A 72,089-nucleotide genomic window follows, 5' to 3' on the forward strand; every position below is an offset into this window, starting at 1 on the left:
AGTTCACTAAACTGAGGAGGGAGAACATTTCCACAGGCTTTGGAACTCCCTCTGACTTCTGTGTTGCCAGGATTTAATCCTCTCTCATTTTCATTGAATATTTCCTGCACATTTGTATCCAAGATTTTGGATGCCACCTTGGATTTCAAATTAATTCCTATATCAAGTCATTACACAGAGATTTTCAATATTAGCAGGACAACTAACAAACTCAAAAACTTTAATTTATTCATTGGCAAGTGCCTTTTTACCTTGACATAACAATTCCTGGAGTGTATTTTCTAGAAGAGAAAGCTTGCTCTATGGGAAAGATACAGTTCTTTGAAATCTCTGCAATATTTCTTCTCCAACTTGAAGTTTGCCTTGACAGATTGAGAACTTTTTCAGCATATTTATGAAGAGGTAGATGATATCCAAGATGCTAGCTGGAATTTAGGAAACAGGATTCGGTATTAATCTACTGATAAGAGTAATTCTTGACTTGGAAGAATCATATAGTGAACTTAGTTTTATTGCTTCCAGAGTATTCAAATATGTTAGCCAGCTGTAAGTTCATATATTTCCAGAAACATCAGTATATCTACTGATGGGAATAGTGATTAGTGCAATAAAAGCTTTCCTCTTTCAACATGAAGCAGATTTGCAGTTAGCTTCTGAATTATGTTCAGTAAGACACTTCTGAGTCTGCATCTGGAGAACATCGTCGTGTTTTCATTACTGCAACACTTGAGTGAGTCTGGTAGGGGAATACTAAGATATCTAGTGGAATAAGCAAGAGGAAATACATAGGGAAAGTAAGTATTGTGCTTTTTTTTCCTCGGCTTATGGAATAGAAAAGACTAAGCGAAAGATCTAATTACTGTTTTCCCTTATCTACTCCGAATCTCTGAGAAGGGATAGGTTACTACAAAGTGTTTGAATCTCCATCTTCATAAACAGTCAGAAATAGATTGAGCAAGGCCCTGTACAACCTTATCTACCTTTAAAATTACGGTTTATCTGAGCAGAAATTGAATTCAGTGGTATTCAAAGGTCCTTTCCAACCCTGTTTATACTTTGATTCTGAGTAGAATGCCATGGACTAAAGTTTAGGATGTACTTATATTCAATCAAATATTTCATATTCCTTTCAGTAAAACATACCTATCAATGGATATGTGAAAAAAAAATATTTTCAAGTACATTTTGGGCTTACATTTCACTGCAAACTTAACATTTTAGGATTTGTAAGCAACTTCCTATGCAGATATAAAAAAATCTTTTCAAAAATATTACTATGGGGACTGTAAAGATTGAAGCATGAATAAAGACATTTTCCTAGTAAGAAGATCAGCCTTCAACAACACATAATCTATGCTGTTTTACACTTCTTTCACACTTTGAAAACAAATGTCTGTGTTGGAGAGCTTGGAAACTAAATTTCAATAATCATCTTATTCTGTTCTGGCATTTGAGAACGCTTCAGTCTCAAAATTTGCTCAGAGGTGTTATAGATGGGGAAAATGGTGCAACTCTATGAATAACGATTTACTGGTTCTTCATTTTGCTCTGCTGGAACCTTAATAAGTAGGTATTTTGGATTCTCGCTTTGTGAGTGTTAAAATAACTATGTCAACTTGACATTCCAATTGAGACTTGTGAGACTGTCAGTGAAGTGCTCTCAGCTAATATATGCACACATTTTCATGCTTCATATTCACATGGTACAATATGTGTTAAATAGATTGAATCTAAGTACTGTGCTCAGTTTTACCTTTTGCAGGCTGTCTGCTTTGTCAGAAAATAAAAGGCAAAAAATATCATCAATAATCATATCCAAAAGAATTATCTTTTCTACGAGGAAGCAAAAGGAGAAGAATCAGGATGTGTGGGGTTCCTTTTTAATTAAGAACAGTATTACAATGAGGAATTTCATGAGCAACTACAAACTGCTGTTACAACATCTAAGAGTGGTGATTACTGTCACAGATGAATCTTTAATGTTGAGAAGATGGCAAACATGAAAGGAGGAACAGGTAATGGGGGAGTGCAGATTCCTGACAGTTCCAAAGACATTAACCTTATCTGTGTATTTACTAAGTAACTACCATAACCAAAAGCAGTACAGCCCAGCACTTTTGAAGCAATTCATCCCAATATAGATAGTTTAGCTCTCGTCCACAAACTAAACCTAGCTAGTTCTGTTTTGAAACAAAGACAGTACTAAATCATGAATTCATGCAGAAGTTGCTTTAAAATTGAGATTAAAAACTACTCTGAGAATTTTTTTTAGATTTTCACAGGATGACACAATCACTGAGGTTGGAAAAGACCTTCAAGATCCTCCAGCCCCACCATCCACCTATCACCAATAGTGCTCATTAAACTATGTCCCTCAACACAGAATCCAACCATTCATTGAACACCTCCAGGGTCAGTGACTCCACCACCTCCCTGGGCAGCCCATTCCACTGCCTGACCACTCTTCCAGAAAAGCGATATTTCCTAACATCCAGCCTAAATCTCTCCTGGTGCAGCTTGAAGCCATTTCCTCTAGTCCTATCACTGTTACATGAGGGAAGAGACTGACCTAGCTCACTACAACCTCCCTTCAGGTAGTTACAGTGAGCAGTAAGGTCTCCCCTGAGCCTCCTCTTCTCCAGACTGGAAAATCCCAGCTCCTTCAGCTGCTCTTCATCAGGCCTGTGCTCCAGACCCATCACCAGCTTTGTTGCCCTTCTTTGAATCCTCTCCAGGGCCTCAATGTTTTTCTTGCAGCGAGGGGCCCAAAGCTGGGCACAGTACTCAATGTGTGGCCTCACCAGAGCTGAGTAAAGGGGGATAATCACTACCCTGTTCCTGCTGGCAACACCGTTCGTGATGCAAGCCAAGATACCATTGGCCTCCTTGGACAATTTTCATAACTATCTGATCAGTTTTGAGTCTGATTAGGAAGATAATGTTGCACCAATAATATTTTTTAACAGTTTTTTAACAGCATGTTGAGTAAGTGGTTTTGCAAAGAGGATAAGTCACTCTTATTCTAAAATTACAGTAATGTAGATGGTTCAGGAAAAAAAAAAAGACTTCAGATAAATTTACAGTCCGAATAGTATTATCTACAGGTGTTTCACTATCAAAATCATCTGCAGTCTGAGAGCTATTGAAGATGTCTGCTATAGGTAAAAATTGCCAGTGTAATAAGTTAGTATCAAAACTGTTATTATGAGGAACAAGAAATAGGAATTATTGCAGCCCAGATAAAGATAGAAAAATCGTGTTCTGCAGAAAACCAGTTCATCCTTAAAGAAGCAATAAAGATTTTAGTATTACTGTTTTGTTCTCTATTTTGTTGAGGAATTTTATCTCTGTATGTAGCAATATAAACTATATACACATACAGCTGAGAACAGATAAATAGTTACACAATCATCTACATTTCTCCACTAACGCACATTATGTGCTCATCTCTTACTGAACTCTTCTATGATATCTTCTTCTCTCTTCCACATTTTTATATTTCTTGTTTGTTGTTTTTTTTTCTCTCCTTTGAGTTATTCCTGCTAAAGGCATATCTGTTCAAGAAAAATTCAAAAGGAATCATTATCTGTATATAGTGTGAGATAATCACATTTTGATAGTGCCTGACTGTGTAGAATTGTTGTTACAGAAACAGATGGATCAAGTAATTTCATACCCTAATAAAAACTTTTTTTTTGTTATCTTGTGTCAGCCCCATTCCCAGTCCTCCAAAATAAGTCACAAATGGTCAACACAAGTGTAACGTATACTCACGATAAATGTGAGTTTCATTATGAGGAAGGTGATAGTGATGATTGTAGTTGCTGTGTTAGCTTTTTTTTCTCTATTTTTCAATATGATGCTGAAAACTTACTGTAGATCAGCAGTGTACATAGAACCTCCAAGAAGAGTAACCTTTGCTGTAGCATTCTTGGAGAGCACTATTCCCATAGTGGTGTTCTCATATAAATTTAAAAATGATTTGTAGTTTTAGAAATGGTAATAAGTTCCTTAAAGGGAAGGCTAAACTCAAATTCTTGAGGATTTTCCCAATGAACAACTGAAAATATAAATCAGCTGGCTCTTCTTTCACACAGTGGTGATACACATCAAATTGTGCATGGAGCTATAAAACTAGCATACTGCATCAAACAGTAGTTACCGATGTCACATGGATAAGAACCTCATCAATCTGAGTTTGAAAGGTAAAGAAATTGCATGAGTGATACATCACTTACAGTTTCAGCACTGTGAAGAACATGAAAACATGACTGGCGGAAGAACTGAAGGTTAGATAAGCACTCACATGAGCAACTAGAAATGGAGTGAACTATTCAAGGACTAAAGAATTGTGGTGCTGAGGAAAATTAACCAACCTAAGTCAGATGGGACATTAGAGGTTCATAGCTCTCTTTTTGGCTCAGCCACTGCATGTGGTGGGACAAAGGATAAGTAACTTCTCTACTACCCTCTCTTCACCTGTAGCACAGAGCTAAGGAAAAAGCTTTCCTACTGAGCTGTTTAGAGAAATGTTAGCAGAACAGTATTCAGTAAAGTCAAATCACAATGGATGTTGAATTTTCTAGAAATTCATTTTAAGGCAAGCAAAGGAAAAGCACCGTTAGAAAGGTAAAAAAAAAAAAAAAAAAAAAAAAAAACCCTGAAAATATGTTGATTTTTTTTTGTATTTGGATGAAATGTTTGCATTTTTAAAATATTTTTATTTTTATGTGTTAAGTGGTAACAAAATACAAAAAATAGTTGCACTACACTTTTCCATTTTCTATCCCCTTACAATCACAAGATAAGATGGATTGATCCCATTCATTAAACTTTCATGACCACTCAGATAATTGTCATTAAAGATTTTTTTAACCTGGAAACTACACTTCTTAGTAACACCATATGAAAAGACATCGTGCTTATTTACTATTAGAACAATGGAATATAAATCTATAATTTAGTGAAATTGAAGTATTTCTCTATGTCTCCAAACTTCTTATGTGGAGATCTAGAAGAAGAAAGGCTTTGGTCACTTTTCTCCAATGTACTAAGTAGCCCTGTATCCAGCTGTAGTATAAGACCCTTAGTACCAATAATAATCTCAATACCAAATACCTGGAAACCTGAGCAGAGGAGTAAGAGATAGAAACTTTCTATTTCTCCAGCAAGATTAAAAACTCAAACCTTTACTTTTAAATTGAATAAATATGGTAGTTGATATTTTTATTCCTTTTTCCATTTTTTTTTCCAGTGGTACCCTTTTTAAATTTTGAGCTGAACTCTATGTTACTTATAGAATTTTCATATAGCTTGAGGTGTGCACACATGTTCAGTGTACTGATATCTCATGTGTAAGTAATGATTGGAAATTATATTATTAGTATATCTATATTACTGTTTATAAGTGAATTTCTTCTGCAGAGTCTGAAGTAAAATGTTCTTCTGAAAGAGAATTTCACACACGAGTTTATTTACAGGTAAGTTATAAAGGTCACAATTTGTTTACAGATACAGGAGATACAGTTAAGGATAAGCATCAGTGAAAAGTAGTTAACTAATGGAGTGCTTTTCAGACCACCAAATGAGCTTTAGAAATTGTTGGAAAACTGAGGGATTCTGTATGGATTATGAGTAGTAATAGCACGTCAACTGCACTGCCCTTAAAATCCAAGGGCCTACATTTGTTGAAACATACATTTAGAAAATTAGGGGACAAAAAATTGAAAAATATTGAAAACCCGTGATTCAAATATAAATAAATAATATGAAGGCATTAGTAAAAATAATTTAGGTCTGTTCTGTGGTGATATAAGATCACAGATGCACAAGTTATACTGTGCATTTCCAGTGTGTCACTTAATTTGAAAATGTATATTAATGAACATTTCTTTCCAGGTCTAGCATCCTGCCTCTGCGTGATGACTCAGTGCTTCTTTGTATTTCCTTCTCAGAACACTGGGACCTGAAATGAGTTCATCATTAACTGTGCCTATTTGCTTTTTAAAAAATGGAGAGTTTCAATTACAATTTTTGAGTGTGGATGTTTTTGTGGTTTTGTTTTGTTTTGTTTTAACTTAGATGAAATTATTAAACATGGAGTATATTACAGTAGAACTGTCTTTAAGGTCTGGCACAAATACAACTTGGGCCACACATCAGAACTGAATTATCTGACAAACTGCATTCCCCAATAATTTATAACCCAGAAGAGCTGTGCAATATCACTTTTTTTAAGTAAAAAAATGTTATGCTTTAATTTCATACTAATATTTACTATATTTCAAGTCAGAACGATGAGTGCTGCTGGAAAGAGATATCTGATTGTCTCGCAAATTCATTCAGAAACAGTTAATGTGTTTTTTTATTGGTCCTGGGAATACTACTACATTTAGTTTAGTAGAATTATTATCTTTCCAGTGGTAAGAGAAACAACTTTTAAAGTCTACTCAACGACAAACTTTTAAATGATTACTGAACACTTCACTATGTTTTCTTCCCTGTTGCAGCCTCACAGTTCCTACTGACACTGAATGCTTCAAATGGACTGACAGAGAACAGTTGTTCATCTAATAATAATTATGAAGTTGCGTTAGGACAAAGGTACATCTAAAGTTAAGATGGGCTAAGAACTTCAAACTTAATTAAATCTCCACCAACCAAAAGACAGTCAGGTATCTGAAGAACTGAGGATAAGTAGGACCTAAAGCTCAGGATATTTCCATCTAAATCCTGTGCAAGACCAACTCTGAGTTCTCAAGGTGCAAATATGTGGAATGTCATCATATGCTACTGATATGATATGTTCTGTTTGAGCAGAAGAAAGAATGGGATGGTAAAAAAGTGAAAGCAATGACCTTCAAAAGATAGCTAGTCCATTACTGTTCTAAGCTTGACCTTTGCACTGTACACTCTCTAGACTTATCTTCTCCTTAAAGATGAAATGATTTTATATTCAGTCAGACCAGCTGAGAAATTCAGGATAACCCATGTTAAATTACCATCAAAATCATATTTGTATACCTTTGTGTTCTCTGTCATTTTCCATCACTACATTCTGATTTAGAATCATAGAATGAGAATATCCCAAGTTGGAAGGGACAAAATAAGTATTATTGTGTCCAACGCCTGGCTCCACACAAGATCAATACTTATATAGGTGAACTCTCACTTTGGCAGCTCATTTTCTATATCTAAAACATAGATATTTTATACAAGCCAGACACTTTCAGAAAGGTAGGTCTCTCCAATGGATATCCGAAACCATGTTTCCCAAACTACCTTATGTTCTGGAGTTGTCTCCCATTTACTTTTGACTTTGATCATCATCTTCATCATCTGTCTTAAAGTTTTGTTTTAGGAATCTCAAGTTAGCTGACATAATCCCTTTGTTAGTTGATGATTTATTTCCATTTTTGTTTTGCACTATGTATGTAAAATGATCATCTCTACATTCCCAGATTCTGTCAGTTTTGTCTCTTTTAAAAATATATAACAACTTTGTAAGAAATTTTAAGGAATTAACTAATAAAAGGTTCTCCTTGTATCTCCTGAAGGAGGGGAAATCTAAAAATCTTATGCTTAACAGCTCAAGGCTTTTGTGATAGAAATCATTTTGTCTTATTTTAGAAGCTTACAGTGCAGAGATCTATTGCAGTTAGCTGTCTGCATTCCTGTTGGAGTTAACACATCTGAGAAAATCCAGTTAATTCAAGTTGTGTGAGTTGAATCCTCTTAATGTAGCTAAATTTACATTTCTAATACACTTGTGGAGTTGTCTTATGGAAAACAAGAGCATTATTGATTCTCATATGTGCTTAGGTGAAGAGCCAAAGGTTTGGCCATGTCCATGATGAAAGCCCTTCTTCACCTTGCTTTCCCTCAGAATATCGTGGGCCACGTTGAAAGGCCATGTGGAATATTTTTCACCCTTCAGAAGTCTTCAGAAAGAAAATCTCATTTTCTCTTCCAGCAACTTAAGATCTGCTATACTAAAAGTTCTTTCTAATCCAATATACTGACAGCACACTGCAGGAGATGCTTGAAATACAAGCAGTAAGGATATACAGATTGGTGGATTCAAATTGACATGTCGTTGCCTTCTTAAAAAATAAAAAAAGCACTTTTTTTTTTCAGTTTGGTATGGAATAACTTTGAAATGTCAGAAATACACATAAGAGAAAGTTCAGTGGTGTATTCCTGTCTTGAATTCTCCTAATGCCCCCTGAAAAGAATTCATTTAATTTACTCATTTTTGACAAAGCTTATCATTTTAAATTACCGTACTGTTCTCAAGCTGCTCATTAAACAGGAGATATGATGATAAGGTATGTGCATCTAATTAGCAATGAATATATTATTTATGGCTTCTTAGAAATGTGAGTGACCTGTAAGTTAACATGGTTGAGAAATTAATTTTTAATTGGATTGGATACTTTTTGCATTTCACCTGAAAATTTTAAATAGGCACTTCTTAGTTCAAAGATCTGAAACTTCATGTGTCAACGTGTAAAAAAAGAGCAAAATAAAGGTATACTCCAATAAACTGTCTTTGCTGTCATCCCTGGAATCTGTTAGAGTTCTGCAATAAATCATTTGCAGAATTATTTCCAGAAGCACCAAATCAGCAAATAATTTAATCACATGTTCAGCCTTAAGTTCAGAACAGATTTGCAAACTCAGTAAAGTGCTGAAGTACATAAATTCTCTTTTCTTTCAATAGCATCAATGAATTGATGCCAATTCAATTCAATTTTTTCAATTGATCAATGAATGAGACAGACTAGAAGTTGTTTCTAACCCAATATATTGGCAGTTGACAATAGAAGATACATGGATTGTACGAAATAGGGATTTGCTGGTTGTTCTCTGGGGAGATTCTCCTAGCTATCTACAGCCTAAGAACTTTCTGAGATACGGGTTTATCCATATGATTGTGTTTAACAAAAAAAAATGAAAGACCAATCTTATATGAATTTGCACAATCCCCTTTTGAATCACTTTAAACGTTTATGGGAGCTTTCTGTCAATTTGCTATTTGTTTTTTTATGCTCATTTTCGTCCAAAAATCAACAGACTGCTAGCAAAGTAAAACATACAGCTCATACTCTATTAAAGAAATATAGAGATATCCCTTGAGTAGTAACTAACAATGTCTAATGACTTTTGGATTTTATTCCCTGCTGTGACTTTATCATCTTTTTATTTCTTTTGCATCTTCAACTGCTGTATTGAAATTTATAATATGTTAGAAACAATACTTAACATTCACAACATCTACTTCAACATTTTGTAAAACAAGCACACAACTTTTATGTACAGATCCATTCACAAAAGCACGCATATATAGGCATATATATTAGTACTGCTTAAAAGCTTCATATTTTCATTACTTCTTTAGCTGTTTATTCCAGTTATGTCACAAAATAACACCAAATATTAGGAAATCAATTTCAGTGACTTATCTTTGAGCGTGCTAAGTCATTCATACCTTCTATGGGATGTGATAACACTGCCATAGTTTTAAATACACTTTTAAATCAGGATATACAAGTTCTGTATAGGAAATATAACATGAGAACCATGCAATTCATCAATAACTTCAATGTTTTGATTGATTCAGGTCTGCATCACACATGAAAAAATGAGCATACTATAAACATGTTTACTTTTCATTTGAATTAAGCTACTATCCCTATTAATATGTAAGACATCTCATAAATATTTTAGGAAGTAAGATTTTCTTTGTTTACAGAATATGGCAGCTGATGCATAATTTAAGAGAAAAGAAAGTATATGTAAATATACAGGTATTTATCAAAAGTACATAGTCTTCATCGTAGAAAATGTTAATTTCCATGATTATTTTCTGTGAAGATTATTCTATCTGAAGTTTATCTTTTCTCCCTTACTCCCTTACCTTAATAATTTAAGCTGATGGAAAAAATCTTTTGCAAATCTGAGCCCTGAAATATTTATTAGAAGGGAGAGAAAACATCAAGAGAACACAAATGAAACTGAGAGACCATCTTATTCACTGGAGTAATGTTTGTGGAATTCTTTACTATAGAAGGAATCTTTGCTCTTTAAATGTATGTTTTTTCCTAGAATCAATTATCTTTCTAATGGGATTTCTCAAATTACATGGGGTTTTTCGCTTTTTTTTGTTTGTTTGTTTGTTTGTTTTTTCCCTGATGTTACCTTCCCTCTAATTCCAAATAATTGCGAAAGGCCAATTCTTTGTGAAATAAATTATTTTTTTTTACTCCAATAAGAAAATAAAATCTTCTCCTGATATTTTATTTTATTTATTATTCACTCTTCAGCTTTCCACTGTAAAGAGTGCCAAACTACACCTTTCAATTAAGTTAAACAGATATTCAAATGCTTTTTAAATATTGTTCACATTTATTTGTTGTAGACAGAAAATTATTGTTCTTACTTCCAAATCTCACTTAGAACATAAAAATCTGAAACATTTGAAGGTAGATAAATGTTCCTGTTCAGTTGCTAACACTGCGCTGTTACAAATGGTATGTATGTGTAATGTTGTGTGCTGTCATAAATATTATGCCACATATATAAAAAACAAAAATATTTTCAAGGCAATACATAATGTACATAGAGAAATCAATTCTTTCCTCCGGCATAATTCCATATATTTTAGAATGACTCAACACAAGGAACTCACCCAAACTACTTTCTGCAGCAGACTTTTAGAGGGATTTTCTTTCTATAGTTTCTTCCTGAAAAAAAAATTTATATGCATAAAAATGTGTATAAAAATACATAACGGCTCTTTATTTCCCTGTTTCATTGTATTACCAAAAAGTTTCTAAAAAGTATTTTTTACTGAAAAGTATTCACCTCTGGCCACTTAATCTTGTCATTTTTTGAAATGATTCTTCACTGTCATTTCTCTTCAGGATCATTTACAGAAAAACAAAATGAGGCTAAACTTAATGTAGCTGTGGGGCAGTCTTAAAGCATGATTTTTACAACACTAAATGTCTACCAGTAAAGCGCCTAGAAAAAATATATATTTTCCTTTAAGAATTTTTCATTTCACTTATCTGTTAGCTATTCAAATCCTATTAATTTATTTTAACATCTTATTTCATTCTCTTGCAATGAGAAGTTTGATCAGCTGCTTGGATTAAACACATCTTGCACGTGGTGGTTTTTTTTCAAAAGTGCTTCTATTCAAAGTTATTCTTCTGTGTTTCCATTAAGTGGCCAGATTCCCATGTCTGCTTCCTTCTGTCGTACTCTTCAGACAGAGAGACCTCAAAAAAATTAAAACTTATTTATTTCTTAGAAGACTTTTCTTTACCATCAACGTTCAGGATGAACTTCTCCTGGAAGGACTCCTTTTGAAGAAAGAGAAGGTGCTGTCTTTGCTTGAGGATGGCTGCTGAATTTTCGATAAGAAATTTCACTGTAGCGTGGCAGATTCTGTCATTCAATGGACTGCATTTGTCTGTAGTGAAAGAAAATTCTCTGTGAAGGAAAAGGAACAGAAGACACTGATGTGATCAATTTTAAAATGTGTGGCAAGAAGTAAAATCAACAATTGTCTGTTTTGTTGACTGCACACAGAGCATTCAACATAATCCAACATAACTATCTTTGGAGGATACTATTAATAGTGTTTCACTGAATTTGTCACAAGTATCTGTAGATTTACATGGAAAAAAAAAAAAAAGAAAAAAGAAAGAGATTATGGGAAGTTATTCACACACGACAGGAGTTTGACACATTTGGGCAGTGTCTCTAAACAGAAAGATCCAGGATTCCGTTTGTGAGGATCTCTCAAATTGTGAAAGATATTTTACTGTACTCTAGTGGGAACAAAGAAATAAACAAACAAACACAATGGCAGAAGCAAACTGCTAGTAGATGGATATTGAAGGACTTTTTTCACTTCAGTCTCAAAAAAGAAAGTATGAGAAAGAGGGTGTATAGAAATGTCACCACAACTGATGAACAATAAAAGCTGGTAGATTAAAAAGTAGATGAGCAATGTCATCTGCATGCCAAATGCTAAAGTGTAGTATGTTTACTTAGAAAACTAATTGAAAACAAAGGTGATTTTTGATGCTGCCTCATGAAACTGTCTACAAGCTATGTCTGATCTGAATACTTTCCTTAACTTGTAGTTTCTCTAAATTAGGTACTGAGATGGAAACACACATAGGATAGAATGTTTGTATCAGTTTTTTATTACTTCTTTTGTTTAGGATGGAATCATGCATATTTAAATTTTCACTGAAGTATTTCTAATTTGGTCCAACAATGTTTGCTCTAGGACTTTGATCTTTTTTACTTTGGCCCTTCCTTAGCCTTCCTCCTTTTGGGTTACAAATATATTTACCTTAGTAGTAGCTCACCTTCACCTACACAACACCAAACAAAACCAAAACAAAAACTGTTATGAAGAATAGCCATTCCACTGGAATTAATAATTAAGTATTCTGATCTATATCAGAACTTCTTTCTGGAAGAGGTAAGAAGGAAGTACCAAGGCAAGTAGATCTCACTTCATTTCCACCAAGTGAATTTTTTATGAATTATTATTTCCTACTACATACTTATTTCCTATTATCTACTTTTAATAGCTGGATAATTTTGATATTTTCAAAATGAAGAATGTTTTATTCCTCTTCTTTTTCTTTTTTTTTTTCCCCTTTTTTTTTTTTTTTTTTCTGAAATGATGTGGTTCTTTTTCATTCTGAGTATGAACCAATTAGTGTAATTGAATGTAAGCATTTCAATCATTTATTTTGAATTTTAGTTTTAATGTGAAGGGAGGGGGCAAATCAACCCAAAATGTTTATCTTTTGATGAAGAGAGAAATGTATGTGTTGTTGCATGACATAAAATCTTGTTACCTCTAGAAATAAAATCACAATATATATCTAGATGCTCCAAAGTCTGAAATGAAATTCTTGAAATTATTGGAATGGCACTAAGTCTACTGTGATTAGCATGCACTCTATATGTACCTTACCAAAGGTAAAGTTATTACAGTGTGTGATCATGACATAATGTCCTACTTGGCTGTAGCTCTTACATGTTTTTGCAAGCCAAAAATTGAAGTCAAGAGAACATAATATCTTATTCAACAACAGTAAAGAAAATGGACAGTGAAGTGAATGGCTCATTGATGGTTTCCACCTTGCACAGCACTATAGGAGGAGCTTGAAACCAATGCAGAATGCTTATTAATTTGTTGCTTTTATGCATGGTACAAGAGGCTCCCTACTGACTTCTTTAAACTTGCAGATTAAAGTTGAGATGATTATAATCCTTCTGATTAAGTTGGGGAGTCTGCCCAGACCACTTCTTTCTCACAAAAAAATGGTACTTGGGTATGTTTGTAATTACCTTTTGCTGCATGCTCCACATGCAAGAACCATCTTTTCAGAACTAACAGCAGCTAAGTCAGCCGTGCTGTCATTATATTGAAAAGTTTTTTATACTACACGCCACTTACAATCTACTCTTCTAGAGAGAATAAGAAAGCTATATTTCTCATCACCTTTTTCCTCTCATGCTGCATGGACTGAATTCTATTATGGGATGTAGGTAAGTGGTAAATGATCCTCACTTCTTAAGTAGGAAAAGTAGGTCATGACTTCAAGTTGCTCTCTCAGAATTACACAAACACATCCACATACTTACTTTTTTCTCTTATTGTCCCTCAGTTAATTTTTTCTTTAGCATAAAATTATCGTCAAAGATATACTTGTCTCGTAGAGCAATCATTTCAAAGCATTACCTGGAGAACTTAGTGTATTTTCTGGCTTGTATCAGATTAACTTTTGAGAGGATGAGTCAGAAATATGACAAGAAAAAGATTACAACAAAATGAGGTTTGTTCAATTGACATATATTCAGAAGCATGGTTAGATGCAACTGCACAGACTGTTAATATGTTGGCCAGCCTTTTTTATCCCTGCAGAAACATATAACTCCAGGTTATAAATCTCAGTTTGAGACTGAGAGCTTTAGCCTCATCCTTTGTGGATATTTGTCTCGTCACCCACACACACAAAAAAAAGAAATTTGGTTCCATTTAATGGAAAGGCAGTTTTTGACTCAGTTCTTGTGGAGTAACAGATATTATAAGCCTCAGCTAAAGAGCATTGGCAGCAGTAGATGGGAATCATCTAAGACATCTGCACTGTTCTTTAGCAAGCCTTTATTGTCAACCTTTCAGTCTCTTGAAATCAAAGCCCTCATCAAATCAACAACTGAAATAATTTTTCAACTTAAGAAAAAAAAAGCAACTCTGCATACAAGAATATATCCTAAAAGTGAAAAGAACAACTGAAGGGAAAAAAAAAAAAAAAAAAAAAAGAAAAAAAAAGATATTCTTGAAATTATGTACTTATACACATAAAGAAGGCTGAGGTAAGCAGGCAAAGGGGCAAGTAATACTAAAGAAATGATAGATAAGCTCTCAAGAAAAGCATCTAGACCATACTGCGTTGTGGGAATTTTAATTAGTTCTGAAATTAGAAACTGGGCATTGGGGTTGGGGAGAGGGGAGTGTCTCAAACCAGCTGCAGCTCATTTTAATTAAGGTCTAATTAGCAAGTAAACCTTGCTGGAAGCAGGAGAAGTCCATGTCTATATAACACAAACCAGCTCACTGTAGCAGTTTTTGAGAATGAAGGGGTAGCAGGATGCTACTGATAAAGAAGAGAAGAAAGATGGATAAATTTAAAAGTTCTTGGGATCTTCTGTGGGTGGGTTTTTTTTCTGGAATATGTGTCTGAATAGAATTTTCTTGTGTTTCTTTGTTTTATAGTAAGAATAGTTTTGAAATTAAGGCCTATAGACACTAGGTATGGATGTTTAATCTTCTACATTTTTTATGGGCTTGTGGGATTTCCCTTTTCCTTCTCCTTGTTATTTTCTTTGTTTCTATGTTGTTGTTTTTTAGGTAGTTGGCTGTGGAGTACATTGTAAGACCCTTTTTTGCTCAATAACTATAAATGATATCAGTTTTATCCTGGTGTTGAGGTATTTTGCTGGCTGTGATCGCTATCTCTTCATAGATAATATGATAGTTGTTGCATTTAGAAGATCTGTAGCAATCTTGGTTTATTTAAATCTGGTCCTTTTTTACAGACAATCAGTTACCTATCTGAAAAATACTAGTCTTTTCCTTTGTGGAAAAGACAGTATGTCTTGGGTTCTATATGTATGTGCTGTGAGGAAGTATACTCATTTGGATCTAGATATTCTTTACTGTTACCACAACTCTATTAATCTAAGGATGGCATATAACAGGTAAGGCTCTGTTATGAAATAATATGAGAAGGTGAATTAGAAATGTTGATCTTGATTATAATGTTATTTGTAGACCACATGTGGAGGGGTGTTACTTGAAAGGGAAGATAATAATGCATGAAGTTTCAATTCCTCGTAGCTCTATGGTTTTTTTTTAGTGTTCAATAATATTGGGAAGTCATGGTTTTGGATGATGAGCTGGTAAGCTTTTCTAATGACGAAAATATGGCAGACTTTGCCCACAACTTGTTGGGAATGGGAAGTCAAGAAAATGGAATATAAGGTGAGTAGAAAAACAGCTGATTTGCAAGACTAAATTTTGAATTTTAACCGGATATTGATTGAGTGCTCTTTTCTGAGGGTCAATACTAGAATTGGTGCTTAGCATCTTTGTGTGTGACATGAATAATAATCTTGTAGCAGTACTTACTCTTGGTGTGATTCTCGCACAGGAGATCTGTGGGTGAGACTCCTAGTACAAAAGGTGAGGTTACTTAAGATTGTGTGGGGTGAGTCTGCACTGCTTTTCTGACTCTCAAGTGCCATTTCTGTGTTCCTTAGGCATCCTTCTCTATACCAGCTACTGTATTAACTGACCAGTCCCTCTTTACTTGTCTTGGACTATTTTGACCCTGGAGTAAGGAATCTGTTTTCCCAAGGAAGTTGGGCTTGATGATATTTAGAGGTCCCTTCTAACCTCCTTGATTCTGTGAAGTCTTGTTTGGTGTAACATGGTTCTTAACATTATACCTTCAAGGAAAATGAATCTGAGATCCTAGTCTAATTCTGCTGAAGTTATCTGGTAGTCCTGTTTTGAAAGTTATATGTAGGTCATGGCAGGACATCAGAACTTAGAAAATAACTTTTACTGTTTGCTTGCCTAGAAGGAAAAACAGTTGTTATTTAAAGTTGTGAAACTGTTTCGGAAGATGTGCCTTCTCATTAACATAAAATTTCTGCTGTGCTGTAGTGAAGTGTTGGCTTCTGGCTATGTTAAACTTAATTATTTTCCTCCTAACACCTTTTGTATTTCATGATTCTTGCCTTATCAAGTCTGATAGCAGTTGCAAAAATAAAAAGGAAAGTGCAAATAATGTTTATTTCATTGTAACTTGTCCACATTTCATGATCTGAGTAAAATAGCCTGCATGATATATTTGATTCATCTTTTTCTTGTGCTGGTTTAATGTATTTCTTATAAAATGCAAAATAATTACAAAACCAATTTAGATGCAGCTTAATCCTATCAGTATTTTTTAAATTGAATTGTTAGCTGAAGCAACAAAACGAAAAGAAACCTAGTATTGCAAGCAACAGTCAAATATGTGGTATGTCGTAGTTTTCCTCTATAAGAGATATTTGGAGATGCCTCTTATTCTCTGCTGGAAAGAGAAACTGAAAAAAAATCATCATCTTGGGACATTAATATGTTAAAGCTGGCATTAAGCTAGTTATTAATCAACCTTATGTGACTTTTTTTTATTGTAGCCTAACATTAAAGGAGATAATGGCATTGCCCTTAAAGTTTCATACAAGTATATATTATGATCAGCGTTCATAAATTTTGAATTATGAGCTGATGGGTAGCATGGTAAGGATTTAAAGAAGCCCCTAGATCTTTCAGAACTCAGTCTGGAGTACTGAAGTAGAATTCAGAAACAAAGAAAGGCATATCAATACTGAGGAGAAAAAAAAAAAAAAGGAAAACACAAATCACTTTCCAGTTCACTGCAACTTTTTTTTCATTTTAGAATATTTTTGGACTTAAGCAAAACTACAGAAATGAGAGCCCCAGTTCCCTGCTTTGTTGTCAGTATGGCTAATCTCTTTTTGCAGCATCTTGAAACTTAGTGTATCTAGCTTGCTTAGATTAGCCCAATCCTTAACTAACCAAGTTTGTGAAAGGGGGAGGTGTGGTCGAGATCTCATGACTGCTCAGACCTTCCTCCAAGCTGGAAGACACAGTGAACCCAAATGCATGTATGGGATGTGCCTTTGTTCTGCTGATGCATGCAATTATGTGGCAGATTCCTCTCATGCATGCAGCATGCCTGCTTTTACATTGGTCTTGAGAACTATTACTTAGGATGGGCTTTGTCAGGTAACATGTTATATAGTGCATTAAAATGCTGTATGAAACGTTCTGCTGTTTCTTCAGTCCTGCTTGCATGCCTTGATAGGATTTCATTTCTTCATAGTTCAGGAAATAATTTCCAAATTTTTCTCAAAGAAATTATACTAACATAATGCATTAAAAAAATGTCACTACCAGACTTTAATATTTGAAAAGCAGTACAGAACTCCCAGGTGCTTGTTGACCAATGATAGTTGGAAGTTATGTATAATTTTTGCAGTGTTCATCCCGTGTTTAACAATCTTTATAGCATCTGTCAGAGATGGGTGTTGACTTTCTTCCTCTAGGCAGAGGAACAAAGATTTTCAAAAGCACTCAACCCAACCCTACATTTAATTCATTGTTATGCTAGTCAGTAGCTTCATAGTACAGAGCTTTCCAGTGGGAAAAATGCTTTGTTGTGCTATTGAGATAGTTTGCTACCTTGTTTCCTTTAGGATGCTGCTTCCAGCTCTTCAGATCAGTGTAACTGTTAAAATAGCTGCAACTGCATGTATATTGTCTACAGGGACAATAAAGAGAAAGACCTCTGCCCCATGGGAGTTATTGTTGGCTTTCTAAAAATTGAAGGAAATGCTGGCCTGTATCATGGTACAATGAGACAATGATCACCTGGCCTGTTTAATTTGTGAACATTTAAGATCAGAAACTTTTACTTTATGCACTCAGTCTATCAAAATGAGGAGACTTTGAATGCCTTACTCTTGAAGATAGCAATGCACAGACTAAGTGATGTTTTCATTTCAAGGTTTCTAAGACTTACTAAGCTGGAGTCTTAAATACAATGACATCTTTCTACTTGGAATGTCTGTAGTATAACAGTCTAAGCTATGACTCCTGCTCTCAAATGATCCAGGTTACTTTCTAAAGTGACTTCAAAATCTAATTACATCTGAAGACAAATTTCTGGCTGATTTGCAAGGACTATCAAAGCACTTCAAACAGCTTGAAAACCTTGCTTTTGAACAATTGTATTTTTATTTCACAGCATATGATACTCAAGGCAAAAGTGAGGCTTGCAGTGACACAAGAATCCAGCTAACACTGGAGTTTCTATTTCTTACTCTCTTTCTTGAGGCCTTAACAGTTTACCTTTAACATCTATGCACAGTTTGGACTGCTAGGGTTTGAAGTTGCCTTGACTCTATATGCCTATGTCTTACCACATACTTATTCTGAGTTATTTGCATGTCCTTTATCTATTAAGAATCATTATCTGTGAGCTCTTCTCTACTTCAGAAGTCCACTGAAGTTTGAGTAATATGGAATGAATATTTAGAGCGATTGGAAAGGGAGAGATATTTCAGTTTTTCAAGATACTCTGGGGAGTGTGCACTGTTCTACTCATGAAGTGTAGATATATTGGTCTATCTGTAGTAGATGCATACTATAACATTTTTGACAAAAAAAAAAACTGTACTAGAATTTACTATACAGCCACAAGCATGTTCTCAGCCACAGTTTTAGTGCATTTGAAATCAGATAACTGCAAATACAGTTTGATATTTATGAAAACTGGGTTTCAAAACTGAAATTCCAAGTAGTATAACGTAAATCTGAGCTTAATGAGATTTGTTATAATTTAGAATTTCGTACCATCAAGTGAAACAGAACTTGATCACAACTATGTTGAAAACTTAAGGGTAGAGTAGTAAAGTGTTATGTTCCAAATATATATGAAATAGGCTTGTCTCAAAGCAGAATCAGTTTGAAAATCTTTCAATGAAAGACCAAGCAGAATGTTTTAGTCAGGTAAGAATAATGAATGCTGTTGAGGATTTGTATATTAGTTTATTCTTCTTTCCTGCTGCTTGCAGTGATGTCAGTTGCTCATATTTTCAACTAGTAAAACACAAGCTAAAGTTATAGGTTGCTAAATATAGCTAGCTTAATGTGTTAGTTTGATGGTTTATTTGTAATGAAGACCCCAGGGCAAAATCCAAAATGCTGAGATAGAAGTAAACCTTGCTATAATTTTTAGTTGCAGCTTGAACTAATTGGAAGTAAACATGATAATAAAGCCCAACAATAAACAAAATATGGAAGGGGGATAACTAAGAGTAAGGTTTCTCTCATTGCATTCCCTTGAAGAGAAAAAGAGTCATTGCTTTACAGTCCATCATCATCTTTGAAACTGTCATATACCAGCTCAGGTATTCACCAGCTGGAGGTGTCTGTAGCGTTCTCTTGGAGATGATTTTTGGTACTATATTCTATGTCTGAAATGAAACCAGACATGAGTAGGAAAAGAGGAGAGATGCTGAAGAGAGGGGGGTTATGTCCCTGCCAGATTACTGAGGAATATCAACATACAAAAAGGGGAAGTTTGTTTAAATATCTATAATATTGAGGATAGTAGGCTGCTTCTTCACAAGGCATACATGTCTTATGCTTAATATTTCTAACATTTCAAGGAACAAGTAGGAGTGCTTACCAGCTTATAAGTATAAAAGACACTTGTGACAATAGAATGCTTTGAAATTGTTTATTCGCATTTCATAAAACTTGTGATGATTAGAATGACAAGCTTGTCTCCTTCCTTGCCTTCTATTCACTGTGTCAATTCTCAAAATCTGAATCGTAACTGTGACAGGTTTTCCAAGCTTTGCCTTTGTCAACTTTTCCTTGCAGACTAACTTTTTAGAGAAAGGTGAATAGAACCTCCTATACAGAAAAGCCTTTTTATAGGTATAGATAAATGATTTTACTTTCATCAACTGAAGAGGTGCTTTGAATGGTGTAACCTGGCTCCAAGCACAGTTTTGGAACTCTGTCCACCCAGGAACTGTCTTCTAGTTTCATCCGTCTGAGATCTTGTCCTTAAACACCTTTTCTGTGACAAGAGTTGGTGGCCTTTAGAGGAAAGGCTGTCGTCTGCAGCCCAGTGCCTGTTTTATGCATAGTCTTCTTTATTAAGAAGTAATGACACATCTGTGATTTTCTATTGAGATCTAATAGGGACTGTAAGGCTCTATCATTTGGTAGCACATTCCTCTTATAACATATATATCAGTGTAGAACAAGGCTAAAATGGGATGAAATTTACTGTGACTTACAAATAGGCTTTAAGATTCCAAAATGAAGGAAAATCTTGGGGAAGGAAGCTGTTATTATAAAATACAATTTTTGGATTGTCTTGATGCAATGCATACTGAAAATTTTGAGTGAAGATTTAAGCAGGAGTATATGACAAAGAGTACTTTTACGCAGTTCCTCAAAATTGCAATTCTGTGGTTGTTTGGTTTTCTTTTGCATTCAAAACATCTTTATTATACTTCATAAATATTTCCATGCCTATCTTATGCTATGCATATTGAATTATCTCTGGGAACTTTAGCTGAACTTTAGGAATGTGGAACCAGTTATCCTGCTGGAGATTATCAGAATCTTACATCACTAAATTAAGGTGCTGTAGTGATTTGTTTATTTATTTTGGTTTACACTAAAGTGTAACTCAGATACAGAAAGCAACTAAAAACATGTAGTTAAGCTTTTTTCAGATTTTTCCAGTGTTTGTTTTTGGGAAGTGATCCACCACAGGACTGGCTTAAAGAAGTACAAGGTAGATTCAGCTGATAGCTGCAAGAGTACCCCTCAAACCAGAAATTAAAAACAGTGATAGATTTACATAGTAACTAAACAACATATGATGATTATATACTTCCTAAACACCTTCAAAACCTTTGTCTTCAGTTACTTGCATATGACAGAGCATGCTTGATCAAAGTGTAGGTGTTTGTCCATGTTTGCATTCCATCATTGTTCTCACTGCCTTCATCTCCCACTTAAAAGAACAGAAATTATTCATTATTGTAGCAAGCTGTCCAAGTCAACGTTGCCATGGAAACTTTAACTTTCAGAATTGTTTTTCCTCTCAGATTGTTCATTTTTGTTTTTTATCACTGATACTAGCTCTGTATTTAGTAATTGGCTTCTGTTTGTAAATGAATAAACAAGGGTTTATAGGTTCCATGTGGAATGTGATTATTTGCTTCTGGCTCCCTGAACTTCTGACAGCACTGTATTGAACATGGCAGCCAGCATGTTTATACTATGTATTAGTCTACAGTTTGATACATCCTCAGTAGATAAAGAGGAGGGGAAGGAGGGGATGAGCCAACAGTATATACTGAAACACTGTTAAGCTCAAATTTTCTACAGATCTTTGCTTTAACCTGTCAGGGAATGTGGTAAATGGCAGGTATTTTCTGAAGCTTTAGTCCTTAGGAGATTTGTAGCAAAAATCCCACCTCTTCTTATATCTAGCTGCCTACACACAGTGTTCTTCACAACGAATCTGAAAGAAGAACAACCTCAGAACAAAGATAGAACAAAGAACCTCAGAATGATGCATCAAATAGTCACTCAGTACACTTCAAACTTGCACAAATTATTTTATAACAAAACTGAATTGTTTTTCTGCTGATAAATGTGAATCTACTTGGCCAAAGATTTTTATATATAGCCAGCTGAAAGATCACGAGTTCATTTCCTCAGGACAAGATCTGAACTGGTAGCTATGAAGTGAATTTCTAATAATCATTCCTATTGATCACTGCTGAAATTATGTAGAGATGCAAACTTAAGTGAAAAGCCAATAGAAAGCTATGAATTATATTTTCAAAATAACTCATTCTCTCTTAAATCAGATTTCAGTTTAGTTGTGATAGCTACTTTTGAGAGGGGAAAGAAAACAAATACAAAACATTTTAAGGGTAGATATTCTCAAACCAAATTTTTCAAGTGAGAACTTAGCCTGCTATTATAACACTTCTAAGGTCTTGGTTATTTACCAAGAAAGTCAAGAATAATATCAAATAAATCAGACCATCAAAAGTAGTTCAGCTATTTGCAATCTCTTCATCATCAAAGATGGTATAATAGCTGTCAGTCCTGTTATTATGGTAACTAGAGACACTTATTTGAACAAAAATTCTTCCTGTTACTTCACAGGTAAATCACGCCAGTCATATTGAACACAATGGTAAGCCACACCAAGACAAGTTGGTCTATTTCTGTTATAACCCTTGAGAAAACGGTCAGAGGAAGAGTAGAGTGGCAACATTAAATCAGAGAAACACTTTGAGAAGTGTAATGTCCTAGATGCTCCTGTTGGATTATGGATCTTAAACCAGCATTTCAGCATCTAAAAAAAAAAAAAAGCTTCTGTTAACTTCTGATTTGAGGTAGGTGGGGTGAGTTTTCCATTTAAAAGCATAGAATTCCAAAATATAACAGAGCTCACTACTGAAGTACTTGCAGTTTTCCTTGATGCCTTACTATAGAAAAAATTCAGGATTGCTGCACAAGCTTCATAAATATTTTTTATTTGAATGTTTGTCCAACTTGTAAATGAATACATCAGAACTTCTCTATTACTTTGAGGATGGAAATTTTGAGATGTTAGGTGCTCAGATGAAATATCAGTAAGTCCTCTTCTGACATCTCACAACATTCAAGGAAGCTGTGAATTTTTTCACTTGTTGATTAGTGGAGGGAGTTGCTTTTTGTGATAACTGACTAAGGATAACTGAAAAGCTATAGCTAACTGAAAAATAGCTATGGAAAAATATCATATGGAGAATTGAAATTATGGACTTGGTTTATAAAATATAAAGGAATTCTTGGCAGTGTAATGAAATGGTTATTTTAAATTAGAGCTAACAGAAAAATCAGTAGGAAAATGTAACTTTTGGCAGATCCAGCAATACGCATCTTTTCCATGAAGCATCTTCTCTATCTTCTCTACTTTGTTTGCTTAAATGATAATATGAAATTTTGGATGCAATTCTTATATTCCTGGATAGGAATAACAGGACTGTCTATCAAGACTGGTTACTTATCTCTCTGTGATGTTTTTCATATCTGTTTGAGGTATTTAAACATTGTAGTACCTCACACCATCAAGTAGTTATGCAGAAGTGTTAGTCATCAGCTGTGGGAATATAATGCTGCTGATAAAGTGCTGTTGGTAGCTGAGAAATCAACAGCTGTGGCTCCCATACACAGGAAATCTGCCTCTCTGGGCTAGCACATGTCTGAAATGACCACTTAAATGGATTTGCTGACAGAGCATAGATTAGACAAATTTGTATTAAAACATACAAATGTGTTTGTGTAATGAATTGCCCAGGCTCCAGGTATGACTAGGAAAACAGAAGGAGTAGGGAAGAAGTAAACTGAGACAAATTTTGTTCATGTGGATGCTCTTAGAAAAAACAATGTTCTGTTCAAAATAGAGAACATCTTCTTATGGAGTTTTTAGTCCTATCGTTGGTTTGCTCCCATCTTGAAAGGAAGCTGTTCATTAGAGATAGTTTGATTTCAGCAGATTATCTGCAGAAATCCACCAAGTCATGAAATCTGTTAGAGATGGTGCACTAAAGGTCTTCCCTTGTGTTGCTGTTAGCTGCAGCATAAGAGAGGTCAATGTCACCAGAAATGGGAGCAATTTCTCCAAATAGTAAGTTTTATGTGTGCCATAAAGATATTTTCTCTTCTAAGAACAGAAGTGATCTGGAACTGATAAAATGTGTGTCCTGGTAGCAAGTTTTTCTATAAAGAGTTAGAAGTCTTCAATATCTTATGAGATTATAATGTAATACTTTTATTAGTAATTAATCAACATTATTAGGATTTTAAACTGTGATTTCTCACCTCCTTCCTTTTTTTATGTCTATCTGAAGTTTACAATGAGAAATCATTAAAGTTTTTTTCCCTTAAGTTAAAATGGAATTCACAATATCATAGGTTGACTTTGACAGCCCATTTTTAAGGCCTGTTATCAAGTGGAAATTGTTATTTCTAAGTGTTACATACTGGAAATCAGAATGCAAGGTGTAGAATGAGATAACTTACTCAATGATTATGCTGACTACTGAAAGTGTCTGTAGTTCTTTTGATTAATGCTATAAAATGATTATTCCTCTAATTCTTATGTAGTTAGGGTAAATGAATAGCTCAGTCTAAAAAGAGTGTGGATGTGCTGTGGAAATGAAGTGTGAATAGTCCTCTTTCTTTCCCAAACATTACAGTTTAAAACTAGATCTACTGAACTCTGAAACTAAAGGTGCTACAATGGAGGGCAGAAATTTCCCAAGGTTAGGAATCCTCATTCTCTACACAACATTATGAATGCCTCCTAAAATAAACAAAAAACACAAGTGTTATGCAAAATAAAGGAACAAATTACAGTGCTGTGTTGCTCTCTTAAGAGTGTACTTGAACCTCATGAAAGAAAGGTTTGAACAACTCTAATCTAGAAAGGATAACGTGCCAAAAACTGATGAATGAGTTTCATTCATAAAAGCACCATTCTGTTTCAATCTTTTACATAACAAGGATGTGTCCTAAATAGACAGGAAGGTACTGAATACGTATTCGGTAACAAATACAGCTTGAGTGAAAAAATAATTTGGAAAGTCCTGTGTGTGTTCCTGATCAGAGCTATCTGCTAGACTAAAAAAAAAAAAGAGCTTAATGTTTTCCTATGCCATGTTTGTGTCTTTTTCTTCAACACGTGTATTCAGATGGGGGACATAAGTGATTCCTATATTATAACTTGAATTTTTCAGTTGGTCTGGACCTACAAGAGTTCTTTTCCATGTTGCTTTACTAGATAAATCCTTTTAAGCACTAAAATTTATGCTTTTGGACTGTCTCTCTGTCAGTGGATGAAAAACTCCCACCAGCTTCAAGTTTCAGCCATGACATGAACAACTTCTTGTGGTGCATTAGTTTTTTTGTTAACTTTCTGCAATACAGTGTCTAAGAATGGCTTACAGTGAGAAAAACAATTCCCGTGAGGAGATTTTAGAGTTGTTTACTGTCTGGTGTAGATACACATTGGTTTCTTCTGTTGAGGCATTTCATGGAGTATATAGGTCTGCTGTGAATATGCCTTTCCCACTCCCATGTCTCTCAGCCTAGAGGGAGCACATGGATATTCTTTAGGGCTCCTTTGAGGTGACGGCCTGATCCTTTAGTTTCTTCTTCGATCTGTGTTTATAGTTGTTGTCCTAAAATAATAATTAAAGACACCTGATTTACAGGATGCCTATGCATGAGATTTTTCCATTCGGAGAGTGCACTTTATCACTTATACCTGATAAAAAGCCAACAATCATGAAGAACAGATACATTTTATTCACTATCTTGGTCCTTCTTCAGTAGGATGCTGGTCAGAGTGGTTAACGAAATGCGCACCACAGATGAAGATAACAGAAAACCCAGTATAAGATATCTCTTAGGTATCTATGTAAAAACATATTAGCTTTCCCTAGTGTACTTAGTAGTCCTGAAGATAAAGGGGGCATAAATATCGTTATTTGCTGTTAGGTCTGTCTGCTTCAAATTACTGCAGGAGTCTCAAAGACCAGATAACAAATTCTATTTCATGTTTTAATCACCATAAACTATAATGTAACTCATATCTGCAAACATTTATTGCTTTGTATAGCAAGAATATTTTTAGCAACTCTGAGGGATGTTACTGTGAGAAAATAATTTCTACAAGAGGAAAATGATAGTTGCTTTTAAATTACATGTTAATCTGGGAGCAGTATTTAAGCTAAACAGTATAATAAAGGTAAATTTTCTGGGCATTTAAAGTAAAAGCCTGGGATGTGCAATTAAAGCGAAGTGTCAGGTACTCAGGGTTTTATTTCAGCTTTTGTCATTTGCTCACAGATATGTGAATTTTGAAAGAGAACCATTGTGAGAGCTGATTACCTGAGAAGTCCAGCTGGATAATTCATCATGAAGGCAATAGCCTCCTGGGTAAAGAAGCGTATAATATGGAGAAGCAGTAATAAATGCTATGCTGAACATGAAATTGTCCCATACAAGTAGAAAAATGGATTAGCAGGATGAAAATTTAAAAAAAGAATGTGTGAATTTACTTCAGAGTCCAATCTTTTCAGCAGATGTAATAACAGCTCTTTCATTGATAAGTTGAACAGGTTTATAAAAGGGACTTTTTCCATTGTGCACTGTCTCATCTACTACACTACACTAGCCATAGTATTCCTTGGGGGGAAAAGGCAATACATTTCTTTGAAAAAGGATATTTAGACTCTAATTTGGAAAATCCTCTGAGTGACAATAACAGACAGCAAAGAAGCTGTGCTGACCCTCAGCTAGGTTGTAATGATGGTTATCTGTCTACTTTGTTTGTGAGAACAAAGAGCTTCTACTCTGTGTTGGTCTGATTTCTAACTCCAAATTGTGTACTTCTGATGAATCTCTCTGTACATGGGGTTGGTTTTACTTTTTCTCCTTGTGTTGAGCTAGATGCCACAATAACCACCGCAGTTTATTGATAACCTGAAGCATTTGGAATCACTGACAAATATTCACTCATCTACTAGTTCATCATCTATTTCTCCATTTGCATTCAAAAATTAAAAAGATTTAATCCTTCTGTTTCCTCTTGCAAGGTTCTCCATCCCTATTCTGATTGTTACTATTATAGAATCATAGAAAGCAATTCATGTATATATTATATCCTTTTAGGTGTGTGGATCTATCTGCAGGTTCATGGCTTTGATTTAGTTGTCTGAACAACAAAATTAAAAAGGATGATATCTGGGTGAAAATATGATGCTATCAATGTTGGGTAATTCACAAATGACACAATTTGCTCAGTTGTCTCCTGACCATTTTTTGAAAGGTATAGGAAGCATTCAATGGGTGATTGAGAGACCTCCCTATAGACAAACTAAACAAAAGGTAACAATTTATCCCAATGTTTTGGTTCACTGCTGATGAATTTTCTTAGCATCTGCTTAAGTGTTTGATTAAACTATTCTACAAGCCCATCTGTTTCTGGCTGATAGGAAACTGTGTGTGAAGGGGGAATTTTAAAAGCTTGCATACCTCATTTAACAGAGAAGACATAAAATTAGTGCCCTGATCTGTTGAATTTTCTAAGGGTAAACCTATTCTGATAACAGCATTAATCAAATCATTAGTTTCATGTTTTGTCAGCTAAGATTTTATGGCACTACTGTGAGGTTTGTAACATGCCAGCATCCTTTCCACCTTTTGCTATGTTCCTCAGTCAAGAAATGTGACTAATGAGAATTAAGTTTCAAATTAAATATTCCTAGCATAGCTGTGTAACATGTTGCTATATATAAAACAGTGAGGACATCTTCAGATGTTAAATGGTCATTTTTTTTTCTGATCTCATATATGAGGGCCATACTGTTACAGTCATACTGTAGGATTCATAGCTGACTCGATTTTCATGCTTGACCTGTCTCACTCATCTTTATGACATCTATAGTCATACAGTGAGTTGAGTTTATCTTCTCGCTGCTTTATATTTCTGAAATTGTTTTATGATCTGTCTGTGTTTCAGTCCTCGGTGATATTTGGCACAAAGGAGGAATCTTAGTAGCAAGATTGTGCATGTATTTACTGCTATTGAACATAGCAGAATTAGAACAGTACTTTTGCAGAAATACAAACAGCTTTGAAAGGACTGGTCATCTACAGCCAAAAAGCAGTGTGAAGCTTTAACTAAATGCAAAAACTGAAATATATGTCTGATCCCAACAACAGGTGACCAAGTTAAGTCTTGTTTAGAAAATCTTAGCAGATAGTAATTCTGTCATATACTGTGTTCCTTGTCCAAATGTAAGGTTTTAATTACAGTATCTTATAAGAATTTCTTTTACTGTGTCTGATACCTATTGACTCTTGACCTTTGAGTGTGTATCTCTGCCTCCATCTTGTGTACACCCTTCCAGCTGGATGGCTGAAACAGTAGCTCATGCCAATATCTTGGTTTTTTGTTTGTTTTTTTTTTTTTTACTATAATCTTCTTCAACTGCAGCTTTAACCACAAAAATGTGTTCTCTGTTCCTGGTCATTGCACATAAATATTGGCTTTCCAGATAATTCCTCCCTGGCATGGTATTGACCTAGGCTATCTAGCATGCTTCCAGAGGCTGGCTGAACACATCTGTAAAACAGCATCCAAGGACTGTTCTCCATAGCCATATTGAAGTAGGACCTTTTCCCTGAGAGAAAAGTGTTCAGCCACCATTATTTTTCGCTGTGCTTTTTACCCACAGGGCCAGAGAATGCGTTCTGTCCTATTTTATATTCTGTTGTAAATTCACCCCTGAAACTCTGTTCCTTTACTTTGCACTTATTCTGCAGCTTCAAGTGAATTAATAAATCTTCCAGTTTCCTATCTGTAATGTCTGTACTGTGGTACTACCACCTTTGTAAGATTTCAGATATGAGATATTCAGAAAAGCGTTTTTTCCTTGGCCAGAGTGAATTTTCAGGAGGTTTAAAGGGTGTCTGCTATCACTGAGATTATCAGGACCCCAAAATAGTAAGTATTTCATGCCATACAGAAGATGTGTTCCTATGCTGGTCTCTATATCAGGAGGAGAGCTTTGTTCATCTTTACTATTTGAATAGGCTCTACACAGGAGGCCCATATATCACCTGGAGCCTCAGGTAAGGTTTTAATGTGAAAATGGGGAATAATCATTTTTGACAGAAAGTTCCTGTTTCTTGCTCCCAGTCAGAGTATGCTAGAAGAAGGAAACTGAGGAGGACTCTCTCATTCCTTTCTTCAAAAAAAAAAAAAAAAATTACTATAATGGATTGCTTGTGTCAGCAGTTCCTTCTCTTTGGTGCATAGGCATGGGGCAGCTCCACATCCATGGAATAAATTTTTCTGCCTGTTAACATAGGATATGAATAGTGTAGGAAAAAAAAAAATAAAAAAAAATCAGGTTATTGTGTTTTATCTTAGGGATCTGGGTGGCAGAACATTCCTGACACAGGAAAATTAAAGGTGAATTACGGATGAGTTCACGGTACTACTTCCTGATGATGGATTGAAACATGAGGATCAGGGGAGCTGAGAAGTGGATTTTTTTTTTTTTTTTTTTTTCCAGAGGCCTTTTTGAGTGCAAATGGAGGCATCCAGATCCACTTGCTTATTACCAGTGTTTCCATACTTGGATTTTATTCTCCATTTCTTAATGAGTGGAAAGGACAATGAGAACTGAGAAGTAGACAACATTGTTTTCCTCTCCTTGTTGTTTCCAGCTACAAGGTTGGTACATACAACTTTTGAGCTCCCTCTTTCACTGTTTGATGTGCAACCAAAAGTTGAGTTTCTACTAATGAAAATGTTCTGTTCTTTTTTTTCCCTTTTTGTAATTTTAAAAGAATAAGAACAGGAAAAGTGAAATAGTTCCTACATTAAAATGATATGTCTTTTAAAAATATTAAAACTACTATTGAATCTTTATTTTCTGAAGTTCAGAGGTTTATGTAATGCATAAGAGAACATGTGGTTAATGTTAGCTTGAATAAAACTAATAAGAGATTTTTTTCTTATTCTTCATTTTATGTGAATCTTTCATATTTCCTGTAACTATGAAAAATAAATAAAAAGTATCTAAAACCCAGATCAAGACTTGAGCTCTTGGAAATCATTGTGTATTCTATTGTGTAACTGAAGTAAGCATTAATTTATCATCTTGAATCAGCTTAAGCTCTGAAGCCTTGAACTGCTAAAGGATATTTCCAAGCTGCTACATTTTTCAGATCATTGTAATCCTCCTCGATACATATCTTTTATCAATTTTCTTTAACTTTCTCAGGAACTTAAGACATCTTTCTTTTCCCCTGTCAAGAAACCTTGAAAGCAAAATTTGGAGATATTTTCTTATCTGAACAGTTTTTTTTCTCTTTTTTCCTTCTGTCTTTACCTTACATAACACTGTCCATCCTTGGTTATCTTACCTCCTAAATATATAGCAGAAACAGAAGGGATAAATCCTTAGAATTTTATTTTACAGTGGAGTGATGAGGTACTGCAATGGGTTGCCCAGAGATGTGGATGATGCCCTGTCCCTGGAGACTTTCAAGGCCAGGGTGAACTGGACTCAGGTGCTCTTAGTCTTCTCTGAGAGAGCAGTCAGGCACTGGCACTGGCTGCCCAGGGAGATGGTGAAGTCACCATCTCTGGAGGTGTTCAAGAAGTGCTTAGATGTTGTACTGACAGACCTGATTTAGGTGCATGGTTGGACTGGATAGTATTAGAGGTTTTTTCCAACCTTGAAGATTCCATGAATGCTATATTCAGGCTTGAATGTTGTAATGTCAGTCTTTACCAGATGTCACAATCAAGTTTGTTCTGTCCTAGGTTTGTTCTGTCCTAGGTAAATCTGAGTTTACTACATTGTGTATTCGACCTTCTGCAGTTGCTTCAAAGTGGCAATAAACATGTTTGGAGTCAGCAGTTTTTTTCTAATGTATATATACATATTCTGCCACTCAGTGATAAAGTATATGGTCTTCAGATTATGTGACTAGTAACTGGCAACATTTTTCAGCAAGCAGGATCTTATAGGACACTAAAAAATGAAAACTGCAGAGCCAGCTGCTAGAAGTATTCTCTTGGAAATGCAGAAATAGGAGGAAAGGCATTGGTTGTTTCCCTAAATGGGCTGTTCTGCTTGTAAAGCTACATTTTCAGCTTATAGGCATTCTTTTGTAACTACAATTTTAGATGATTGAAAATGAAATATTCAGCAGACTTCCAGCAAGACCTCTTAATATATATTTCAGAAATTTTGCAACTTCGCTTTTTGATGGATGAAAGAACACCTGAATGTGCTCTAAAATCTTGTAGTTTGTAAATTTATAGCTGGCAAGTTTTTTGCGTCTTGAATTGTAGCTGAGAACTGTATCACCACCATCTACTGATTGAACTGCAGACACTGAATTCCAGGGAGATGACACTGCCTTTAGTTAAGTTTTCTGATCATTTTAAATTACAAGATTGTCTTTTGGTTACTCTTAATTCACCTGGACCAAAGAGGCTTTTGTTCTTTGTTGTTGACTGCCTCTTGTCTTGTGTCATGGTCTTTCTTTACAGAAACAGAGTTTTGACCACACATTTGTTTCAGTTGTTCATAACTAAAAGCTTTGGGGTGAAATGCTTTACTTTTTTACAGTGTTAAAAATAATTTTTGTCTGAAACGTGGAAGCTCCTGAAAGACAGGTCATCTAACATCTAACACTTGAGGAAGGGAGGAATCACCCTGTGGAGATATGTCTCATCTTTGAACACAGAGGTAAATTCTGTAACTAAAGATTTCCTAGTTTTATTGACTGCACATCTGGTGAAAAGACTTCAGGCTTGACATTAATGCACTTCATGTCATTGAGGTTGTTGTTGATCCTGATGACTTTGACTCCAACTTGGCTACAGGTTTGGTCTCAAGAATCAGTTCACACATTTTCAGCAGTTAAGCAATCTTAGCCAATTATACGTTTGCAGAGGTGCTGGTGTGTGTCCCTGTGAGAATCCTTCTCTGCTTTTTTGGCTCAAAGCTTGCTTCCTCAGGTATTTCTTGTGATAAGACTATGATTGATTTGTTCAGGAGGCAACTAATGGGTGTTAACTGTGTGACAATCGATAACATTTGAAAGCCCCTTCCTCCAGAGCTGCTTGCTCTATAGAAGAGCGGATGAGAGTGCTCAGGAGTGTTCCTTGGCGGAAGATCTGGCCTGTGACAAAAGAGCTCCAGCTAGGTGTGGGGAAAATTGGGGAACGATACCATCGTGTTCTGTGAGAAACAGGATGCAGATGGGCATCCCTGCTGCCTCTTATCTGCTGGCAAGGCCCGGAAGATGGGAACAAAGGAGTTTCTGCTGAGACCCCAGAGCCAGAAGCTGCCACTCAAAGGAGAGCTGACTCAACCACTTTGGATTTGAGCTGTCACTCCAAAGACAGCTGACTCGACCACTCTGAAACTATTGAAAAGGGGCCATCATCATCATGGTCGTCTCTCATCGTGCATCTTGTCGTCGTTGTCAACAGAACAACTCTGCCTGACGACCCACCGCTACTGAAGATCAAAGACTGAACTACGAACCACACTGGATCCATGGTGGTGACTATGTCTCTCTTGCTTCCTATAAAGACTCCTTGCTTCTTCTTTCCTATCTTTTCTATCGCCCTCCTTCCCTTCCCCAGTACCCTAATTCATAATAGTGTCCGTCCTCCCCTTCCCCATTTCCCTAATTAAGGTTTGTAATAAACTGGTCGGACCAACATTTGAACCGTTGTTTCTTAATCTTACGCCGGGTATATATATAATAAAAGAACCTCCTCTCCCTCCTATAAATTGGAGTGAGACAGTCCCACTGTGTACACAAAATTAACTGAAAATAAGATTTTTAGGAACCTCTTCATTCAGCAGTCCTGCAGTTATGGACTGCTATTGCTGTGCATGGTCAATAGCTGCATTTTTGAGAGGTGTGAGAACAGTCTAGTAGCAAGGAAAGCATTATTAGTTTGGACTCAAAGTTCAGATTAAGTATTGCTAAATATTATAGATCTATAGCTAGGTTTAGAATCTGTGGAAACAACTCCCTGAATGAGGTGCAGTGCACCAGAGAGAACTGTGAATTCATTTCTGTCTGTTTTCCTCAGCCCTTGTGAATGTCCTTAAGTGACTTAGGAGGTTCCTAAATTGAAAAATATATTTCATTGATCTTAAAAATCAAAATACTTTCAATGTTGTTTATGATTTTTTTTTTTGTGATTTTGTAACTAAATTGAAAGAAAGCATTCTGAAATGTATCTAATTCTATCAACAATATGCAAATAAAAAGAAAGCATGGATACAAATGTATTCAAATAAAAAAAAATATTAGTTAACTGACTATTACAAGAATGCAATATGGTCATCTTCAGTTATACATAATTCAGAAAAGTATAAAAAAACTATACAATTTTATAATTAAAGAAATTCTTGCAATGAAAAAACATAATTGTGCCAATCTCTAGTTTCTAGGGCATAACTGTTTTCTATATTTCATTGTATATAAGAATATTTTGCAGCCTATACTTTTAGTCTGCATATTAAATGAGCATGAATATTGCATCTGTATTAGTGTGATTTCATAGATAGGTACTATAGGTAGCTCACATAGGTAGGTTTTTATACTTCACTAGAACATATTTCACTGGAAGATTTTAATACTTTGTATTCCACAGAAATGTGGTGAGACCCCACAAGAGCTGTTGGAATTGGTCTATAAGAGCCATGAGGCTGCTCAGCGGGCTGGAGCACCTCTCCTGCAGAGACAGGATGAGACTGGGAGTGTTCAGCCTGGAGAAAAAAAGGCTCCAGGGAGACTTCTTTGTGGTCTTTTAGTGCCAGAAGTGTCTACAAAAAAGCTGGGAAGGGGCATTTTGTCAGGAAGCGCAGTGCTAATACAAGAGGTCATGACTTTATACTAAAAGAAGAGAGATTTAGTTTAGATGTTAGGAGGAAATTCTTCACGTTGACAGTGGTGAGATACTGGCACTGCCACCCAGAGAGCTGTAGGTGACACATTCCTGCAGATGCTCAAAGCTGTGTTGGAATGTGTCCTGCACAGCCTAATCTGGTGGGGAGCACCCAGCCCACCACAAGGAGTTGGAATTGCACAGGCTCTAAGGTCGCTTTAAACACTAACCATTCTGTGATAACATGATGGCTAAAGACATTTTTGGTTTAAGAAAACAAACAACAACAAAAAAGATGCAAACTCAAGTTTCCGTTGTTTAAGACTGATCAATAAAAACAGTAAATTATTTTTTTTTTCTTTTGGATAAGCATATGTTTTTACCCATGGGAACTCTTTGTATTTTTTTCAGCCATATTTTCACCTCCTATTTATCGGTTGCTGCTTATTCTGGCTTCTAATATCATCAGTATTTCTAGTCGTCTTTTTTTCCTACCTTTGGGATTCTTCTGTGATCTTTGGTGGATTGTTCTCAGTGCCTTGCTAGTTGTCTTGGAATAGGAATGCAGCCACTGTCAGAATAACTAGTTTCGTAGTTTCTGTTTTTTTGTTTTTTGTTTTTTGTTTTTTTCTTCTCCTTCATTTCTTGTATCCCCAGCAACGAGTTATCTAGCATTTTCTTCAATCTCTTCCCTTGGTACTGAATTTTCTTCCAAGTAATGTATGTTATGGGGATAACTGTCACCTTCCTTTGCCAAGACGTATATAACCCGTGCCATGTACAAATAAGGATGTGCAACACATTGTGGCTAGCTTTTGGATGAGTTTAATATATCCAGAAGCCAGAACTGTGTGCTCACACTGGATATATCAAGACGAGTGGCAAAAAAATGCATAACAGGTAAAGACCAGCAATGTAAATTTTCTAGTAGTTACTTCTTCCAGCACTGATCATCATGTCAAGAATCTTACCAAGGGTGTTAGAGATTCCAGTTTAGAAACTCACTTTCTGGAGCTCTGAAGCAGAAAAATTTCTCATCTCTTACTATCTCTAGTTGCGCTAGATCCTGAATTTCATTCATTAAAGCTGAGAGGAATACGCCAACAGTTTAACTGTGGAGGAATTCTCTTAACAACTTTTGCAGAGCAAATGAGTTTGTTGTTTGAGGCAGTCCCATTCATGTTTTCCAGCTTTAAAAATTGCTTTTTTCTTTCAGAGTATTTTCTCTGTCAAAAGCCTGAGGAGATTCACAGTGGAGAGATAAATAAATAGAAATTCTCAGCTATTGCCCATAAACAGTATCCCAGTAACTTGAGGGCATCACTGAGAGCTGTCAACAATGTCGTGTGATCTTCTTATGAGCTTAACAACTCTAAAGATTTCTTTCTGGCTCAGGAGCAGTCCAGTATGATCAAGGAAATTTCTATGTTAAGACTGGTTCTACTGGCCCAGGTAATCTCTATTTTAGAGTCATAGAATCATAGAATGATTTGGGTAGGAAAGGATCTTTAAGATGATCTAGTTGCAACCCCCTGCTATAGGCAGAGGCACCTCCCTCTAGACAAGGTTGCTCATAGCCCCATCCAGCCTGGCCTTGAATGCTTCCAGGGAGTCCCCTACTTCTCCTTCTCCTATGTAAAGAAACTTAGGCTCACACTCAAAGGATATTCATTGCAGGGTACATTTTAAAGTTACCAACTAAAGATGGCAATTTATTCTATATGTGTGCCTTATCAATAAGTGGATGGGAGGAGCTTAACTTTCAAAGGTGATTGGTTTGTTTTTTTGTTTGTTTGGTTGGTTGGCTTTTTTTTTGCTTTCCCTGTCAATCCAACCATCACAAAAACAGTACTGATACCTTTTGGGGTAAAATGTCCAGGCTGTCTGTTAATCATGGTGAGTCTATAGATCCATGCTTGAATTGCAAGTGTTTTTTTACTGTTCAGATGTTTGTTGGAATAGGTATTGTTGACTGCTCGATGCTCCTTATGAAGCATCTGTTTGGAGTGAATTTCTTTCACTAAATCTTTCTACTGGGATATTTAAATGTATGATAATTTACAGTTTAATCAGGTTTTCTGATATGTGAATATTTGAGATTCTTGCTGTGGTATGATGTCTGAATAGTACTAAGCTCATTTTTTATTTAGAGGACCAGTATAATTAAATCTTCCACACACACACATGCACAAAAAAAAAAAAACAACCAGCAACAACAAACCCAGATCACCACCACAAATAAATATATAAATAAAATCCCATGAGACTGAAGCAAAAAAATTATTGAAGTTTTGTAAAACTCTGCTTTCTGACAAAGATGAATCTCTGATACGTGCCCTAAATTAAATTAACTTTATGCCACCTAAACACAACCAAATAGTAATGCCTAAAAAAGAAATTGGACGTTACTCTCCAAGCCCCAAAACATACTTCATGAAGAATATGTTTAAATGTTATTAAGAAATATCTTACAAATGTATGCAATACTTTTCATATTCTTTGCATAATCAGAGTTCTTAAAAATTTAATCAAACCACCACCTGTCTCAAAAAAAATTCATCATGAAAGTATTTAAAGTTTAAAACACAATTATCGGCCAGAAGACTTGAGCACTTGCAAATTTGTAATAAGAAATTCTTCAAAAAGTGCTGAATGTGGTCCCATTAATACACTTACTTGGCAAATGAACAAATGGATAATACCTACCTAGTCTTACTTCTTTTTGGAAAGAAAACACAGTATTATTAACAGTTTTTGAGACATACATTTATACTCCATTTGAAGATAGACCTATTTTGAGGCTCAGTGTCACAGTGTATTTTAAGGTTCTCCTTGGCAACAAAACTACATATCTTAAAAGGTTTGAAATGCCTTCCCCAGATATGATTCCTGCAGCTATGTATCATTTTTAACTCTAAAGATTGAATGCTTTTCAACTAAAACCAAATTTTACAATGGAGTTTTGTTGTCAATGTGTCTGTTTGGAATGGTGAATCCTGCTCAAAAGGATCAAATACATCAACTGGCATTTTCTCAGGGTAACAGCCCATTTTGCTCCTATGTTAACTATTTAAGGTATCCACTTAGACACAAATGAACCATATAGAACTCTAATCCTGTTTGATGGGAAGACTGTCAAAGAAAAGATGAGTAACAGCCTCAGCTGGTGAGGGCATACAACTCTTCTGGTTCTTTATTTATACAGATTGACATCCCAATTGTTCCTCATATAAGTTGTTGTGAAACCCTGCCGAAATAGAAAAGAAGCTTCAGTGAAGCCAGGGGAACGTGACTTTCCTACAGTTTTCAGGATCTGACCTAGCAGAGTTGCTGAAAGAATATTCTCTAAGTAACACATTTAAATGAGGGGCATGATTGGTGCCTATTATTTATTTTGTGCAGCCAAAAAACTGGATGTCCTCTTTGCCACTAATTTACAGCATGATGATGCAGAGATCAACATATTGCTTAAAGTTTTAGCTAAATTTTAACTTAAGAAGCTGCTACTTTGTGTCAGCCCTCTTTGCTTTTAATACAGTATGCATTGGCATTTGCTTCTTTTTTGATAGACGTGATTATGCTAACTATTCATTGATCAAATTTGTCAAAACCACATAAAAATAGAAATAAACATACTTATAGGGATACAATAAGAATGCATGCTATAGCTATATATATAAGCATATGTAGGCTGCCAAGTAATTTATATAGCTAACATAATTAAGACACTTCTTGGGAAATCAGAAATCTCTATTCAGTTTGCAACTGAGGGTATACACATTTTAATGGACAATAAAACAAAACAATGTAAAACAAAAATATACACATATATAATCCAAAAAAAATATATGTTCATTGTAAATGTTTTATCTCATTTTCTGTTTCTATCAATAGGAATTGAGAGGCAAATCCACTTGCATGAATAAGAGGAGTATGGAAAATTACTAGTTGACATGGAGGTACCTCATGGAAAAATCTGAATACTGAACACAGGGATTTTGCCTCTGTCAGCTGCATGGCACCACGTTAATTTCAAACACATTGCAGAAGTGTTCCAGTTAACCCAGCAGTGCTATTAAACCACAAGAAAAAATACATTAATATGTCATAAAAGACAAAGCATTTGAATGAGCTAAAAAGTGATCTATGCGTATATATATATGTGTGTGTGCAAAAATAACAAAAACTGTGAAGATAAAACTATAAAGATAACAAAAAATATAAAATTGCTGCTTTAATAAGCACATGATACCTAGTGTTTTTATCCTTCAAGCCAATAAATATATATTTAATCCAAGGTATAATGTTAATTGATGTATTACTTTGCAAATAGTCACTGTATTAATACAGTAACCCCTGAAAAAAGTGATAGAACATTGTACTATGCCTTGTTATTGAGAAGGAGGATGCAATGTTCAGTCTACTGTGGTACGGCTACAGCTTTGCCCTAGCTCTCCTGAAGTGCTCCCAAGACTTCAGCCAGAATTTAGTGTGTAAAAATAGATACAAATCTTTTTAATATGGGCAATAATAATTATATTTTTGTTATATTTTACACAAATGATATCATTCACACTAGGTCCTTTAAAACTTCAACATACAGAGCAGTCCATAGGAAATTTGCATGTTTACTCTACTTCTGTGTCCTTGATAATCCTGCTGTGATGGCATATAAAGAATTTGCTTTTAATTGTCCAGCTGCTTTCTAAAGGCTGCCTACTTCTGCAAAGAGGAAGCCTTAATGGCTGCATTAGGGACAAGATGACAAATTCCATCTTGGAGTGAGCAGAGAGTTATATTCAGGCATAGGCTGTTTGTAGTAATCATGCAGCTCTGCAACAGCACAGCCCACCAAGATAGCTGTGTGAGAACTGGTAATAGCACAAGTTTTCACATACTGTAGGCTCCAGATTCTAACTCATCTTCTCCACAATTATATTTTTAGGGACTTCTGAGTAAGATTGAGGCTCTGAGCTTCTAATACAATTTCTGTAGCAGTACTACTTAGAATATTTTGTCTATGAAAATGGAGTTAAAGGTCTCTTTGATTGTCACTCTCATTTCAGATTTAGTGTTAGAAATGCAGGCTGTCAGCATCATCTCATTCTCCATGGCTTTAAATTATTAACATTTAGAAGAATATATCTTTGAATCCATCAGACCTGAGCAGAACTCAACAAAGACTAATCTTTTTTTTTTTTTCCAGAAATATCCTTTCCACACTCCAAAGAGGTATAATTGCTGCATACATATGTCAATACTTAATTCTTCCAGCCCATCTTCAATATGAATTAAAACTATGGATCTTTAAAGAAAGAGGGAAGAAAGTCTGTACATTTTTTTGAATTGCCTAAAGCTGAGAACTACCCCAATTAAAAAATATTTTCTTTCCACACCACTGAAATAGATTCGTTTTTTCTTAATTTAAGATTTTTCTTTAATTTAAGATTTCTTAGATGGAATTCAATAAGAATTAATTTTTACTTAGAAATGATGTCAATACTATGTCAATACAGAACCAGTGATGTGAGTTTTCTTAGATATCATGAATACTCATGTAAACTGCATGTAAAACCAATATGCAATAACTACAGAAAAATGACAAATATGAAGAATCTTAACATTTCATGTCAAAACTATATTTATATTACTGACAACTGATCTGTCTAGAATGGAACAGAATAAGAGAGCTCTGTATTTCTAGCAGATAGGGAAAATACATATCTGGAAAAAGATTAAGTTCTGCTAAGTTATTAATGGAGTCACCCCTGTCATCTGAATTTTCTTTCCAGGAAATAAACATTGTCAGCTCCAATTAGAGTCTCACTTTCAGAATTATTCACTTTGCTCACTGCTGAGCAGAGCAATGGATGCCCAGCATTCTAGTCAATCCCTGGCCTTGATTTAGTTCCTGTGGGTCCCCTTTGGGAAAGCAGGGTTATTCCCCTGAGGCAAGGAGCCCTTATTAAATAGGAATGATAGAATTACCGAAGCAGGGATTGATATAAACTAGCCAGGACAAAAATGCAGACTGAGAGGAAAGACTGGCGACCTCAGTATCTAAGAAGAAATTTTTGCTCTTTTTTTTTTTTTTTTTTTTTTTTTTAATCATTTTTGGATTTTCTTCTCAAGGTATTTATGTAGGCCTATTTTTACTGTCTATGAGAAAACCCGCAAAAAACCTGCTCTTAATGCATACCACCTTGTGTTACAATATTACCTTGAGATGTCAGGAAAATCAACCAAGCTGCCCTGCTTTTGCAGAAAGAACTTGTGCCTGCATACCAAGGAATGTGTTAATCAAGCTGATATTATAGCTGGAGACAAACTGAAAACTTTCCCATTGAGAACAGTGAATTAAATATTCATATAGACAAAGGCAGATCCTAATCAGCTAATCTGGAGGTCAGGTACCTCACCTGAGCATCAAATAAAACAGCTCACTAAAGAGGAAGTTGTCTCCTATCCACAAGGACAGGACCTTAACCATGGCACTATAATCTGTGCAGGCCTTTTAAACAAAGCTTCATTAGCAGGATAAGAAGTTATACCCTTGGCAACAGTATTTAATAATGCAAAATAGGTATAGTTGTTGTGGGAAATATCTTAGTGTGCTAGAGAGAGAATGAACTGGACTTCTTTTAGCAGAGCAGCATGTATGTTCAGAAGGGTCAGGGGCGGTGTTATTGCTCTGCAGCTACCTGAAAGGAGATTGTGGTGAGGTGAGGGTCAGCCTTTTAACCTCCAGGTAACAGCAATAGGATGAGAGGTGATGGCCTCAAATTGTGTCAAGGGAAGTCTGAGTTGGACATTAGGAAAAAATTTCTTCTCCCAAAGAATGGTCAGGCATTGGAATAGGCTACCCTGGGAGGTAGTGGAGCCATAGTTCATGGAGATGTTAAAAAAATGCAGAGATGTGGCACACAGGGGCATGGTTTAGTGGTGTAATATTGTTATTAGGTAGGTGGTTAGACTTGATGACTCTTAGAGTCTTTTCCAATGTTTATGATTCTATGACCAAACTATCTGTCACAATGGCAGTATGCTACTTTTTTTTTCCTTAAATTCTTCTCAGCTAGACTCAGCTAGAGTCTTAGTCTTTATCAGAGTCACTGTTCTAACAAAGTAAAAACTGTCAGAAAAATATAAAAAATGGAAATAATAAAAATCCTAGTGAATAATTGTTCAGTAAGTAAGTTAGAAAATCAGACAAATCACTTGCTAAGGAAAAAAAAAAGATTATAGATGGTTAAGCTGGCTGAAATTTTATTTCCATATCATAAGTAACTCTGGTCTTTATTCTGTTTGTGAATCTGCACAGTTGTCATGGTTTTATGTTTTTGTTTTTTGCTTTTCTTGTTTTTGGATTTCAGTATTCCACATCAAAACATCATGTAGTGTACGGGCCATTAAAGTGTCACTGCCCCAATCCCAGCTACCTATCCCTGTACATTACAGCAGTCACGGGATCTGGCCCTTCCGGGGGGGGGGGGGCGCTCTCTTGCTGCTTGGCAGTGGGTGCTGGAGGGTGCTTTCCTAGCCGTTCCAAGCTTTTCAGGTTTGAATCGGTTCCGGGAACTCTCTCTCTCTCTCTCATCTTGTCTGATTTATTCATCTCAATTTCAATTAAATTGTATATATTGTGTTATTTTGTATTCCAATATTATAGTAAAATAAGTTTTTCCTCCATAGATTGTTGCCGCTGCTCTTTTCCTCCCTTCCTTCCTTCCCATTTTTTGTGGGACCGGGGTGGGGGGGGGGAGGGCAGAGGCCTGTCGCCCCTGTCACGGACATAGATTGATCTGGTCAACTCCGTGACAGATTTTGGCGCCCAACGTGGGGCTCGCTGCTTTTTAGCTGTTAGAACGAATCTCTTTTTCTCTCTGCTCTTAGAGAGCTTCGTTAGGGAGCATTATCAGTAGTTCAGGTTTCTGTGCTGGAAAACCTGACCTTGAAAGATTAGGCGTACTGCCAGTGTTCTGGGATATTTGTAAACTTTGAGCACTACTTAGTCTGGGTAGTGCCTTTTTTCTTTTTTTTTCCCTCCTCTTGTTAGCTTCAATTCATTAACCCCTTTTTAGCAAGCACCAGTGATGAACCCACTCGTTATCGTGGGGGTGCTGTGTAAAGGATTTAAAGCAATGGTGTTAGTCACAACCTACTGGCCAATAATCCATCTCATACTTACGTGTTGTGGAATTGCATTCATATATAACTACCTAAGGGCACTGATGGAGACACCTATGTTTTACCTACTTGCAATGTGGTATGATTTGAACTTTGACATTTACATCCCAGAAGGAATGGCTAATTTCACAAACAACTACATCCCAAATGGAGTAGCTAATTTCACAAACAGCTACATCCCAAATGGAATAGCTAATTTTACAAACAGCACAATGTTCAGACCAGTCTCAGCGTTTTCTTCTCGGTTTGTCAAACGCTTCACGAGTCTTGAATTAATACTCATGTTGGTGAGTGTGTCATCAATACTCATGTTGGTGTGCATGTTGTTAATTCTCCTGAGTGTACTCCAACGCATTCGTGATAAGGAGTCTCCTCCAAAACTAGAGAATGATGACTGGCAGGGAATATAGAGAGGTTTAAGAAAGGTCTTAGAAGCATGGGGACCCGCAGTGTCATTGGATTTTACCCTTGAACACCTGTGGGATCCTGAGAAACTAAGCCAGTATTTGAGTCAGGGACTATGCGGCTTACATAAATCTAAGGAGGTACAACTTATTTGGGGTTTGGCTTGTGCTTACCGTGCCCTATATAATACCATTCTGGAGAGAGAGAGTTTCCGAGCTGAGGTTCAAGCTAAAGGGGAAAATCCCCAAGTCAAATCTAATCAATCACAGGAGACACCAGTAACAATACCAGTTGCTCCTGTGGAGGGCAAGAAATGGAAACGAGTGTCTTCGCGTCTTGAACGAAAAAGAGAAGAAGAGGAGGAGGAGGTGGAGGAAGATCCAGGCGAGGGGCCCTCCTCAGGACCACCACCATCGCGAAAGGCAAAAGGGAAAACTAAGAGACGTGCAGAAGAGAGTGATGAAGAGGAAGTCTCTATTACTACTCGCCGGCCTCTAAAGATGACTGAAATCCAAGGTTCAAGAAAGGAGTTTACACGGCGCCCGAATGAAACTCTTGTTTCCTGGTTGGTTCGCTGTTGGGACAGTGGGGCCCATAGCTTGTCTCTGGATGGTAATGAAGCTCGCCAACTAGGTGCCATTGCCAGAGATCCAGCTATTGATAGAGGAATTAGTCGATGTTCGGATGAAGCTGCCTCCCTCTGGGAACGAGTGTTAACAGCCGTGAAGGAAAAGTATCCCTTCAAAAATGGCTTGAAGATTGCAATGAAAAAATGGGATACAGTTGAAAAGGGGATCCAGTATTTGAGGGAAATAGGCGTGGTGGAAATGTTGTATGACCCTGACTTTGTTCCTAACGACCCACACCAAAACCGCGACCCTGAAAGAGTGAGGACAACGCCTGAGATATGGCAGAAAATCGTGACAACAGCGCCAGACAAATATGCCTCTACACTGATGTCAGCGTGTGACAGATTCAACGAACAACAGAGAACGCCCTTAGTTTATGAATTAATTGTTACGCTCCAAAACTACGAACAATTGCTGTCCCCGATTCATGCTGCCGTTGCTGCGATATCAAAAATGACGGAGCAAGTGTCTCAACTGATTAATCGCGACAAACCTGTAGCAGTATCAGAAACGCTTGATGAAGATCAGGATAATCAAAAGAGTCTAATGAAGGAAATCAAGGAGATGAAGGAGATGATGCGAGCCCACCTAACTAAAGACGATGAACCTTCCTTCTCACGTGCACGGTCAAAGATCTCAGCTGTTAGAAGCAAACGCTCTCCGGCTCAAGTAAGGGGTAATACACCGCGAATTGTCTTATGGTATTACCTGCGTGACCATGGAGAAGACATGGGGAAGTGGCACGGTCAGCCTACTCCTGTACTACGAGCCCGGGTGAAAGAATTACAAAGCAGATCAACCATCAGTGCAGTTGCTCCAGTTACCACAGGTAATGAATAGAGGGGCCCTGCCCTCAGTCAGGAGGGGGAAAGGGATAATAGAGTATATTGGACTGTGTGGATTCGATGGCCTGGCACATCAGAACCACTGAAATATAAGGCACTGGTGGACACTGGTGCACAGTGCACTCTGATGCCCTCGAGTCACCAAGGGACAGAATCAATCCATATTTCTGGAGTGACGGGGGGCTCTCAAGAATTGACTGTGTTGGAGGCTGAGATAAGCCTCACTGGTAAGGACTGGCAAAAACATCCTATTGTGACGGGCCCAGGGGCTCCATGTATACTAGGTATTGATTATCTCAGAAGGGGGCATTTCAAGGATCCTAAGGGGTATCGATGGGCCTTTGGAATAGCTGCTGTGGACATAGACAACATTAAGCAGCTGTCTGTTTTGCCTGGCCTGTCAGAAGATCCATCCGTTGTGGGGCTGCTGCGAGTAAAAGAGCAACATGTACCGATTGCTACAAAAACGGTGCACAGGCGGCAGTACCGCACCAATAGGGATTCTTTGCTCCCCATTCATAAGTTAATTCGTCAACTAGAGAGCCAGGGAGTGATCAGCAAAACTCACTCACCTTTTAACAGCCCCATATGGCCAGTGCGTAAAGCCAGTGGAGAATGGAGACTGACGGTGGACTACCGTGGCCTGAATGAAGTCACACCCCCTCTGAGTGCTGCTGTGCCGGACATGTTAGAACTCCAGTATGAACTGGAGTCAAAAGCCGCCAAATGGTATGCCACCATTGACATTGCTAATGCCTTCTTTTCCATTCCTTTGGCCAAAGAATGTAAGCCACATTTTGCTTTCACATGGAGGGGCATTCAGTATACCTGGAACCGTTTGCCCCAGGGGTGGAAACACAGCCCGACCATTTGCCATGGGTTGATCCAAACTGTATTGGAACAGGGCAGTGCTCCTGAGCACCTGCAGTACATTGATGACATCATTGTGTGGGGCGATACAGCAGAAGAAGTCTTTACAAAAGGAGAGCGAACGATCCAAATTCTTCTGAGTGCTGGTTTCGCTATTAAGCGAAGCAAAGTGAAAGGACCTGCCCAGGAGATTCAGTTCCTAGGCATAAAGTTCCTAGGCATAAAGTGGCAAGATGCACTGCTATGTCTCCACCCACTAGCAAAAGAGAGACACAATCTTTTCTGGGTGCAGTGGGCTTTTGGAGAATGCACGTTCCAAACTACAGCCTCATTGTAAGCCCCCTTTATCATGTGACCCGAATGAGAAATGAGTTTACATGGGGCCCTGAGCAGCAGCAGGCTTTTGAACAGATTAAACAGGAGATAGCCCGTGCCGTGGCCCTAGGGCCAGTACGGACGGGACAGGGTATAAAGAACATCCTCTATACCGCTGCTGGAGAGAACGGTCCCACTTGGAGTTTGTGGCAAAGAGCCTCAGGAGAGACTCGAGGCCGACCCCTGGGATTCTGGAGTCGGGCGTACAGAGGGTCTGAAGAGCACTACACCCCAACTGAAAAGGAGATCTTAGCCGCTTATGAGGGGGTTCGGGCTGCTTCCGAAGTAGTCGGTACTGAAACACAGCTTCTTCTGGCACCTCGACTGCCAGTGCTGAACTGGATGTTTAAAGGAAAGGTTCCCTCCACCCATCATGCTACTGATGCCACTTGGAGTAAGTGGATTGCACTGATTACACAACGAGCACGGATGGGGAACCTCAGCCGTCCAGGAATCCTAGAGGTCATCATGGACTGGCCTGAAGGTAAAAAGTTTGGAACACTACCAGGAGAAGAGGTATCACGTGCTAAAGAAGCCCCACCATACAATGAACTACCAGAGAATGAAAAGAAATATGCCCTGTTCACAGATGGATCGTGTCGTATTGTGGGAAAGCATCGCAGATGGAAATCTGCTGTGTGGAGCCCCACACGACAAGTTGCAGAGGCCACTGAAGGGAAAGGAGAATCAAGCCAATTTGCAGAGGTAAAGGCTGTCCAACTGGCCTTAGATGTTGCTGAACGGGAGAGGTGGCCAATGCTCTATCTTTACACTGACTCATGGATGGTAGCGAATGCTTTATGGGGGTGGTTACAGCAGTGGGAGCAAAATAACTGGCAAAGAAGGGGGAAACCTATTTGGGCTGCTGAACTGTGGAAAGACATTGCTGCCCGAACAAAGAATATGGTTGTAAAAGTGCGCCATGTAGATGCTCATGTGCCCAAGAGTCGGGCTACTGAAGAACAGCAAAATAACCATCAAGTAGACCGAGCTGCCAGAATTGAGGTGGCTCAAATAGACCTGGACTGGCAGAACAAGGGTGAATTATTTCTGGCTCGGTGGGCCCATGAGACCTCAGGTCATCAAGGGAGAGATGCAACATACAAATGGGCTAGAGACCGAGGGGTGGACTTAACTATGGATGCCATTGCACAGGTTATTCATAACTGTGAAACATGTGCCATCATCAAACAAGCCAAGAGGATGAAACCTCTGTGGGAGGAAGGGCGATGGCAAAAGTACAAATATGGGGAGGCATGGCAGGTTGATTATATCACCTTGCCACGATCTCGCAATGGTAAGCATTATGTGCTTACTATGGTGGAGGCAACCACTGGGTGGCTTGAAACATTTGCAGTACCCCATGCTACTGCCCGAAACACCATACTGGGTCTCGAGAAACAAGTCCTGTGGCGACATGGCACCCCAGAAAGGATTGAGTCAGAATAATGGGACTCATTTCAAAAATTCTCTTGTAAATACTTGGGCCAAAGATCATGGCATTGAGTGGATTTACCATATCCCCTACCATGCACCAGCCTCTGGTAAAATTGAACGATACAATGGATTGTTAAAAACAATGCTAAAAGCACTGGGTGGTGGAACATTTAAGCACTGGGAGAAGCATTTGGCAGAAGCCACCTGGTTAGTCAATACCAGAGGATCTATCAATCGTGATGGTCCTAATCAATCCAGTTCCCTACACACCGTAGAGGGAGATAAAGTCCCCGTTGTACATATAAAGAACATGTTAGGAAAGGCAGTTTGGGTTCTTCCAGCTTCTGGAAAGGGCAAACCTCTCCGTGGTACAGTTTTTGCCCAGGGACCAGGATCCACTTGGTGGGTAATGCAGAAGAATGGGGATGTTCAATGTGTACCACAAGGAAACTTGATGCCGGGGGAGTGCAGTTACTAATTCTATGTATATGTATATAGCCATGTATGCATTTTAATCATTTTTTGTTTGTTTGTATATATGTATATATATTTTAAGCATGATGTAACGATGTAGAATAAGGGGTGGAATGTCATGGTTTTATGTTTTTGTTTTTTGCTTTTCTTGTTTTTGGATTTCAGTATTCCACATCAAAACATCATGTAGTGTACGGGCCATTAAAGTGTCACTGCCCCAATCCCAGCTACCTATCCCTGTACATTACAGCAGTCACGGGATCTGGCCCTTCCGGGGGGGGGGGGGCGCTCTCTTGCTGCTTGGCAGTGGGTGCTGGAGGGTGCTTTCCTAGCCGTTCCAAGCTTTTCAGGTTTGAATCAGTCCCGGGAACTCTCTCTCTCTCTCTCATCTTGTCTGATTTATTCATCTCAATTTCAATTAAATTGTATATATTGTGTTATTTTGTATTCCAATATTATAGTAAAATAAGTTTTTCCTCCATAGATTGTTGCCGCTGCTCTTTTCCTCCCTTCCTTCCTTCCCATTTTTTGTGGGACCGGGGTGGGGGGGGGGAGGGCAGAGGCCTGTCGCCCCTGTCACGGACATAGATTGATCTGGTCAACTCCGTGACAACAGTGATAGGACACATTTGCACTAGAGCCAAAGTCTAGCAACAAGTAAGCACCTGGGTACTTTGGGGAGTTGGAATTAGATGATCTTAGATGTTTCTTCAAACATCTTCAAAATTCAAAATCAAACATTCTTCAAAAAGTTGCTACTTTGTTTTATAGCTTTCCCTTTCAGCTTTATTTCATGCAGAGCATAAAAACATGCAAATGAAATCCCCTGGCTTCCAGGAACCCCAGATCACAATGGACTTTCCATTTGAAGCAAGCTATTAGAGGGAAAACTTTTTCGCTTGAAAAGTAATTTGCTGTGTTTTAGATTTACTGAATCATGCCATGATTCAGACAAGTTCTGTTCCCCCAAAATTTTAAATTTTAATAAACAATTTGAAACAAGGAAAACCAGGAGTGTTCATCTTTCCTCTACAAAATAACTCCAGATTTATCCTACTAGTGAAAAAAAAAAAAAAAAAGAAAAAAAAAATTAATCATAACGATCACTTTATTAAGGTACTCCAAATAAATATATGGAATTGGTTATCTTTTAAAGTGTTATATTAATGTATGCTTTTGTAGTTAATGTATGTTAATGTAGTTAATGTATGTTTTTAATTCTTCTCATGCTCTCACTGCTGTTAGGGATTTTGTCCTCTTCTCTATTATGCAACCAGTATGCTAAGATGGGTACACTTGTTACTCCAAAGCATCATTATGCAAGAAGTTTGCAAGAAGCCTTACTTAAGAACTCTGTATTTTGGTAGGACATAATTAAGCTGATTGGAAGTATTGTTGTGAAACTCAGGCCCTCTGAGGTGCAGCTTTGTGGCTTGTTAAATTTGCTCCTCAAAAACATGCTTTTCGATGAACAGATTTATTCTTTAAAAAAGTAAAAAAAAAAAATCATGCCTCCTGAAAATGTTTGGGAGAATGTGAAAGGATAGGTAAAAGAGTTTTTTAAACATGAAAAACAAAAATAAGTTTTGACTTGAATAATGAGCAGTTGAATGAAGCAGAAGTCTAGAAATAAACGAGTGTTTTGAGCAGTACAAAGCAGAGAACTGTCTTTGTGGGAGCTAATTTAACAACTTAGTTCTCGGTAGCACGTAAAGACGTTTCTCACCTCCTCCACTGCTGAAAGGCTACTAGAGCTTGGGCAAACATTAGATGCAAATTAAGTCACCGCTTCCTAAAGTTCCTCTCAAACAAGATTCAGCGAAGTGTAATGTGTCATTTAAATGCTACGTGTTCTTTTTCATTAAAAATGGATATTTAGAGGAAGCTATAAAGGTAAATATTTCATCTTTACTCTGTCCCATGAGCATATAGAACATCAGAGATAGGTGCAACTTTTGGATATTCCCAAAGTTCACTGCTATCTCTACTGTGATCTCAACTGAAATTTTTGATACTATGTGACATGGTTACTCACTACATCCGTGGAATTCGGCATGCCATTCAGTCCTAAAACCTGTGTTTGACTGGAGGTGCAGTGAGGTTTGACATTGGCATTTCTGTTGTTGCTGACTGTTGATGATGTGCTTCTTTCTTCAGCCTGAAAGTTACACCCAAGACCTTGATCATGCAAATAACGAGCAGACTGATAGCAATGAAGCTATTACCAAGTCAAACAATCACCATAATAGTGTCTCTAAGTGGGTGCTGAAAGAACTGATAGCAGACACCTGGTTCAACAGCTGAGAGCCAACTGAACACGCAGGGAACCTGTAACTATAAGTCAACCATCTTACTTCATAAACAGTGAGCAGTTCAACAGACCCTGGTGTACATCTGCATAGCACCTGGCTGTATGATAGTTTTGCCCCTTGAGGTTATGCCTGTTACATCTCGATGTCAAAAGCTTCCCTGTCAATGCAGATACTTGGTGAGTAGTAATAGTTTGCTTAAGCTTTGTCTGCTTGGTGGAAATTATGTTTTAGATTGATTCTGCACCTATAATCCCTTAGACATAAACTGTTAACAAAGTATGGGAGTGGAAGTGGATTTAGCTGCACTCAGACACCTCTGAGAAGGACTTTAGAAAGTAAGTGGGACCTCTCTGAACCTTGTGACCTCAATGAGAGGTGTTTAACCCTGTTCAACATGTAGTAAATGATCAAGTGTGCAGTGTCATCTAGAATCTTATTGTCTTACTTATGATTAATCTGAGTTAAATCACTACACTCAGTAAACTTATTACTGCTTCTTCTCTTATAGAAGCTTCTATATTCTGCCTGTGACATTGACACAATAAAGTGTTGTGCATATTGCATCATATTTCCACTTTTGAGTGGGTTAGGTACTGTAAGTTTTAATTTTGTATTAATAGTATTTTTCTGAGAAGGGTAGCTACAAAACCTTTTAACTTGCCTGTCCTATTTAATATAAATGACCATGGAGATCAATTGTTAATCTGAAAGGCTCAATCCTTTATACTACTTCATCTGTAACAATGCTTATGTTCATTATATCTACAACCCTGTGTTAATTTTAGTTCCTTCAATGGGACTATCTATTTGAAGTTTTCATGGTTAGGATTCCAGAGATGTACTCAGTGGATTAAACCTCTTGGTGACTTAGGACCATTATAATCTTCCACTGTAGTGTATATGTATATGGAATATGATTACATATGGGAGCAGGAAGCTCTAGAGAAATAAGATCTGCCTCTTGCACTGAGTTTCCCCAGATGATTAAATTACACTCCAACACATTTTCACTATCATTGGTAAAAATATGAAGTTGAGGACTATTGAACAATTTTAATTTCCCCTGTGTAAACTAATGGCTGAAGCATCTGTTCTAAAACTTTGTCAATACCTGGAATGGAGTATTTCATATTCACTATTTATATTAGCAATCCCTGGTAGGATGATTTGCCACTACCCATGAGGAAAATGGAGTGATAAATTGTTACAGTAGATTAAGACCATTTTTCTTCTGTGCAATTAATCATGTGTGAACAATTTGCAATGATTTCTCAACATATGTTCATCAACAACTCTTTCATATAGACATGGTGTAGGCTATGAACTGATAAGCTCCTCACAGAAAGAATTGAGTAAGGGTGGTTCACACATTAGACCAGTGCTTAGCTTTGGACCTGTAAATCACTTGGTGACATTTATCCTTATCTGTCTAGAACATATTTTAACTGCAAATGTTCTTTGCTGTCTCCAGATAACATAGATATTTAGGAGAAAAATCATTAATAAACACATTTACATTTGTGCTGAAGTGTGATTTTTTTTTTTTCCTTACAGAAGATGTTTCTTAGTTGTTTATATATATATATATATAATAGATATATAATTATATATTATAATATATATACATATATATATAAACATTAACCAATAGAGTTTTAGTTGAAAGAGCATGTATTTTGTTCATTTTGCCCCTGTTCTGAAGCTCAGACATGTGGTTATCTTCACCTAGAGACATGTCAAAAAGGTAATGATGTACTGAGGGCAGTTTGGAATCAGACATGAAAATGAGATTTTTCTAATATTGTTCTAAATGTTATAAGACTAAATTGTTGGGAGACAAGTTCAGATTGGTCTATGTACAGCTGCCCGTAGAAGACGTTATAATTGGAGAAACATAATCTAAAACATTTGTCTGTTTTACTTATAAAAAGAAGTGTTAATAGAGAAAAGACGTTAATGGATGCTATAGCTGGAGTTCTGTCAACAGTTTACTAAATTCCTCATCAAATTACAAATAAATTTTAAATAAAAATAAATTACAAATACATTACAGACTGTTTGCATTCATCATCATATGTATTCTTATGTTCAGCAAAAGATGATTCTTATGCAACATCCTTGCAATAGTGGATAAGCCACTTAGTTCAACACCGTAAAGTTATTTACGCTATTTTTAAGCAGGAAAATATCAAGATGCAGAAGAGAACAATCATTGTTTTACTATGAACATTGTTCTGGCTTAAAAGTAATGTAGGTGAAAAGTAAACAAAATGACTTCTTAAAAAAAAAATCTGACATGGAATCTTCTGGCAGCTGAGAAGAGCATGCTGATGTGTAGACATCAAATAAGATAATGTGGCAATTCTGTTTGCAACAAGCTGAAACAAGATGATCCCTAATTGAATTTCCTTTGGGGAAAAGTGAAGCAGTTCTGGTCTGGTTTTGTTTTTCTATTTCATCCCAAAAAAGTTCTTTCTGTAGAAAGATTCCACAACATTTTAAGAATCCAATAGGAATTATGGGAAATATTACACATCTCTTTAGTTATTGTTTCCAGAAGACTGAAATGTAGTGCTACCAGATCTGTTTGTGTTATAAACAATGGTTTTAAGTCAAACTAATGTATTTTGATCAATTCATTGGAAAGAATTCAACCATCTTAGACACGCTATACTCCAGCCTACTAGTTTTTAATGATATTTGTGATTAAAATAGTATCTTCATAAAACTTTCAGTTGTTAACCATTTAAGTAGAAAATCCTCTTATTCAAAATATTTCCTTGAACAAATTTACTTTAAAAAACATACTTCTGATCAGATCCAAAGAGCACCTCTGGAAACTGTGGCAATTTTAGCTGTAGAAACAAAGAGGCTACATTTACAGTCACGCACACAACAGTTTGAACTACTCTGTGTTTTTCAGGATGTCAGTAATAAGTTCCAAAGTGTCACAAATTTAAGAGATTGAATGCAGTCCAGGTCATGAGTGATTAAAAAGTTGTTGCCATCAGATAGCTGTTTGATTGCCTACATGGATTGAGTTGATGTGATCAATCTAAAACATAGCATGGGTAGTGCTAAGATACACTGCAATTACTAAAAAGGATTTCTTGAGACAAGTGAGGAAGACTCCTGGAGGGAGGGCTGGAGAAAAGAGAAAGTTGGAAGCAGCTTAGAAGAAAAGATGTAGACAACAAGTACTCTGAATAACTGAAGTGATCATCATGACCACTCTCAGCCCTGGATATTTTGCTGTGGTTCCTGGGCAGTTATGCTGTTGGGAAAGGCACTCTGGAGAATCCAAGTTAATGCCCAATCTAGGAAACAGACATCAAAATTACTTTTCTGGATTTAAATGCTAGTGCCTGCTCTAATACTCCAGCATGAAACCAAACCCAAACAAATTTCAGTGACATTGAGATACAGTGAATTAAGTCACAGCAGCGTCTTTCACAACATCTCTGAAGCAAAATAAAGGTCCACTTCTAAAAGAAAGAAAGGGATCAAATATTCATTTATGCATGTCTGCATAAATAATTGAGAAATAGAATGTAAAAAAATAATCTGACTGCAAATGTGACATATCTTTATAATTATGGTAAGGTAGCCTTAAAGTGTAGTATTGATACTGTTCTGCAGATGCTTTCTGATGCGAAATGTTCTTTGCAGATGTACAATTCGGTAAAAACATCCTTGAATCAATAATAATTTCAGAGCTCTGAAATATATTCAGTGAACTCATTCCAAAGCTTTCCTTGGAATATAAACTTATTACATTATGCCATGGACAATTAAACACAGAATGATAGACTTGTCCCTTCATCTATTCATATTATCTGACTGGAAATGTTTTCTTATCTAATTGCACAAGGAAGATAAGCATCTATTGTTAGTCTTATGAGCTTTATGAATGTTTTCTTTTCTTGTCACTAAGTATGCTCTGAGTTTCTTTGTTAAGGTGAACGACATCTTGATATCGCTAATCTGTAACCAACAGGCTGTAAACATCAAAAAAGAGGCTTTTAATTTGTATTCACAACAGTGGAAGGTAATTACAAATAGCTTCTAGATCAGAATACAACACTTTCTTCACTTAAGGGTAAATGAATAACCAGGAGTCTGGATAATAGAGAATGAAACCTTTGAACTACTATCTTCAAAACTTGCACAGTTGAGTTAAATGCTAGAAAATACATAAATAAGTAAATAGGCAAATCCTGTATAACTTAGTCTCTGGCAGTAAAATTCAGCTGACAAACATGAGTAAAAGGCAATGAAGCATTTTTATCTCTGTCTGCCACATAAGGATTTAAGCAAGTTGATTTGCATGATGGCAAATTACTTCCCAGAATCACCTGTGGTGGACATAGACATTTTCTTGCAACTGTCACTATAAACCATAGTAAAGAGCTTCTTTACCATAAGCCATATCTCCATATCTGCTCTAATTAAGAGCTGTAGGCTGAGTGATAGGGAAAGTGGAAAGAAAGCAGAGACTTTCATATGAGATTAACTCCCATATAACTTGGGAGTTAAGAGCTTGATAAAATGCAGTAATACTGATGTCATTGCAGACAATAAGAAGCTTGAAGGAATAAAAATACTCAAATGAAAGTAATCTTTTTTCAGAAAACAACAGTTGAATATGTCAATTAGGTTATGGTATTATAGATTATTTTTTTTAATATGTAATTCCAGTTCAAACTGATCTGGATTAGAGATAAATTGGAACCAGTAGGCAATCTGGAGTTTGCAGACAGGTTCAGCTCTCAGAGTAGGCTGTCCTGGAAAAGGGACTCAGTTTGTGGCTCTTAAATGAGTTTGCGAGGTGAAATATCTCTGGAAAATCTGGGCATCAGAGGCTTCCAGTGTATGTAGTGCCAAGGAAACAGACGATAACAAGGCTTCCAGGCTTTTCCTCATTGTATTGGAAGCCTAGGAGCCCCATGTTCAGTTCCTATTTGGACTCCTATGATCATTTCAGTGTGAAGAGACAATTAAAGACCATGTTGTCCAACTCTTGTGAAATGAACAGGGACACCTACAGCTCCATCAGGTTTTCAGAGCCTCATCCAGCCTGAATGACTTCTGGTGATTCCAGCTGTTCCTTCTTTCTGAATGCTGCAGACGCCAAAGCAGGAATGTGATTGTCCCTGTGTGCTCTATAAGGAAAAGCTTTAATCATCCTTTACTCTCCAAGAGTGCAGTCACATTCCAAGTTATCAGTTTGGAATTTTGTAGAGACACATTTTGCAACTGTTAGATTTTAGATCAGCCTGTTTGTAGATGCAGCTGCAATCTGTTTAATATGTCTGTGCAGGCTCTCCTGGATCTCATGACTATTCCAGGAATGCAAATGGTGATGAACAGGGTATAGCTATCATCTGGTCAGTGCATTTGTGCATAGGACTGTCAGAACAGGATTTTCCACTCTGCCAGTAAGTCTAATCTTGTTAAAAACAAATATTTGATGCCCACAGGTTCACTACCTGCCTTTTGACAACTTTGTTTATTTGATGTGAGATCACTCTGTGATCTGTCAACAGTAATCTCTCAAAAGTACTTTTACTTCAATTATGGGTGTAGTTCTAAACTTGCAATACTATTTCTTTCACTCCCTCATTTCTATCCATAGATATATGGGTGTAGTTCTAAACTTGCAATACTATTTCTTTCACTCCCTCATTTCTATCCATAGATATATGTGGATATGTTTATATTTTACTAGAAAAACATTTGCAAAGCCATGAAATGCTGGCCTTGTCAGATCTTGGGGAGAAATGAAGAAAACAAAACCCAGAATTTCTGAAGTTATTTTCAGGTACTTAAAACAAATATATCTATTCTATTTTTCTTTGCATGCTGTCAGGGCAAGTGGAAATTAACAGTAATTCTGTATCCTGCCTCTTGGAGCATCAAGAATTATTCTCTCTGTATATAAAGTGGTAATTTTCAGCATTCATATACACAAAAAGATGATCCTCTCTTGACAGCTTCTTGACACTCTTCTCTTGACAGCAGAAATTCAGAAAAAAATAATACAATATATTTTACCTGAATGTGACAAACATAACACTGACCTTTGTTGTTTAGAATGAAAATATAGCACTGCCCTGTCAGCAAATAGCAACCTATGATTTTTATATTTCCGCTGAATAACTAGATAGGAAAGGTTTTCAAAGGGAAAGAAAGATATGGCTGTGTTTACTTTGAAAATTGAGCAATAAATGATTAAATCTTGTTGTATCGCTGCTCAGAGACTAATCCTGGGTACATATTTGCTATAAGAACAAGTATTCTTCAAACAGTGCTTCAGCACCACTGATAGATTATAATCACCAAGAACAACCAATAACTCAGAAGAATCTTCCTTTATGACTATAGCAGTCAACTACAGTTGTGCAACACTTGCAGAGATTAGAGAAGTATCTCAGGGAGCTCTATTCAGTCCATTATTTAACACTTTATCTTCTCCTTTTCCTGGCATTGAAGCTCCTGTAAAGCAGGCATAAATTAATTTTAGAAGTGCATTTACCAAGTTTAAGAGTTCTGGAAAAAAAGAGAGTACTTTGCAGTATCAAGACTGTATGTGATCACATAAGGAAACAGGAGAAGAGCAAAGACAGCTTCAGTACATATTGTGTCTCTGTAAGACCTTCACCTTTGCTGTCCAGATCCTCAACTGTGGAAAGACTGTTCTCTTTTCCACTCATAACTTTTTTCTGGGGTCATACTGATGAGTGAAGTGTGGCTATGTTTAAGGTAACTGATGAGTATTTGGAGAAATAATTTACCGTTTAGTGTTTTGAATATGGGCCATACTCTAAAATCAGATGACAAGCTTTAGTGGTTCTACTCTTTGTTCTTATTGCAGGTATAAGATAACGTAACAGTAAGAAGTTTCCAAACAGTCCTTCAGACCAGAGGTCAGATGCCAGTACTAGGAAAAGCTTTGCCACATCTGAACTATTTTAAATTAAATAAAAACTCTGTTGTGTCATTGGCTCTATGCTGTCAAGTCAGATGGTAAAATATCTTTATTATTGTACCATACTGCCCTCTGCCACTACTTTTTTATGGTAATATACTGCATCTATTGCTGAAACATAATCTAAAGCAGATTCAGATGACATGAATTCCTGGATTCTACTCATGCCTAAAATGGCATTCAGTAGTGAAATGTTATTCTCTGCATATGAATCTGAACCATTTTTAAGCAAAGAATAAATTGCTCAAAGAGAAAATATCCTTGCAGGGTTCAAAGGCCAAATTTTTTTATTTTTTTTTTTTTCTTCTCCAGCTTTAAATAGTTTTAAATGGCTTATGAACTCCTGAAAAGCTCAACTGGAAGACAACTCATATACATATATATTTGCTGATGATTTATGAAAGAAACATGAGGGAGAATAACTTTGTTTCATTACCATATAACCTCCTTAAGAGAGAGCTCTCAGTGACTTTATAGCAGTAACTGTGATTAATTATAGCTATGGAGAAGATCAATCTGTCAGTTAAAATAATCTTTATTTTCTATCCCTTAGTATTTCCTTGTGAAGAAACCATTATAAATAAGAGAGCAATGACATATGTGTTCTACTCTTTGAGATGACTATGAAGGCCCCCAGCTCTTTGATTTTTATTCATTTAATACTTTAAAACAAAACAAAAACATTCCCACATTCAAAAGGTAACAAAGTCTTTCAGTAAATATACATATTTATCCTAAATGGAAATCAAGTTGTCCAACAGATCATATATGTTCTTTTCAAGTGTTACTCCTTCCTTTGAAGACAAATGAGAATGAGTTAAAACTAAATAAAAGCCAACAACAACCTAAGAAGGGCAAGTAGATTAGTTTCACTGTGACTTGAAAAGACTGAACCCCCCTGGGGAAACTTTGGAAAATATGAGCACCCACAGGTCTGCAGATCTGTTATTGCTGGAAGTCCTTGGCACTAAAGCAATTCCAGCTATGTCTATAATGTCAGTACCAAAGTTCATCAAGAAGAATTTCTGTCATTGCAATGAGACGAAGCCAAATAACTCTTTCACAAAGTGGAAATGTGAGAAGAGAAAATAATTCTGTGACTATTCTGGCATTGAAAAATGTGAGTGTATTCCATGGAGAGCCTGTTTAGGTCATTCAGTTAAGCTTCCAATACTTTTGTTGTCCTCTGCATTTTACTCCTTCATTGTGCAGCTTTTCACCCAGATCCACAACTTGTTACAAGTCCCTATCCCTAGGAGTACTTAAGATGTGTGTAAGTGACACCAAGGGAAATGGTTTAATGACAGGACTTGTTAGATTAACTTGATGGTTGGACGTCGGGATCCTGAAAGTCTTATCTGACCCAGAGGATTCTGCTATGATTTGTTCTGCACTTTGGGTAGGAAACATGAATGCACAACTCAAGTCTGACAGTCACAAGCGACAAGGAAGGAGGAAACAGACACCAGTCTTCTCTTGCAAGAATGTAACTGGATGCACTTGTTATGTTGCAATTGAGAAATGGCACAAAGTAAGGAGAAATGGGAACAGCAATTTCTATGTGGGAGTTAATAGGTATCCGTTTTGGTCGTTAGCATGTTTCTCCTTTGGTGAGAAGGTCTTCCTTGAAGGAAGGAAGGAATTTCCTAGCCTTAAATGTTTCATTATACCAGTCTCAGACCTAACAGAAACTTACAGGTTAAGTATACTTCAATTGTATATATTTGACATCAACTTAAGCACCAGACAGACTGCGAGGGGCAGCAAGCTGGAAATAAACTTTGAAAGACATTCCTCAGTGTCATGGATAGGAGGTTCATAATTTTGTCATCTGACTTCTGAAAGTTTGAAAGAGCCTGGCGGAGTGTTTACAGTTCAACAGGGAAGTCTGAAATTCCTCAAATAAGTAAAATGAGAGAAAAAATCATTTATTTTTCCAAGTGTAGTATTAATAATTCTTCATATCTTTGTCAGAAGGAGATTTCTAAATGCAAGAAGTTTTAAAAAGAATCTTTAGCTGAAGTGAAACCAGTTCATGTTTTTTCTAGTTGAAAAACATAATACATCCTTGTTTCTACAAGGTTTTAGACAGTGGGACTCGAGTCATTAAAGTGCTGAGAGTTGGACTAAGCTTTAATGAGAGATTAAATGAGTGTGATGCTCTTTCGTGTTTGGAGATCAGAAGTTAGAACTCAAATTTCAGTTTTAGTAGTTGTCTTTTCCTGCTACTTCTTGTTACTTGGTCCTTGTTTGTCCAAAATATGTAATGTACTTCAACTCTTCTGCATTCTGAGTAAAAAGATTTAAAGGAAATTTTGTTGAAATAAAACCAATTGTGCAACTGTGGTTTAAGCCTGGCAGGCAGCTATGAAGCACATGGCTGCTCATTCTCCTCATTTGGAATGGTGTAGAGAATCAGGAAGATGAAAATGTGAGAACTCTGGATTTAGATAAGAACAGTTTACTGAGTAAAGCAAAAGATGAATCTGCAAGCAAAGCCAAACAACAAATTCATTCACTACTTCCCATCAACAGGACAGCATGAGAATCTGAAACATCCTTGACTCCAAGCAGCACAGCTCTGCAACAGCTAAAACATCAGTGTGTTACTGCCACTATTTTCATCAAAAATCAAAACCGTGCATTGTATAAGTAAAGTAAAATCTATCCCTGCTAAAATCACAAGGTATTAATTGTGCATATTTGGCAGTAGCTGAGCATAAGCTAGCTCCAGCTATTCAGTGCAGTAAGCTATATACTACAGGATAGAATTCACATTAATGTTGCCAAGGAAGCACTGGGATTCAAGATGGAAAGCCTTCACATCTTCATCTTGCAATAAGACTGAAGTTGCTGCTGGGCAGGTAGGTTAACAGCATCAGCATGAGGGTAGCTTTGTGGTAGGAGATCACTGGGAATTCTGTCAATCATGGACCTGTACAGGGACATACAGAATCTCAGTGAAGGCAAAATGATAAAACATCTAGAAAAATATCAGTGGATAACCAGTGTGTTTCCAGATCCGGATACAGAATGCACTCTTAAAAACAAGTGACTGGACTGACAACTATCAGCTCCATGAGAACTTACTTGAAATTTTTAACACTGATGCTTGCATGTAAACCTCTTCTCCTTTTTGTGGGTTCTCTGTGGATAAGTGATGGAATAACTATATATGTAGACTTCAAAGGAGGTGCTATGGGAGGAGCAGGTCTTTTAGAACGAGAACACGTACAAAATCCTGTTACATCTGAAGAGCATTCAAAGAAGCCTCTCACCAATGACATTAGTGCATTAATCCAAATAATCGGTGGGTGTAAGTTATGAGATGAAAACTTTTAAGATGAGTAATTGGAAAAGTGTGTAAGTTGACTTAAGGTATTTTAATGAAACCTTCTACTGAATAATTTGTTAATTTGTAGTGATAAAGTGAATTATGTTTTTTCTATTAGACAAAAACAGTACTATAATTCTTTTTAATAGATTTTTGATGCATCCGTTATGATACCACAACAGGTACTAAATCTTAAATGCCATGATATTTTCCATTTAGAATGTAGTCTGCAAAATGAATACTAATCTCTCAGCAAAGAATATGCCACCTTTACCTTCTTTATTGTAGACATATTGGCATCGATCTTATCAGATATGCTGAATCATCGCACCATAATACCAAGGGAGCTTGCTTGTAGTATGAAATAATCAAGGTGTATTTCTTTGGATCACTACAACATTTTTAAGTAAACCACAGCTCTGAAAGCAATCTGTATCTTTTTATAGATCCATGGATATATGAAACCACTATCTATTTCTTACTCATTTTTGTTGAGTGAAGATATTCTTACATAATGATTATTATTTTTTTTTCTGTTCTATGAATCACAACAGACTGAAAAAATCCTGAAAGCAAAGTGCTAGCAGGTATTAACTGGGACATTATTTGGTTTATGAAAACAGTCTACATTAGCTGTTAAGATTCTTAAAATGGCTCCATGGGAAGCTAGTGAGGGTTCAGTTCAACTTACTAGCCTACTCCCAATATCACTAGATCTCAGTTTGTATGCTCACATAAAAAGCAATTTAACAGACCACAGTGGAAAACCAACTTATCTGACTATAGGTAGTCTGAAAATAAAGTTAGATTTATGCTACATTTCCCTCACTCCCAGTATTCAGAGAATATCCATCTTCTACTGTATAATTTATTGAGGAGGTGAGAATTGTTCAGAACTAAAATCCTGAACCTCTCTTTGATTGCACTGGAAAATGTGAGCCTTCCAATCTCCCTCTCTGGCTGACTTCTGAGTCTTCAGCAAATATTTAAACAAAGACTCAGGATACTGTGTCAATGTTTTTTCAGAATATCTCGGCCACCTTTTAGAGAAGGACACATTAAATTCCATCTAATACTTGCATCTAATTCTCAGTGCTTTGGGAATAGTACATTTACAGTAAATGAATGAGACCAGACCTGATTCCTCTTATGTTCAGCTTTTATATATCTGCAACTCCACTGGGTGTTGCAGACTCCTCTCTCTCTCTGAATAGAGCAACTCTAGTGGAGCTTTAGTACCACTTCTGCAGTGTAGAAACACCGAATAACATCAATGTAGTCAAAGAGCTTCTCTTCCTTTCTCCATTCTACTTGTATGAGCTCATGAAGGTTAATGACCTCTGTGTCAGGTGATAGCTAACACACCACATTTATTTCAATCGTTTACTTTTTCTAAAGGCCAATTGGTACATAGGTTCAAATAAGGGCTTTCAGTTATTCTAGTTATTTTGTTTGTGGGAAACAAAATTTTTTCAGGTGATGTAATATGAAACTGATAAAAAGAACAGGACTCTTCATCTTCCAAATTCTGGAAAGATTCAGTGTATTCAATCCAAAATATCTGCATAAGAAAGTATATGTTCGTGTTCCCCTCCAATTGCATGAAAATCCACAATATCCTTTCTCCATTTTCCTTTCTTAAGGAAAAAAAAAAAATAAAAAAAATAAAAAAAAATTGAAAACAAGCCTAAACAAGTAATATTTTTCCCTTCATCATAACATCCCTTTTGATTTTCAAGGCTAATTACTTTCTTTCCACTCAGTACACAACAGTATTAGGGCCTACATTAAAACATTATTTTGAGTAGAATAAGACATTTTGTGATTTACATTTTAAAACTTCTAACCTTGCCTGACATGCAAGTTATATCCTACGCTATTTCTATCCTTATTCAGCGGTATTGCACTAACCATTAATTTGTGGCTACAAAATGTGTTTTAAATATCTTTACCTCAACTGGGGAATAGATTCTGATCAGTGATTGAGGACTTTTCCATATCAGTCAGAATACCGATGCAGAATCAGGACAATGGGTGCTCCTATCCCATGTAGTTGCTATCACAGAAAATTAGCACTTCTTAGTAATGCTTTCCAAGAAGGGCACATTTACACAACTGTGTCATGCTTGCATTGAAGTTTACTTTTGAAAATTACACTGTTTGTCAGAGTAGGAAAGAAGTGAGATTAATGAGTTTCTATATAAGTGAATGAATTTGGTGTCTTCTCCCTGCACAAACAGTAATTTGAAAGATGAGAAGGATTAGCAATGATCCTGGAGAGTTAAAAACTGTAGACATGGAAGCTCTCTATTCCTGTTCTGGAAAAATACAAAAGAGAAAAGAAAAAAAATGGTACTTTCAATTAAAATAATTATAAGGGGCACCACCTCACTGTGCTAAATATCCACTGTTGGATGAATGTTAAATTTAGGCATAGATGTCGTGTTTTGGGTAGCGTTTGGTTTATCAACTTGAAACACAGGAAAAGAAGCCTGTAAGATTCAGTCATATAGACAATTACTTACCATAGGAATTGCAAGCTCTCAAAAAGTGTTAGCTTGGTAGGTGGAGTATGTGTTCGTAATTCTAGTAAAAACTATTGCACAAGCAATTGGGTTAGTAGTTCACCTGTCCCAGTGTACCCATCATCTTCAGTTTGCTTTTTGTAAGAACAAGTTGTCAGCACAACAGGAGTCTGTCTGGCAAATGAGTTTCTGAAATTCTATCATTAATTGGATAGTAAAAGTCTAACTGAGAAATCTGTCCCCAGCTTCAGTGCTGTATCTCCCAGTACATCCTTTTTCATGGAGGAAGTTTTATTGCAAGAAATGATTGCCCAGACAAATCTAGGCTGGCTTGAACTTAAGGGAACAGTTGAAAGATTAATTTCAAACACAATTTCAAGTTCTCAAAGGTAATGGACTTCCCTTATATTATGTACCAACTTCTGTATTGTTGGATGAACATCTGTCACAATGTCAATAGTCTAGAATGTGTATAAATAATCTAGAAGGAGTACAAGTTTATAGTACCTTCAGAAAAATTATTGGAAACTAAGGATCTAAAAGAGTTTTAAACATCAGATGTTGATGGAAACAGCTGAGAATGGATTGGGAAGGTCAACTGTATAACTGCTCATGAATGTATTTACAAAATACTGTAACCATTTTATTTGTATTGCTGTTGTAAAGATGGGGAAAGTACAGTCTTGGGGATTTCCAGTACCAAAAATTGAATTTTGTTTTATCTTTGTCCTGACTGGATGTTTCCACTTTCATGAAGCAGGAAAAGGAAGGCAGTAAAAAGTCATCTACTTTCTTGACCTAGTAAACAAATACACATCAGTTGCATGGGCAGCTGACAAAATAAAATACCAACAGAAATTTTCCTCCAAATTACTGACTGCTAATAAAATGGCCAGCAAAGCAAACTTTTCTGCCAGAGGGTTCTTTCCAGTACTCTAAGCATCAACAGTAAATTCCCTACATGCTGTTTAGTTAAGTTCAAAACATCTGAATTATTGAATATGACAGAGAAAACCATCCTCATCTTAAAAAGAGCTGCATGCTCCTAGGGCTGTTGAATCCAGAGAACAGAAGTAGTGCCAGATTCTTCTGGTGCCATCTTACTGATGCTACTAGACTTCTGTAGGCGAGGCTGACAGCATAATTCAATTCCTCATTTTTATATAGAAGAAGTCTTTTCAGTGATAATAACAAGTCAGAGTATTACATGCTGAAGTTGAAAATGTCTGCCACCTAAGAACTCATTGTAGACAAAGGAAGCCTTAAATTTGTTTTAAAACATTTAAAAAACGTGTTATGTTTAGCTATGATTGTCCAACAAGATACTTTCATTTTAGTAAGAAAGTGGAAGAATCTCTTAAGACAGCTGTATCCTTAAAAGTCTAAATCCCTAAACAACAAAGATGATGATTCTGCATGTACCTTTCAAATAAATAAAAAATGCTGAGTATTTCCAGTGATTCTACAATATTTTCTGTGTTAGGAGAACCTAATTTTACTGCATTAAGTGACTGACGCTGTGCTCTGATTCTGTATCTGAGACTAGAAACATATAACAATTATCATTAATTGTGTAAGTCCCTCCAAAAGTAATGCTTCCTATTTTTCAAAGTAGTCACCACCTTTAACTATGCTTTTCCGTGTATGCATGTTCACTAGGGATGAAGAAGAGCCTGCATGCTGCAGTCATAAAAATCTGCATGGGATTCAGAATGAGGTTTGTCTTTCATGTCACTGTTGCCACTGCTGAAACCCACCACCTCACTGTGCTGTCATCTACTGCTCTGTCACCATGAATATTGAGCAAGTGTCAATGAATGTCAATAAGTGCCTTTTTTCTCTGCATGGAGGAATTGCTTCATATGCACTTTCATGTTGGATGCCATTTTGTTAGACAGCCCCACTGCTGCCATTGGTCCTACAGCAACAAAATGAAACAGAATATTGTGTGGAAGGTTCAACCTCTACTGCCATTCCACTGATATTCACCTCTGATGTCTTGGGCCAACTCAATAAAATAGGAGGCATTACTTTTGGAACAGCCCCCATAATTATGCAGTCTGTATCAGGCAGATAGGACCATCTTTGTTCTTTCTTTGAATTATTAAGAGAAACACATGGTATGATCTGTTGCAAAATGAAGAATGTATGCAGACTCTCATGGTAGAACAATGTATAAAATGTCAGTTTGATGCAAATGATGGTCAGTCATGTACAGCATTTAGGATAATCCTAGGGAAATGGCAGGATATATCAACGATGTCCCCATTTCAAGAAGCTTGCCTAGGCAATAATTAGCAGTTATGCTATGCATCAACCATCACGCTTACAGGCTTCAGTGTATCTTGATAGGTCAGAACAAGGTCAGAACAAAGATTATAAAGCTGCAGAACTGAAATGCTTAGGAAAACACAAAGGTGAGGAACAAAGTAGGAAGTTAATCATGGGACATATTCATGTGCCAAGAGCAGGGAGTCAGAAATGGCTGTGGATCAATTGAAGGTCACTGCTGGAATTACTGTAGTGAAATATGCAGCAATATTATAGAGAAATACTCAACAATTTCACGGGTAGTTAAGGCTTATTTTCAAAGATATGTCATCTATTTGTAACAGATCACTTTAAATAAATAAAATACAATCTGGTGTTACCATTTTCTTTTATTTTCCACAATACTTCTTGTTCTTAGATAACTATTTTTTATGATTGTTCTGTAGCCTTAAATGAATAAAATGTATTCAATCAGCTGATCAATTTTAATTAAAATAGCATGTGGGAATTAAAAATGTCTAGGTCTAATTCAATAATTTGAATGTGAAAGTGCTGAAATCAGAAGAATAACTGTATCCAGTTGAGGGAGGATAGATTAAAGATGGGAAAATATCTGACCTGCAGATACACAGTGTTTGGCCTTTCCAGTCCTTCAGATCAAGTAGTGAATGCATCCACAAGATCCATGTTCTTATTGTACGAAACTACATAATTTCATGACATCAAGGGCTAGACATGAAACATAGATCAGGGTTACTTTTTTTTTTTAATTAAAAAAATAAATTCACTGAGGTTCCTAATCCTGAAATTGTTCATAAACTCGACATTTAGGTAATATTTACCTACAAGCCCCTTGGATGGAGAGCAGAGAATCACTAGTCAGGCCAAGCAGTTATTAATGACAGAGATCTATGAAGTCAGGAATTTTGAGTCTTAGACTCCAAGAAAATGCAGAACAATTTTGATGATATAATGTTAGTTGAAAGAATACTAAATTATCTTATGGTGATATATTTACTTTTCATTAAGAAGGTCCCCTGGAAAAACTGTGGTCCTGCCATAGTTATCAAATTAATGTGTATATATTAACCCTTCTTGTCCAAAGTTAATAAATAACAAAGCCAAGAAGCGACTTGGAATAGGGTGTTCTGATTCAACCCTATAAATTTGACCAAAACTTTTGTTTGAGTTTTTGGACTTGACTGATTTTTAAGTGGAACATTTTTCTGCTGGAAGCATGAGTTTTGTTCTGATACAACACCAAAATGGTTTACATGGTTTAGTGGGAGCTATTGGGAATAGGTGAACGGTTGGACTGGATGATCTTTTAGGTCTTTTCTAACCTTGGTGATTCTATGATTCTATGATTCTATGAAATGTTAGTCACTTTTAGTCATTGAAAATCTACTAGTCTCAAAAGAAGAAGATTTTCTGTTTTTTATCTATTAAAAATTTCATTGTGATTAATTATACCCTAATCACGTTGTCAGCGAGGTATGGTATTTATACTTGATGACTGCTTCTAGCAATTTTTCAGCCTTCATGTTTGCCAACTCCCATAAGGTAATGAAAGTGTGTAAATGCTGTCCTGGAGGAACATTTAGGATTCAGGAAGACACATCTTCACATCTTTGCCACATTATGGAGCTTCCGGATTTGGTGCAAGAAAAATATCTAATTGTAGTCAGTCCTTCTAGAAACAAGACTCAAAAGAAATGCAGAGGCCATTCATTCATCTGGTTTACATTTTTGCAAGAGAGAATAGACCAAGGGATCTGGTTGTGCAATATATTCTCTTTTGCTGCTAATAGCAAATATTCATAGAATCACAGAACAATAGAATGGTTTGGGTTGGAAGGGACCTTTTAGATCATCTAGTTCTAACACCAATGCTACAGTCAAGGGCACCTCCCAATAGACCAGGTTTCTCAAAGAATTCTCAGGCTAGTTCTTCAGAAGAATCCTTTACCACAAAGAGTTAATTATTGTGAAATGAAGAATTACCCTGTTAATTGTATTTGAGATAGCTGTAGGAAAAAAATTTCTTTCTTCTCTGCCAAGTCAGGATTGTCTTTTGTTCTTCACTTGGTGTAGTACCTGGAGCTGCTAAGCCTATTGCAGAAGTAGGTGTTAGAGTGATTTTACAATTAAAATGACATAATTTCAGCAGCTGTAAATTAGTGTAGGGTCACGACTGCACTGTAAGTATCCTGAGATATCAGCTGTAGATATTCAACTATATAAATATTCTTGATGAAATTAGAAATACACAGAAAGTAAAAATAATAAAAATATTTTAAATAATGAAAGCATCAGATAGAGAGATGAAATTACATTTCTTTTCTTAAGTATACACAAAATTATAATAATAATCAGATGGAGATCAAGCGTTTTGTCAAAAATGTGAAAATTTGATGCTATTAAACTGAAAACAGGTGGCTAACTTTCACATTTAAAGAAGTGTGAGAATGTTTCCCTGCCTACTGAATCCAACTGTGACAGAGAAAACAATTATAACTGTTATCTTCTTATGAATGAGCTGAACATATACTAGGTTTAAGGGTTACTCTAAAAAATATATGTATTTTTTTTCCTTCATGCTTTATTGGGGATTTAATTTTTAATCACAGTGTTAAAGAGAATGTAAGACCTCTGGCAATGTTTTTGTTCGATATTTTGGATGTTGAGTTCTTTGGAAAATAAGTTATGGTAGGTAACTGACATTCAGTAATCTCGTACTAATTTAAGACAATGATCTTGAACAAAATTTATTTAAACCTCATTTCTTTCTTGCATCTGTGCTTGCTAGAAATGTAAATTACATACTTATCAAAACTTTCAGCTACAAAATTTTCTGAAATTCATATTTCAGAATGAGTACATACTGTCTTGCAAGAATGAAATTTCTGCAAATGATGCAGTGTAAGAGTAATTCTTAGAAGCACTATATATTTATTTTGGATCCTATTCATGCTACTAACTTCTTTGTGTTGTATATGGTTGATAAAATCTTCTCTTATGCTACACTACCAAAAAAAAACCCAAAACGTTGTTTGATCTACGTTGTTAAGGTAATAGTTATTTTTTCATCACAAAACAACACAGTGATTCAGTTGAACACAAAACTCTTTAGGAAATCAGAATCTCTTCTCTTTCTTGCAATAGATCAGTTTTGCTTTTATATCAAGGTTTCTTTATCTATAGTTCCAAATCTGAGGATCTCTTTCTTCTGTCATGTCTCATGCCACATCTGATTTTGGTTTTCAGAGTTTTATTTTCAGCTTTATCAGTCATGATTCTAATTCAGGGGCAAGTTCTGGAAAAAAGGTAGGCAATCTGCAGGAGAAATGTATTTCTCTCTCTTTTTTTTTCTTTCTTTTTTTTCCCCTCAAAGAATCATAAGATCACAGCTTAATTTATGTTGAAGGGAATCTCAAGAGTTCTTGAGTTCAGTCTCCTGCTTGAAGTGAGGTCAACTCTGAGATCAAACCAAATTTATCGGGGTTTTATCCAGCTGCGGTTTGAAAACCTCCAAGGATGAAGATTGCACAACTTCCCTGGGCAACCTCACCTTCTATGAGGTTGTTCTCAGTTAATTTTTTTTTCCTATACCCAGCCTTAGCCTGTGGTTTCAGTTTAGGTTCAGTTTATTATCCCATTCTCCCACCAGACCCCCCTGTGAAATCTGACATCTTCTCATAGACTCAGGTGCAGGCAGATCTACCCAAAGACATCTCTTCCCAAACTCAACAAACACTTGTAAGATACTACTCTGTAAGTTATTATTCTGTTAACTTCTGTGTCTCAAAGCTTGCTGGGGACACAGATGGACTTGTTCAAGTCCAGACAAGTTCCGAGCAAGGCTTGTGAAATCCTTTGTCTGGGGGAATGCAGATGGACAAGGCCAGGGGCAACGAGAGCGAGATGAGCTGCAGCTAAATAGCTGTGAAGTGCTCCTTTGTGTGGACCTATCTCCGGATGATGGCCATCTCAGGGGGTACTCAATGACTCTTGCTCGAAGCCCATCCTTGTCACGTAGGCAGGAGAACAAGGAGGATAAAAGAGGAACTGAAAACCACGAGGATAGGTTTCTGACAACAGATTCCTCAAGAAGAATGGAGGTTTCTGACAACAGATTGCTCATGAAGAACGGCAGGTTTCTGACAACAGATTCCTCAAGAAGAATGGAGGTTTCTGACAACAGATTCCTCATGAAGAACGGCAGGTTTCTGACAACAGATTCCTCATGAAGAAGAACTGAGAGAGAGGAATTCCTGAAGATAGAAGGATTCCTGAAGATTGGGGTGATTCCTGCATACTGTTGAACTCTCCTGAGCCTGCTGCCTGACCGCTGTTGCTGCTTCAAGAATTGGCTCCTCGACTTCCTTCGACTTCGCTTTCCTCGTCTACCTGCCTGCTGCCCAGTGCCGGCCACGCTGCTGCTCCCCGTCTTTTGCTGCGTTCTGCCGAGGACCTTCAAACACCGTGCAACGGGACCACTGCTGGATCCTGCTGGTGACTATCCCCGCTTTACGCAACTCCTGCTTCTTTTCCATCTTTTCTATCGCACTCCTTCCCTTCCCCGTCTCCCTGATTAGGTCTTAGTAATAAACTGGATGGAACAACATATGAACCGTTGTTTCTTAATCTCACACCGGGTATACAGATATTAAAGAACCTCATCTCCCTCCTATAAATTGGAGCGAGACAACACTGTTTCCTCATTTTCCCTTCATGGAACATATGCTTCAACCCCAGCCATTTTTGTGGCATTCTGGTGAAGTCTAATATGGTCTTAAAACATCTTTTTTAGTTCAGTGCTTCCAAAGAAGAAATCTCTTCAGGGGTTGTTCTCACTGTAAAGTTTTTTGGAATAGAAAGTTGCATAGTTGTACCCACAGATGATATTGCTGTGAATAATTCAAAGATCATAACTCTCAATCATGGCCACAATCTATGTGTGTTATTCAACCCACAGATGTGTAAAGATCTCAGCTGTGATTTTGTGCCATTCTGAAATAGACAAGGACATGGAAAATTTGTTTCCATGAGTTTCTTTTTTACTACAAATAATTACAAGTGAAACAAAACTACTATAACATTTGCACCACTAAAACAAATATATATATTTCTAGAATAAAGCAACTATTTGCTACAAGTAAGTACAGAAAATTCTCTATTCGTAGATAATCCACATCAAGGAGTCAGCCAAGCTTTCCCAGCAGGGATCCAGTCTGTCCAGAATGTCTCATGCAGGGAAGTTCATACCATGAAGAACATTTTGGATAAAAAGTCAGCTTTCATACCGTTGCTGTATAAAGTGAGTGCAGGAGACCGGGTCGCAGATCAGCTGATCACATAACAGCTTTTTATGGTTTCTTCCTTCTGAACCCATCAAGGTTTCTTTGTCCTGCTGTCTACTCCTCAATATTTAGGTTTTGTCTGAGATTATGGAAAAGTCTTAGGGCTCCAATCTAGTAGATGCCTTTCTTTGTTTGTAAATGTACTTGGTGACCTTTGTAGTGGCTCCATCACCACCTCCTCTTGTATATGTTAGAATGTATGTCATTCATGGACTCTGGATAAATCGGGTCTTATTCAACAAATGTCTCTAATTTTCTTTAAGAAGGTAAGGTCAGTGCACAAATAGTAAATTTGCTAAAATGTCATTTATGGAGAAAAGTGTTCTCATGTTCTCAGCAATGACAGCAATTATGCTCTGCTTAGCCTCAGTTCCATGATAAACCCTGATATTTTCTATGACCCCACTGTCCTCTAAACTGACTAGTCCTTTCCGAAACAGTGTGTCTACATCCTAAAGGGAACCATGAGCAAGTAATGGGTTCCCTTTGTCCTTTACCGTGGCAAAGAAATGCTAGGGGTAGCTCTGACTTATCTGCTCACTCATGTTTTTTTAATGGTAAAATATTTGCAGCACACATTGCTCTCTATGAGAACACAAGAAGTACGAAGTACCTGGAAAAACTCACCCACTGATCCAATGAATCAATTCTGTCATCCAGAGAGCCAATATAATTGCACTGAATGTTGTGGTTAGATGTTTTCAATTATTGCCTCAGAATTTATTGGCTCGTCTCCCTGTTAGGGACCTTGAGAGTTAGACAAGAATTCTATCAGTGAAGGAAACTGTTCCAGTATGTAATCTTAGTTATGTTTTAATAATTAATATAATTATAGTTAAGAGAATACCTTGGGCTATTTGCACTTCTGAGAAGCAGATGCAGCAACAGTCAGGAGGGATATTCCATAAGCCTTAAAATGACAAGAGATGACTATATGTAAGCTATTTGGTTTCACTATCAATAAACAAAGTCTATTAAGACTAGAAAGCCATTCTTCAAACCCTGAGATTGGATACCTCATGATGTGTCTTGCTTCTAGAGGTCATCATTGCCATGGAATATATATATGTATATATCAAAAAACAAAACTGAGAGAGGGAGAGAGACAAGAAAAAAGTAGCAGCAGGGCAATTTCAGGGAGTTTGTATAGTATACATAGTACAGAGCTTGGTTTTGCATAGAGAATGTGTCTCTGATTTTGGCACACTGAAAGGAATCCAGCTATATACCCCTGCTAGCCTTCATGGTCACATTTTGGTACTGATTGCTGGAGAATTAACTGGAGCTCAGAACAAATCAGTACCTCAGTGCAATTCCAAGAGTAGAAAGAGGGTTTTCTAGCCTCAACTGCACAGTCCACTATCTACGATGTGTAGGGGATTTAAGCCAGCTAATTTAAAGCTAGCCTGGGCATCCTGCAAAACCCAGTCCTGGAGAGACAGGTTTTGTACTGAAACTACCTGTTCTGAATATCCTTTGTTGTTGATGGTGAGATTAGAGGAGAAATCCATTCTGAGCATCCAGAGCAGACTGTGACCTTCGCTGAGAAGTTGTGAAGGAAGCAGGGTGTGAAATTGGAGTTACCTGCCGTAATTTTGCAAAATTAAAATGAGATGAGCAGACAGTGTTCCCAGCCAGCTTCTTGCAGATCAAAGATAGGCTTCTCTGTTCCAGCAGCTAACAGGCATGTTGATAATGAAACAGGCTCACAAGCTGACACTGCTTTTCCTGTGAAACACCATCACCTTGCAAAGATGTTGGCCTTGATAAAAAAGGATCAGAGGGTCGTATTCTCCTCCCTGATGGAATTTTATTACACAGGTAAATGCTCAAGCTAAACTTATTAAGGGGATTGCTTCATCTTGCGTCCATCTCTGGCCAGATGTCCATTTTGGTGTGCCATCTGAATTGGCACATGTTGAAGCCAAGATTGTCTGTTTTCTTTTTTTGCTCTTTTGACTACTTAGTGAGCTCTCCTTTTATGACTGCATTTTAATCTCCTTGATGCTTTTGTCTTCTACAAGCTCACTTCACAGAATCACACATAGAATCACAGAATGGCCAGGGTTGGAAGGGCCATCAAGAATCATGAATCTCCAACTCCTCTGCCACACACAGAGCCACCAACCTCCACATTTAATACTAGACCAGGCTGCCCAGAGCCCCATCCAGCCTGGCCTTGAACACCTCCAGGGACGGGGCATCCCAGCCTCTCTGGGCATCCTGTTCCAGCAATCACCACACTCATAGTAAAGAATTTCCCCCTGAAATCCAACCTAAATGTTTCCTCCTTCAACTTGAAACCATTTCCCCTTGTTCTGCAGTTATCAACCCTTTCAAAGTGTTGATTCCCCTCCT

The 72,089-nt window shown here is 36.7% G+C and overlaps 1 long non-coding RNA gene across 1 annotated transcript; it reads left to right on the top strand.

Moving 5' to 3' along the window:
• The first annotated feature begins 14,643 nt into the window (after positions 1-14,643).
• LOC128080135 (uncharacterized) lies at positions 14,644-39,531 on the top strand. The gene is made up of 3 exons (XR_008206501.1): positions 14,644-14,753; positions 15,139-15,300; positions 38,923-39,531. It is a non-coding gene; the product is annotated as an uncharacterized LOC128080135 (long non-coding RNA).
• The last annotated feature ends 32,558 nt before the right edge of the window (positions 39,532-72,089 follow it).

Source organism: Tympanuchus pallidicinctus, unplaced genomic scaffold (genome assembly GCF_026119805.1).
Source record: "Tympanuchus pallidicinctus isolate F22 unplaced genomic scaffold, pur_lepc_1.0 scaffold2, whole genome shotgun sequence".
NCBI lineage: Eukaryota > Metazoa > Chordata > Aves > Galliformes > Phasianidae > Tympanuchus > Tympanuchus pallidicinctus.